Below are 72,089 nucleotides of genomic sequence, written 5' to 3'. Positions count from 1 at the left end.
CGAAAGCAAAACATTAGATTATGTCAGCAGAGTACCCAGCCAGAAATAATCAGACACCCATTTTTCAAGCTAGCATATAATGTCACAAAAAACAAAACCACAGCTAAATGCAGCACTAACCTTTGATGATCTTCATCAGATGACACGCCTAGGACATTATGTTATACAATACATGCATGTTTTGTTCAATCAAGTTCATATTTATATCAAAAACCAGCTTTTTACATTAGCATGTGACGTTCAGAACTAGCATTCCCACCGAACACTTCCGGTGAATTTACTAAATTACTCACGATAAACGTTCACAAAAAACATAACAATTATTTTAGGAATTATAGATACGGAACTCCTTTATGCAATTGCGGTGTCAGATTTTAAAATAGCTTTTCGGTGAAAGCACATTCTGAGTAAAAAGCCCGGCCATCACGGCTAGCTAATTTGACACCCACCAAGTTTGGCCCTCACCAAACTCAGAATTACTATTAGAAAAATTGGATTACCTTTGCTGTTCTTCGTCAGAATGCACTCCCAGGACTTCTACTTCAACAACAAATGTTGTTTTCATTCGAAATAATCCATAGTTATATCCAAATAGCTCCGTTTTGTTCGTGCGTTCAAGTCACTATCCGAAGGGTGATGCACCGGCGCATTTTGTGACAAAACATTTCAAAATATTCCATTACCGTACTTCGAAGCATGTCAAACGCTGTTTAAAATCAATTTTTATGCTATTTTTCTCGTAAAAAAGCGATAATATTCCGACCGGGAGTCATTGTTTTCGTTCAAAGACGAAAGAATAAAAACATGGGGTCGGCTCGTGCACGCGCCTCCAGTCTCTGTTCTCTGATCGACCACTATCTAAATGCGCTAATGTTTTTCAGCCAGGGCCTGCAAAGCCACCATTCAGCTTTTTGCCGCCTTCTGAGAGCCCATGGGAGCCGTAGGAAGTGTCACGTTACAGCAGAGATCCCCTGTTTTGGATAGAGATGATCAAGAAGGCCAAGAAATGGTCAGAGAGGGCGCTTCCTGTTTGGAATCTTCTCAGGTTTTGGCCTGCCAAAGGAGTTCTGTTATACTCACAGACACCATTCAAACAGTTTTAGAAACTGTGGAGTGTTTTCTATCCAAAGCTAATACTTATATGCATATTCTAGTTTCTGGGCAGGAGTAATAATCAGATTAAATCGGGAAGTTTTTTATCCGGCCGTGAAAATACTGCCCCCTATCCATAACAGGTTAAAGGAGGTAATGCTTAGATAGTGGCAGTATTTCACAGTCCCAAACTCTTCAGTCTATGTATTAGGAATGCACCCCACTTTTCAAATCCTGCCGTGTAGCCTACTAGCCACATTTATAACCAAATAATGACTTGTTCATAAATAAACATACCCAGCATAAAGAACAACATTACTATATTATTGAACTTAAACTGGCACAAACCTCTGTAATATTGAATATTTATGGGCATCCATGAGCTAGCTTTAAATCCACTGTTGGTTTGGTCCCTATGTGGCCTTAGTGTACTGTCTTTCTCTTTGAATGATGGAGCAGACAGGGAGAAATGTTAGTCAGGCCACAGGAGCTCTTCACCAGACACTTTGATGTCTACGATATTCAGCTCAACATTGTACATAGGCTGGATTGTCAACTCCCAAAAATGTAGCACCAACCTGGATGATGCTTCAGCGGCTGTAAAAGTGCCAGAGAAGACCACCATACCTTGGTAGTATACAGAACAGTCCCCTTCGAGGCAAGCTTGTAGTTTCTCATCCCGCACACCGCTTTCAACCTCCTTCCAGAAACTGGGGCAGGTGGAAAGATGGCTCTGTGTTGATGTATCGTTCAAATAGTTAGCTAGCTAGCCAAACCACATAAATGGACTTGCCATCACCAGTCCTGCAACTACGTGGGTTATCACCAGATATTTTAGGTCAACCCTCAACAAGTTATCAAAAACAAACAAAAATGATTGAAAAAAGCTTTTTAAAAACGGATAAAATTCAAAAATACTTACAAATGTAGTACAGTAGTTCTCTTCCTAGGCAGCCTCACGGCACCTCAGCGCCATGGCAACCACGGAACAATCAAAGGATAGTACATGCTGTAAGTATGACACCCACCTCTGTGTCAGAGCATCTCCCAGCTCACATCGCAGTGTATTTATGTTATCCACCTATTGCTACAGTAGTGCTAGAGTAGTGCTGATGCACAGTGTTTCCCATTCTAATGAATGTGGTTAAATTGGTTAGGCTGTGGGTCTGGGACACTGACTGAATCTAATGTGTAGACAGATGATATATCGGAGACTCTCATCATCATGGTAGTTCCTCATATGAGATTGGCTTGCATTGCCTAGCTCTGCATAGTCTACCTTACTGTCTCTGTAAGTAGGAGGGATGCGGGTGGGGGAGAGGGGGGGTGTTTCTTTGGGGAATTGCACATTTCAGCAGTATGGATATTGCAGAGTTGGGAGGAAAGACAGAAAGAATAAACAGACTTCCCATCTCTCTTTATTTCCTCTCCATCTTTCTCTCTTCGGTCTCCTTCTCTCCATCTCTTCAGGGAGCTGATTGACACAGGGGTCCTTCCACAGAGGCGGGTGTCTGTCTGATGTTTGGGTCTGTAATATGAGTCTCTTTACTTATTAGGCAAACAGATGCATTATTAACCAGCCACTGTGCAGTGCTCGCTGTGCGTGCGTGCGTGCATGCGTGCATTCTATCTATCCTCTCTGTGTATTCTCCCGGTTTGCTACCGTGTCTTCTCATTCAAGTGTAAATTGGCCAGGTCATCAGGCGGGCCATGACAGTTATCGCAGGAGTCTTGAACCCCCTTCAAGAGAAGGGATAGACGCTGCAGATGCAGCACATCTAATAGTTATGAACAGGTGCTACCAATAAATGAATCAATGTCCCACAGCGCAGTAGGGAGAACTTGGAAAACTCCCAAGTGTGTTTCATTAGAGTTAGACAACATTTCCACTTGGTGTTTCATCAGCTCTGACCTTTTTGTTGCTGAAACTATAATCTTGATAAGATGTTTGAGGGGTCTTAGCACTAATATGTGATTAAAGAATAGAAATGTTTGAATAGAAAGGCGCGATTCACCTTGATGAGGCCCTCTTTTCCTCCCTGCCTCTTTCCCTCCCTCCCTTGCCAAAGCATTGGTTAGTTTTATTCCTAACGAGGGGAAGGGCACAGGTGGTTATGTTCCTATTGCTATGCCATTACTGCAGGATCATGAAATTAACAGAGCTTGTCTGGAGAGAAACCTATGGAAGGAGGTTTTAATATGATATAAAGAGGGCGGGGCCATTACGGCTAGCGATAAAGCCTGACATTCAGTATGCATTTCCTTTTTAACTTGCCTCCATATTAGATATTAGATTGAGTGTGGGACTAAGCATCGTTACAACCCAGAGGGAAGTGCCGCTAGGTTTGCCTGAAAGCACACTAAATATAAAAATACTGCTGTGAAAGGATTATTCTCACCCAGAATCACACTAAGGGCAAATTTAGCCACAAATTGATAGCTGAGGAACACTTGAGAAAATGAGTGGAAGAGGAGACATTTTGTGTGAGGGATTTTAGTTGCTGTGACTACGTGTATTTACTTGGCTGTTCATTTTTAAATAAAAAGATACTGTACATTGTTTGTTAGTCTCTTGTGATTGTGATGCTTGAGTTTTTCTTTACTGTTCCCCTTGAGGGAACCGTCAAGCATGATGGAAGTCCTATCAGTCCTTTGGATTCCGACTGAGAGACATTAGAATAAACAAAGCCTGCCCACTGGGCCACAAACTGGTTGAATCAACATTGTTTCCATGTCATTTCAATGAAATTATGTTGAACGAATGTGGAATGGACGTTGAAATGACGTCTGTGCCCAGTGGGGGGGATGCAAACTCCTGCCAAATTCAGAGAGACAGAGGGATAATTTGCCAATCTGGGGCTTTTGTGTGTGTCTAATAGCTTCAAACTATAGAAAACTACTAAAATAGGATTTCTGATGACTTGTCATTGTTCTAGAAGCAGTTTGGTCCTTCAATATTCAGAGGACTATGCAGAGAACCAGATTACATTCTCTAAAGTGGCAGCAAAAAGCCCCTCACAATCAGATTGTGTATGTTGATTCATGAGGTCCACAAGGTTTTTCAGCAAAGCGACAAATGCACAGAGCAGTATACAGTATGCTCCAACTCTGTTTGTTGTGCTTTACCCTTAGGCAGGACTCAAAAGCTAAAGCCACTAAGATTTGTTTTTATTTTAAGGAAATCCGAAGACTAATGGTGATTGCCAACGAAATCAAACTTTGTTCCATGGTATTTACTTGTTATGGTTTTCATTAAGTTGTCAGTAGTTAATCACCTGTATAATCCATTGTTGGAGCACTGTTGGTAAGTGAGGAGAATGATAATCAATGAATGGTTTTATTTCAGCTGTAAAGATCCAAACTTTGGGCAGGACGAAGCAAAGATACTCTACTGTTTTCTCCCAGAATATTTACTTGTTTTTGCTACATTTACCATTAACTGCAAGCTGAAGCAATTAAATTAGATGTGTAAACTCCAATGCTGTCTAAAATGAGTTACAGTTATGATGCTCTCTGGATGACAACCTTCAAGTCAACACCAGAGGACTTCAATATCTGATTGCTGTAATCGATTTAATTTGTTTTTTTTCTCTGGCAGTTTTCAAATGTTTAAATATGTGGCATTTTGTTCAAGCCTGACTGGGTAGAAAATACAGCTGTGTCTCTCTGAGGGGAGCGAGTGTGTGTGTGTCTATATATGTGTGTGTGTGTGTTTAAGACTCCTCACCAAACCTACAGTTTAATGAATAACTGCAACTGACATCCATTACGACAGGCTGAACCCACAGATAATATGCCTCTGATGACTCTAATATGTAATTTAGACTGTAATGCATAAAGTATTGCAGTGCTGCGTGCCGTGAGGGCCCACATTGAAGTCTACGATCCTGCTGGGTGAGCTGTTTAAATGAAACACGAGCCCAAAGACGAGGCCACAAAGGATATTTAACAAGAAGCATGCCTGCCTCCAAGAGACTAACTCTGAAACAAAGACGTCTTTAAACACTAAAAGGCCATATTAGCTCAGTGTTTTTTAATGGGTGGTACCAGTTTTATCCTTATTTATATCGGGCCCACAAAGAACAATATACTACCATCTGTACATCCATAAAAGTGTCCCCCATACACAGGGATTGATGGTACTATTGGGGTGGACACATGGTGGTGTTATCATTTCACATCTTTGATAAATGTTGTTGATATCTGTGGAAAACACGCAATAGGCGACTTTAACCATGGTTCACACCCATAAGGGAATAAAGATGTACATGTCAGCTAGGTGGCTAACGTTCATCAAAGCTATATATTGGTAACATCAAATACACTCATCTGGCACCTGTCGTGCCAAACGATGTTTAGGATTCATCATGTGCTAGCATCAGAATGTGGAATTTATGTGAACTTATATTGGATGCAGTATTTGTTGCATACTGCAGTTATACTGCACTCTGACTGCAGTTATAATGCAGTGTACTGCAGTTATAATGCACTCTGACTGCAATCTTTTTTCGTAAGGGTACACAAACCCTAGTTCTAGTTTTATATATTTGTGTCTGCCTCTGTGGATTGAGATAATTTGACCACACAACAATGTAGAATAATTTCTGAGTAATCAAGTCATGACGAGATAAGAGAATGAGATACAGACATAATTAGGAAAATAAATGGTCCAAAAATAGACCGTTTGAGTCAGTATGGGCCTAATCAAAAGTTTATAGGGCTTTTTAAAATGCTGTCCAAATAAGCTGTTGAGAGTGAAGTGGTGAGTGGTATGTTGGTTGCCAGAGCCATTTTACTCTATGCTACTTTATCCCTGGCCTGGCATCTGCAGAAGTAACAGCAGGCCTCTCTGCTCTGCTCTGCTCTCAGCTGTTGGAGTCCAATTAGAAGATTTAGGTCTCGTTTCTGCAAAACGTATGCGGTCGTAACTACTTACCACAGCCACAAAGTCATAAATGTATCTTCTTAAAATGAGATTTTAAACCTAACCTTAACCCTAGCCTTAACCTTAACCACACTGATAACCTTATGCTTAACCTTAAAGGCCAAAATGCTTATTTTTGTTTTAATGATTTTTTACAATATAGCCAATTTTGACGTTGTGGCTGTGGTAACTAGTAGAAACCAATGGATGTCGATAGCCACACTGATGTGTAGGTAGTGTTAGCTTACTCAAAGTGCCTGTTGCCTTCACACACTAGCTACGTTTCCATTAACTTGTCCAGTGCTTTTCCATTGAACTGTCTTGTGTCGACAATAACAGCTGGACATAATGACATCACACCTTAAAAAAATATATTTTTTTGCTAAAACCTAGTGTGGAATAAAAAAATTGAAAATTGCTCATCAATAAATTGGTGACAGCCTGTATGCCCTCCCACTTGTTTCGTGTCTCAGGTAGCCCACAAAAGCCGGCATGGACAGAACGCAAGAATTTACTCCTATTTGCCATACTCGAATAATTATAATAACTTCCACAGTCAGTGCCATGGTGAAACTTGCACTCCATTAGATCTGAAATAACTGGATGGTGAATCTCACATCCAGCCAACCAGAAAAACAAGGCAAAGCAATTCAGGCATTCTTGAAAGCCCAGATAATCCTTGTCCCGCAAAGAAACATTCTGTTTTATAGTTGAAAAATAGATTTAGAAATCAGTAAGCATTCAGAATTAAATGTGGAGTGGAGTTTTATAGTTACTTAATGACATCACATGCCCTGCGTACCTTCAAACTTAGCGGCAATCATCATTTATTCAAAAAACACTGTTTCCATCATCATTTGTTGCTATAAAGAAAGTTTGACAAAATAAAAATGCACCGCTTTCTAACAGATAAAAAGGTTGTTGATCTTTAGAACATTTCTCCTACAGCTGCTGTTTCCATTACACATGTCACAATTATAATTTTTTTTTCGACTTTGCTTTTGTCTAATAAATCTGGGTCAATGGAAACCTGCCTAGTGTGTGGCATGTTGAATATAAAAACTGGATCGAACTAGTCAAGACACTGATCCCCTAGGCAGTTGCCAGCTAGGTTCCACTGCCAAGGCCAATCCTGCTGCCATCTTGGATTTTTTGGACATTCAATTTTATAAGATTTTCTGAATAATAGGCTATACAATCTCAGTATTTAGTGCCATTGTTGATAGCTGAATATAAAGTATCCATAGTTAGGAGATCTTGGTGAGCTAATCAACTTCAATCAATATTGTATTGACAAGTCTAGAAATTATCATCTGCTTAAGAACATTTCAGCATTCTTTTGAGCAGAGTAGATCTCAACCAATCACATTTATCCACCTCCTAAAGTCAGCCATCTTGCTGTTGTCATGACTGCTTGGCTTACAGCACAGTGCCCACCTACATCATTATCAAAATGGTGTTTCACTGTTCTCAATGTAAATGTATGAGATCAGATAAAGCATCACAATCTACAGTTTATAATACAATAGATGCCTGACAGCATCAACACAACATTTAGCTGTTTAAAACAATTTACTAATTTTATGACAATTCAAACAACCCATGCCGTGTTTAATATCTTGTAGCAACAGTCAAATAAGTGGGTTTGGTCTCTTAATCAGACAGATACCTAGGCTCCAATGCAAAGATCAAACTTAAGTATTCCATTGATCCACATCCCAGCCTTGCTGAAAACTACACTGCACCTGGCCAAGCAGCCCAGAAGAAACCAAAATTGACAGGTGTAGGTGTACTTACCATCTCCCTTATTTTCTTATTAGGCTACACTTTAACTACACCACACCAATTCCCTTTGTTCTACTATCTGTTTCATTCATGGCCAATATATTCAATCTATATCAACGTTTGTTTTATTTTGTTCCCCTTTAACCTAGATCAAAGAACAAATGCCAATCAGACTTGCCTGGTATAGGCCTATCTATATACAGCATCTAGGCACCACTAGTTATAGCATCTATTAATACACACACACACACACACACACACACACACACACACACACACACACACACACACACACACACACACACACACAGGAAATAGACCAGACATTTACATAGCTTTCAGTTCTACATGATAAGATAGTGGAGACTTGCTCAGTCCTGTTTCCTTGGTTTCTATGTACCACAATGCATGTTTAATTATGTGGACTTGTTTGGGGTACATGTGCTAAATTATAGTTAAATCAAAGCTCTAGAAATAGAGTAGGCTTCATTGATGTACTATTGATTGTTCAGCTGTGAAGATGTAATAGGAATGTATCCCTGTACATTGTGGCTGAAAAACAACCTTGATCTCTCTCTCTCTCTGTGTGTGTGTGTGTGTGTGTGTGTGTGTGTGTGTGTGTGTGTGTGTGTGTGTGTGTGTGTGTGTGTGTGTGTGTGTGCGTGCAGGAGGGTTGTTTTTCTACAGCAGGCCCAAAACAATATCTCATTGTCTCTGCGTTGCATAATTATTTGGCTAAGATAATTACAATGTGTGAGTAACTATCACTACTCACATCACAATAGAGCGGTTTTGACAATGTCAGTATTGTATTGTCATGTTATTTCTCTGCTTTGATCTTAGAATAAAGAAACATGAAAAGTTGATAGCGATCTGTTTACTATTTTCAACAACGAGAGTTGAATGGGGTTTGGTGTGGGCTTCAGTGTGTCGTGACGAGCAGAGCATTGCATTCAGTTCAAGCGACTGCAAGATGAGAACCATGGACAGCGCCAATCTATAGTGCGCTACAGGTCTGAGAAGGACGTTCGCTGTACAGTGCTTTATTAGTGGCCTATTCTGTCACGATTACTTCGACTTTGAACGTACATTTCTTAACTTACTTCAGACCTGATGTCTTTTAGAACTTGTTTTATTTGCAAGCTCAAAATGGTATAGAATAAAAGTGAATAGATACGCGTATACAATACAATATTTTTTATTAGGCGGGACATCATATATAGGGATTTTTTCTGTTGTTATTTTCACAATGTACATTTGTGAGCAACGTCACTGGACACTAAATCAGTCAAAGCTACGCAGATTCGAAATGTAGAGTAGAACACACCATAATGTGAATATGTACTTTATAAATTCGATAAATGTTTTTTGTAAAAGAGTTTCTATAGATGTCTCCATTGGCTGAAATATGTTGCCTTTTTTCTCTTTTTATGTCATCTCTGGATAGTTAGGCAGCCTACAGTTGGCTTGTTTTCAATATGTTCAGCATCCAAAATGGAACACCATAGACAGCACAAAACAAAAACATTCTTCCGTTCGTGCAAAAAAATGCTTTGGGCGTGAAAGCACTCTTCTTCTCTTGGACGTCCGTTATAATTCCACACACCTCACTTGACGGAAACCCTAGTTCTATGCCAAAGGCTATACAAACACAAAATAGAGCATTGGAAAATACATGTAGACTAGCTCGGGACTTTTAGTTCTTCGTTTCATATAACCTTCTTCTCATCTGTTCAGTAGTCCGGGTACACAGAGGTACACCGACTCGTCTGTCTGTTGACAAAAGTTAATTGATTCCCAAGTGATAAAATCCAAATAATCGACAAGTGGTAGCCTATACATCACGGAGCGATCGATTCGGTTATCCTTCCAGATTGGGTTTGGTCGATGGATTTGGATGTATGAACTCCAAGGAAACGTTCATGTTTGAATTAAATAGATACTGTATAGTGTGTGTATGTACACATATGTGTCTGTCTTCTTCCTCCTCTGACAGTTTAGTTCAAATAAAATAGCAAATGTTTGTCTTTATCGTTCCTCAACCGTGGAGGAGTCACGTTTGCGATTTCCGTGATCGCATATTAAATTATAGTGGAAAGACTAGGAAGCCTGAGAAAGTGGAATATTTCCATCCGCCCATGAGTGTGCCCCGTTCCAGCTTCAGATACACCCGGTCCTCGCGCTCCAGTTGCAGAAGAACGCCGTTGCTCGCGGCCTCCCGCGTAACGTCCTGGTCACCGGCGAAAGCTGATATGACCGGGTAGTCGTTCTGCATCAGGTTGACCTGGGGTAACGGAAACAGCACGCGCAGAATTCAGACCTGTTACATCGTACGGTTGGCCTACTCTAATTACGGACCAATAATGTACCCATTTGGGACGGCTGCTCCGTGGCATAGCCTACAACAATACACTATAGCCCAACTAGGCCAACCATCAGAAAACCTTGAATAGAGATCATAGTAAAGCAAATGTTGACCATTGGTCTTACCTGTATGGTTTGTCTGTTGTAAACCTTGACCACATGAAAGCCGAAGCTGTATATTCCCCTCCTTGGCGCCTGGAAGACACTCGCTTTGAGATCGAAATGGTTGCCGATGTTCACTAAAGCCTGCAACACAAAGCGACAAGATAACGCACAAGCAGAACCCAGTCACCATACAACAGACTGAGACACCGCAAGGGTTAAACTAGCCAAATTACCAAGCACTTTCACACTGCGTAATAGAGCGGTCCTGTAAAGGCGCGACGCACATTATCCAATGTTGCTCGCCCGTCACTTTCAGTTTCCAATTGGACAATAAATGTTTATTGTTGAAGTCGATTAACGTAGTGTTCGAATCATTGATTTCAATCAATACACGTTCGTTTGTCGGAGAGGGGGTGCGGTTGGGGCCATCAATTAACATAATACTGTCCATAATGCTCCAGCGCACCAGCTGGGCGTAAAAATACTCCACTTGATGGTTGGAGCATTTACAGCAGCAGTCACATCTATTGTTGGGCCGCAGTGCTTGCGCGTCCCTTAAACCTACACAAGACAGACTATATGCACAATAGCCTACGTATTTTCAAATCACAACATTTGCATCAAGCTGCAGCTTTTATGCATATTTGGGGTAATTACGCACAACGATCACAATGTCCCCGTTATCATACTGCAACATTTTCTTGTAGAGGCTCCCCAAAACTGCTCTCAAGTTTTTGAGAGAAAGAAATCTCCCACCGCATAAACGCAACCCAGGTCAAGTTATCATAACCCATTTGCATGAAAACATTATTCTGTACGCAGCATCAGAAAAATATATATTAAACATATTATCAATCTCCAAAATAAGTATCTGTCCAGATAGGGATAATATTTGCATACGCAAATTCCCGGGACGGCTGACCTGGTCAAAGTAGATGGTCATAGACGTGTTGCTCATGTCGGAGGGCTCGTGATTCGTTCCGCGCACCGCAGAGAAAGCCACCTTGGCGCCCGCGGACCGGACGGATATCCCGAGCGAAGAAGTCACCCCGCCGTCCGAGGAAGGGTTGGAGTCGCAGACCACCAGGCATTTCCCCTCCAGTACGATGGGTTCCGTGTCATTCTGGCCGGCGACGCAGAGCACCACGCCGTATCCCATAAGGAGGCTGAGCGCCAGCATGGCACAGGGGCCCGGGCAGCGGGCTGGCACCACCATGGTCTGGTCGGAACTCTGATCCTTCCTGTGCACACTGATCCTACACGGCAGCTCCTTGGAGGTTTGATAGGACGCGATCACCTGGACCAACCTTACTCCTTTCTCTCTCTCTTTCCCCTTCTCTCTCTCTCTCGCTCTCTCTCTAACACACACACTTTGACACACGCACACACTTTTAGCACACGCACAGACACGCTCTCTCTTTCTCACACCCCCTTCCTCCTGTGCGTCTCAGTTGATATTAGGCTGGTCTTCAAACAGACGGCGTGGTGGGGTTTCCTGGTGATTTAAGAAACAAATAACAACTGATTTATGACAGACTATTAGGTGTTTAAGATATACTCAATTGAGTGCTAAAAGGGATTAATTGGGATCCATAGAACTATACAAAAACTCGTGCGTAATACGCACGGAATTCTAAGGTAGCCTATCTAGTAAGTGCGTCAAATATAGGCTATTTAATTTAGGCTATAGTTTTCAAATGAGTAAATATTAGTCAGATGTATCACCTCCCATTATTAAATGGACGTTATTAAATACTCATGCAATTTGGAAATCCTAGAAACAATCATTGTTATCAATTATTTATTTAATTTTTCATCCTCTCAAGTTTAATTTGGCCACTCTTATACTAGCCTACTCATTTGCACTATCAAAAACCCAATTATATGTTTTCCCGAAAAGACGTCTGGACGTTACCTGTAATAGGCCTATGCATAGCGTGGAGTCAGTCACATTCCGCATAGGAAGCCGCGCGCAGAGTGAGCTGAGCGGTGGGCTCGCATCCTGTGCTGAAAAGGGATCGCCCCTCGCTTCCCTTTCAAAGGCGTCTCACGCCCATCCTTTTTATTCAAGTACAAGTCCAGTAGTAATGTCGTGGGCGCTGCGTATTAGGGCACCTCACTCACTAGTAGGCTAGAACAGTAGAATAAGCACACGTATGGATTAATTCGCTTGTTTACATAACCAGTTGAATGTTGTGAGACTATACATCAGTGGCCCACGCGGGACAGCGGAGTTCACGGTTGCCTCCCAATCTGCACCTGCAATTTATACCCCGCCATCCCCCCTTCTCTTGTCGCGCGCTTAATCAGAGATGAAAGTGGCAGAACAACGGATATCATTGCTTTTTGCGCTGTTCCTATAATTGGATATGTATGTCACTAATTTGAGCTCAAAACTGGCAGTTTTACAGGAGCCACATAGATACTTGTGCGACACCCAGCGGTATGAAGGCGGTACTGTCAGCTCTTTTTTTTCTCACCACAGGTGCATGGTGAATATGTGTTTGACTAATGAGGACAATTTTCCAGCTACCATAATATCCTGTTGTTTTTATTAACAATGCTTGTGTTTCTAAGGCAAAATCATTAGGTGGAAGTGAGCAGCACCTTGCAGTCTTTCATTGTCACTAGATTGTGTTATTAGTTAAGCAGTGGGAGTATAGCAGTGGTGGAATTTCAGTAAGCTATTCCTTTGCAACCTTACATTTAATTAATGGTTACGCTATCTATGAATATTGATATTATGCATATCTGATATTATTGATGATATTAGCTGGAGGGCTGAGAGGTCGGGATTCAGTTCCAATTATGTGTCTCCCATAAAAAATGTGCAGTACAGCAACATGTGTGATTTCAGTTTATTCATTCGGCTTAAAACAGTTAATACATGGAATCCCCCACTCCAAGGGCCAAGGGTTTTCCCACCCCGGACCAGGAAAACTCTGGACCCTATATACAATGTATTAGTATACATCCTGTACACCTCACCTTAGCCCACTCCTACCCTCTCTGTCCAGCCCTGCCCAAACATGTCATAATACCTCTGAAGAACTCTGTGGAAGGGTCCCTATCATGGCTCCTTGTCTCAGATGGATCTGAGAGTTCTTCCTCAGAACTGCTGAACCTTCACTTAAACTTCGTAATGAGCTGTCACTCCACTCACTCTATGCTTTGCTAATTGGCCAGATTATGCAAGGAGTTCAGATTCATATACCATGATACGTTTGACTCCACTGATTATCCCAGAGGAGCGAGAGGGGGTGGTGGGGTAGGTGTATCATTAAGGATCTGTTAGGTGTGTCATCCATATTTTAAATGCAATTAAAACTGGATTTTCTGACCGGAGGTTGTGTTGGAATTTCATCTATCTATCCATTCGGCATTGGCATCTGTCCATCTATTAATCTGTTCATCCATTTATTTATTCATTCATTTAAATTAATCTGTGCATCCATCCACCCTGATCCAGCCATCCGTAATGAAATCATAGAACATTTTGAAACGCTAGACGAAATCTGACATCTCTTGACATCATAATCATCAACACACTGGAAGCCTTATTTTATATTCCACATGCATGTTCCTTTACATTGAAACATCTGTGCTTTTACAACCACTCATCCAACCACTATCCAAACTGTCATGAAGGGAATAAACATGGTCAACAGTGAAGCCTGGGTGTAGTACAAATCTCCTGACTGATAATATGTGTGGAAGCAGTTGTCTACATACAGTACACAGTATACATAGCTGTGATAGGCCAAACATTCACGGTATACAATTCAACAAATAGATTAACAAAATACAGTGTGATAGGCTATGTTGGAATGAAACCATGTATCCTTAGATAACACAGAATGACATTAAACAGTTAACATCCACCAGCTATCCATGTCACATCATCTAGTAACCCACTTGCCTTGCAGTAGTAAAACACCAGACATTATTATGCACTTGTAGCTATATAGACATCTTAATTACAGCTACCCAACATGCACGCTCCATCCTTCCCTTTCTTATTCCCCTCTTCCCTCCTTCCCACTTTATTTGACAAACATCACAGTGTCAGTGCTGAGTGACAACCCATGCAGGAACAAGCCATCAGACACCCCAGAGCTAAGACCGACCCGCAGGCCTGCAGAAGGACACCAAGCTAGAGCAACAGACATCAAATGTCAAGCAGAGACATGGGGGAATGGGGGGGATGGGGCCTGGTACTCCCATTACCAGAGGCTGCCTCTGCCCTGAGAGGGCCCGCCATGGACCAAGGCTCTGTAATGAGGCGAAGGGACTGGCAGTAGGGAGGACGTTACAGCTATCTGCAGTGACAGCTAGCAGAGCAGACCAGCTCCCAGGACTAGGGGGATCCCGACCCTTCGCCGTGTGCTGGCATGTCTGTCTAAGAGCACAGGCATCTGCTCTAATGAAAAAAGACTTAGCATCAGTCAGTCAGTTCTGCTGCTGGCGGCTGGCGGCTGGCGGCTGGCGGCTGGCTGCCATTGTTTATCTATAGGCGTAATTTAGAACGCAGTCGGGCTTAGTAAATCCAGAAAGATTAGAAACCATGGTGGTGGTGGGATTTCCCCTGGTGGAGTGATTTGATGAGATAGGCTTTGATTAAGCAATCAGGGTTGTGATAGTTATGATGAGCGCTGCTGTGGCAAAGATGAATGGATGTTCATTTGTTCATTCCTCTAGTTACCTTGGCTCTATTTGGATATATATTTGTCTGTAGATCAGAGAATATAAGGAAATATACCAACCACTCTGCAGAGTACCTCACTACTATATCCTCCAGAGACGCCAAATACCATGTGCAGTGCATTAGAGAGAACAAGGCGTATGTGTGCGCCTGTCCAACGAGGCCAAAGAGGTTCCATTTAAACCTGTGATTCCAAAAGCATCCTCAAAGGAAAAACAGAAGAAAAATAGATAACGTTTTCATTGTGTTGCGTCGCCCTTCTGAACCCCACATCAATGAGACACCGTTGCAAAATAAGATTCATTTCCCAGGTTCCTCTGCAGTAGTTTGACCTTTGACACCTAGCCTACCTGCTGAGTGCTATATTGTTAACCTAGAGAGATACACATCCCTGGCCTGCGCTGGAGGTTGCTTGCTTTGCTTTCATTTAAAAAGTGAACTGTTTCCAATATGGCCTAGCCACAACCCCTCCCCCTCTCTTTTGCACTCTCTATTGTTATCTTTCTCTCCCTAATATCTGTAGGAATCCCTCATCAAAACTAAACTATAAGGCATGGGGTATGGATGGATATGAACCTCGGCACTTGCACACATTTGTTCACCAGCTGTTTTATCTCCCACTCTCTCCCCCACTCCCTACTCCCTGACCACTCTTTCAGATCTTTCCTTTGTGTGTGTACTATCACAGTGAATTGGCTGAGTTGGAGACAGCTGCAAGTTGTTTAAAACACACAAACTCTCAATCTCATGTTAACCCAGAAGTGTGTGTGCGCCTCCCACTTTACCACTTGAGAGTCTGCAACCAAGTAGCTATTCTCTGTAATTGTTTCAATATTATACAGTTGATGTCAGAAGTTTACATACACATAAGCCAAATACATTTAAACTCAGTTTTTCACAATTCCTGACATTTAATCCTAGTAAAAATGCCCTGTCTTAGGTCATTTAAGATCACCACTTTATTTTAAGAATGTGAAATGTCAGAATAATAGTAGAGAGAATGATTTATTTCAGCTTTTATTTATTTCATCACATTCCCAGTGGGTCAGAAGTTTACATACACTCAATTAGTATTTGGTAGCATTGCCTTTAAATTGTTTCAATTTGGTCAAATGTTTCGGGTAGCCTTCCACAAGCTTTCCACAATAAGTCGGGTGAATTTTGCCCCATTCCTCCTGACAGAGCTGGTGTAACTAAGTCAGGTTTGTAGGCCTCCTTGCACGCACGCACTTTTTCAGTTCTACCCACAAATGTTCTATAGGATTGAGGTCGGGGCTTTGTGATGGCCACTCCAATACCTTGACTTTGTTGTCCTTAAGCCATTTTGCCACAACTTTGGAAGTATGCTTGGGGTCATTGTCCATTTGGAAGACCCATTTGTTTGACAAGCTTTAACTTCCTGACTGATGTCTTGAGATGTTGCTTCAATATATCCACATAATTTTCCATCCCCAGGATGTCATCTATTTTGTGAAGTGCACCAGTCCCTCCTGCAGCAAAACACACCCACAACATGATGCTGCCACCCACGTGCTTCACGGTTGGGATGGTGTTCTTTGGCTTGCAAGCCTCCGATACTCATTAACACACACACACAAGCAATTGGTACTTTGTAAAGAGACTGGATTGCTTGATAAAATTTCCCATCAGCCCCTATCTTTAACAAACTATAGGCTAAAAGATCCCTATTTACAAAATCAAACGCTTTCTGGAAATCAATGAAACATGCAAAAGTATGCTTCTCTTCATGTAATCTATTACTGATTATTGTACAGACCGAGAAGATATGATCTATACAGGCTCTGGATTTACGAAAACCATTTTGTTCTTCCACCAGAATGTTTTGGTCCTCCAAAAATGTAATTAGCCTATTGTTGAGGATGGATGAATATAATTTATAAACCATACTTAATAAACTTATGCCTCTATAGTTCAGTGGCACTCTCGGGTCATTTTTTGAAGATTTGGGAATGGGATTCACTATAGACTTCCAAGTGGATGGCAGTATACTGTACTCAAAACACATTTGTTTGCAGGTCAAGAAATGCCAAACCCCTAGGAGGCAGTGTGTTCAAAACTTTAGACATGCCGCAATAGAGATCCTATTAAATTACTAGAGGGGCTCATAAACCCTGAAAGCTACATAATGGGGATAAAATGGCAGCCATCTTGGTCAGGGAGAAATCCAAAAACAGTCTAATTGGAAGGAATGGTAGAGGCATAGGTGATGCATTTCCTGCTTTCACTTATGCGGGAAACTAAAAGCAAGGCATGTGATGTATCAGAAATTGTGTCATGGAATTATAGTCGACCTAAAATACAGTTTATATGTGTTTTATATAATTTCACTGTATAAATAGCCTCTAAAATATATGGAAACAGACCATCAATGTCTCAGATATTGTTTTCTTGGAAAGCTGTGAGTGCTATTATATGATACAATATTCAGTACTTGATGCATTAACAACTTGTCCTATCATCAACTGTTTTCAGCCAGTGTATGGTTGTGGATTGACTGCATTGTTTGAATGGAATGTTGGCATATTAGCAGTTCATTTGAAACATGAATTGAATCATTCCTCTAGAACTTGTCTGGCTAGCTAGCTAACACACATACAGTGCAGATACATTCTTCACATTTATTGTTTTACACAATATCTCAGCGCCAGCAAACCATGTTTGACCATCTACCTGACCAACATGGCTGACATTTGGAGAATCATAAAAAGGTTAAAACCATTCTAGTATTCTAATTCCTATTTCTATGCGTGCAGCCTATCTGTAACCATGGCTACTGGACATTCTAGAATCCTAATTCCTATTTCTATGCGTGCAGCCTATCTGTAACCATGACTACTGGACGTAGCTAGACAACTTTTCCGCAGTTTTATAGAGGGTTTGGATGAAGGCACCGCCAACCGAGGGTAGAGGACCTACAGGCGAAAATAAGTGCAGACGTCCTAAAATAAGAAAATCATGACCACAAAATCCCCGGGCACGAGCACTCAAAGGTGGGTATAGCGTGGACCGAGTGTCAACAAAGGCTGCTCAGACTACCATAGCTAGCTAACTTACTAGTACTGTAGTTAATTACAGTTGTCTTACGTAGCTAGCTAACGTTAGCTAGTTACAGAGAAACACCTTTGTTGACTTTTTTGTCAGTTTGCTTTCTAGCTAACTTACTTGTGGTGCATTATGCATATAACTAATGTCAAGCTAGCTAGATACTAGTTGTCTAGTTTGCTAGTTAGTTAGCTGGTTAGCAAGCTAAATGTCTTACATCTATGTCTTTCTAGATGCTTGGCTACCAACAATGCAAAACGAGTGCCACTGACACAGAAAAAGGCCACTGTACCCAGCCGTCCAGTACCAAGCAGGGTACCAACAAAGAGACTCACCTCTCTGCTACCAAGGTCTACTAGACATACTCAGAACCACATAGAGCAGTAAGTGGGTTGCTGACACAGGAGGTTGGTGGCACCTTATTTGGGGAGGACGGGCTCGAGGTAATGGCGGGAGCGGAATAGGTGGAATGGTATCAAATACACCAAACACATGGTTTCCATGTGTTTGATGCCATTCCATTTGCTCTGTTCCAGCCATTATGCGCCAACCTCCCCTCAGCAGCTTTCACTGTACACAGGTACTGGTAGTCTACACAAAGGCCAGGATAATACTTTTGGGTTGGGTGATGTAACAGTTTAGATAATCCTAATTTATGAACAGCAACATAATAATTATCAGTATTGTGACAAACTTGTTACAGTAGCTAGCAGCTTAAACTGGGCTGGGGTGAACAATTCACAAAATAAAAGTAATTCCATGACACAGGGAAGGGGAAAAATAACATTAATCCACACAAACTACTTCAAATGATTAACCAAAAATTATACAAATATTTATATTCCCACTCCCTCAGTCATTTGAAGACTCAAATACCTTGCTTAGGCTCTGAGGCCTGAGAGTGAGGGACTGCACTAGACTGTAGAGGTCGGCCGATTTAATTAGGGCCGATTTTAAGTTTTCATAACAATCGGACATCGGTATTTTTGGACACCGATTTGGCTGATTTATTATTTTTTATTTATTACTTTATTTAACTAGGCAAGTCAGTTAAGAACACATTCTTATTTTCAATGACGGCCTAGGATCTGTGGGTTAACTGCCTTGTTCAGGGGCAGAATGACAGATTTTTACCTTGTCAGCTCGGGGATTCAATCTTGCAACCTTACGGTTAACTAGTCCAACGCTCTAACCACCTGCCTTACATTGCACTCCACGAGGAGCCTGCCTGTTACGCGAATGCAGTTAGAAGCCAAGGTAAGTTGCTAGCTAGCATTAAACTTATCTTATAAAAAACAATCAATCATAATCACTAGTTAACTACACATGGTTGATGATATTACTAGTTTATCTAGCGTGTCCTGCGTTGCATACAATCAATGCGGCGCGCATTCGCGAAAAAGGACTGTCGTTGCTCCAACGTGTACCTAACCATAAACATCAATGCCTTTCTTAAAATCAATACACAAGAATATATTTTTAAACCTGCATATTTAGTTAATATTGCCTGTTAACATGAATTTCTTTTAACGAGGAAAATTGTGTCACTTCTCTTGCAACAGAGTCAGGGTATATGCAGCAGTTTGGGCCGCCTGGCTCGTTGCGAACTGTGTGAAGACTATTTCTTCCTAACAAAGAGAGCCAACTTCGCCAATCGGGCGATGAATCAACAAAAGGGCATTTGCGAAAAAAGCACAATCGTTGCACGACTGTACCTAACCATAAACATCAATGCCTTTCTTAAAATCAATACACAGAAGTATATATTTTTAAACCTGCATATTTAGCTAAAAGAAATCCAGGTTAGCAGGCAATATTAACCAGGTGAAATTGTGTCACTTCTCTTGCATCCATTGCGCGCAGAGTCAGGGTATATGCAACAGTTAGGGCCGCCTGGCTCGTTGCGAACTAATTTGCCAGATTTTTACGTAATTATGACATTGAAGGTTGTCCAATGTAACAGGAATATTTAGACTTATGGATGCCACCCATTAGATAAAATACGGAATGGTTCCGTATTTCACTGAAAGAATAAACGTTTTGTTTATTCGACCATATTAATGACCTAATGCTCGTATTTCTGTGTGTTATGTTATAATTAAGTCTATGATTTGATAGAGCAGTCTGACTGAGCAATGGTAGGCACCAGCAGGCTCGTAAGCATTCATTCAAACAGCACTTTCATGCGTTTTGCCAGCAGCTCTTTGCAATGCTTCAAGCATTGCGCTGTTTATGACTTCAAGCCTATCAACTCCCGAGATTAGGCTGGTGTAACCGATGTGAAATGGCTAGCTAGTTAGCGGGGTGCGCACTAATAGCGTTTCAAACGTCACCCGCTCTGAGACTTGGAGTAGTTGTTCCCCTTGCTCTGCATGGGTAGCGCTGCTTCGTGGGTGGCTGTTGTCGATGTGTTCCTGGTTCAAGCCCAGGTAGGAGCGAGGAGAGGGATGGAAGCTATACTGTTACACTGGCAATACTAAAGTGCCTCTAAGAACATCCAATAGTCAAAGGTATATGAAATACAAATCGTATAGAGAGAAATAGTCCTATAATTCCTATAATAACTACAACCTAAAACTTCTTACCTGGGAATATTGAAGACTCATGTTTAAAGGAACCACCAGCTTTCATATGTTCTCATGTTCTGAGCAAGGAACTTAAGCGTTAGCTTTGTTATATGGCAGATATTACACTTTTACTTTCTTCTCCAACACTTTGTTTTTGCATTATTTAAACCAAATTGAACATGTTTCATTATTTATTTGACGCTAAATTGATTTTATTGATGTATTATATTAAGTTAAGTGTTCATTCAGCATTGTTGTAATTGTCATTATTACAAATAAAAGAATTGGCCGATTTAATTGGTATCGGCTTTTTTGGTCCTCCAATAATCGGTATCGGCGTTGAAAAATCATATTCGGTCGACCTCTACTAGACTGTACTCCATGTCAAATCAAAGTTTATTTGTGACGTGCACCAAATACAACAGGTGTAGATCTACCTAACAGTAAAATGCTTACTTACAGGCCCTAACCAACAGTGCCATTTTTAAGTAAAAAATAGGTAATAGGTGAACAATAGATAAGTAAGGAAATAAAAAAACAACAGTAAAAAGACAGTGAATAATAACAGAAGCGAGGCTATAACAGTTGCGAGGCTGTATACAGTCACTGGTTAGTCGGGCTAATTGAGGTAGTATGTACAGTTGAAGTCGGAAGTTTACATACACTTTGGTTGGAGTCATTAAAACTCGTTTTTAAACCACTCCACAAATGTCTTGTTAACAAACTGTAGTTTTGGCAAGTCGGTTAGGACATGTACTTTATGCATGACACAAGTAATTTTTCCAACAATTGTTGACAGACAGATTATTTAAATTCACTGTATCACAATTCCAGTGGGTCAGAAGTTTACATACACTAAGTTGACTGTGCCTTTAAACAGCTTGGAAAATTCCAGAAAAGGATGTCATGGCTTTAGAAGCTTCTGATAGGCTAATTGACATCATTTGAGTCAATTGCAGGTGTAGCTGTGGATTTATTTCAAGGCCTACCTTCAGACTCAGTGCCTCTTTGCTTGACATTAAGGGAAAATCAAAAGAACTCAGCCAAGAAGAAGTCTGGTTCATCCTTGGGAGCAATTTCCAAACGCCTGAAGGTACCACGTTCATCTGTACAAAAAATAGTATGCAAGTATAAACACCATGGGACCAAGCAGCCATCATACTGCTCAGGAAGGAGACGCGTTCTGTGTCCTAGAGATGAACGTACTTTGGTGCGAAGTGCAAATCAATCACAGAACAACAGCAAAGGACCTTGTGAAGATGCAGAAACAGGTACAAAAGTATCTATATCCACAGTAAAATGAGTCCTATATCGACATAACCTGACAGGCTGCTCAGCAAGGAAGAAGCCACTGCTCCAAAACCGCCATATAAAAGCCAGACTACGGTTTTCAACTGCATATGGGGACAAAGATTGTACTTTTTGGAGAAATGTCCTCTGCACTGATGAAACAAAAATATAACTTTTTGGCCATAATGACCATCGTTATGTTTGGAGTAAAAAGGGGGAGGCTTGCAAGCCGAAGAACACAATCCCAACCGTGAAGCACGGGGGTGGCAGCATCATGTTGTGGGGGTGCTTTGTTGCAGGAGGGACTGGTGCACTTCCCAAAATAGATGGCGCATCATGAGGAAGGAAAATTATGTGGATATATTGAAGCAACATCATAAGACATCAGTCAGGAAATTAAAGCTTGGTAACAAATGGGTCTTCCAAATGGACAATGACCCCAAGCATACTTCCAAATTTGTGGCAAAATGGCTTACGGACAACGAAGTCAAGGTTTGGAGTGGCCATCACAAAGCCCCGACCTCAATCCTATAGAACATTTGTGGGTAGAACTGAAAAAGTGTGTGCGTGCAAGGAGGCCTACAAACCTGACTCAGTTACACCAGCTCTGTCAAGAGGAATGGGCCAAAATTCACCCAACTTATTTTGGGAAGCTTGTGGAAGGCTACCCGAAACGTTTGACCAAATTTAAACAATTTAAAGGCAATGCTACCAAATACTAATTGAGTATATGTAAACTTCTGACCCACTGGGAATGTGATGAAATAAATAAAAGCTGAAATAAATAATTCTCTCTACCTTTATTCTGACATTTCAGATTCTTAAAATAAAGTGGTGATCATAACTGACCTAAGACAGGGCATTTTTACTAGGATTAAATGTCAGGAATTGTGAAAAACTGAGTTTATATGTATTTGGCTAAGGTGTATTTAAACTTCCAACTTCAACGGTAGGTATGGTTAAAGGGACTATGCATTTATGATAAACAGAGAGTAGCAGTAGCATAAAAGAGGGGTTGGTGGGTAGCGGGACACAATGCAGATAGTTCGGGTAGCCAATGTGTGGGGGCACCGTTTCATTGGGCTAATTGAGGTAGTATGTACATTCATGTATAATTAAAGTGACTGTGTGTATATGGTAAACAGAGAGTAGCAGCAGTGTAAAGAGGGGTTTGGGGGGGCTTGGGGGTAAAACCTGTTGAGAAGCCTTTTGGTCCTAGACTTGGTACCGATTGTCATGCGGTAATAGAGAGAACAGTCTATGACTGGGGTGAGTGGGGGTCTTAGACAATTTTTAGGTCCTTCCTCTGACACTGCCTGGTATAGAGGTCCTGGATGGCAGGCAGCTTAGCCCTGGTGATGTACTGGGCCGTACGCACTTCCTTCTGTAGTGCCTTGCGGTCGGAGGCAGAGTAGTTGCTGTACCAGGCAGTGATGCAACCAGTCAGGATGCTCTCGATGTTGCAGCTGTAGAACCTTTTGAGGATCTTTATTTTTTTATTTGACCTTTATTTAAATAGGCAGGTCAGTTAAGAACAAATTCTTATTTTCAATGACGGCCTAGGAACAGGGGGTTAACTGCCTTGTTCAGGGGTAGAACGACAGATTTGTACTTTGTCAGCTCGGGGATTCGAACTTGCAACTTTACGAATTACTAGTCTAACACTCTAACCACGAATAGGCTTTGTCGTGCCATCTTTACGATTGTCTTGGTGTGTTTGGACCACTCTAGTTTGTTGGTGATGTGGACACCAAGGAACTTGAAGCTCTCAACCTGCTCCACTACAGCCCCGTCGATGAGAAGGGGGCGTGCTCAGTCCTCCTTTTCCTGTAGTCCACAATCATCTCCTTAGTCCTGGTTACGTTGAGGGATAGGTTGTTTTTCTGGCACCACTCGGCCAGGTCTCTGACCTCTTTATAGGCTGTCTCGTTGTTGTCGGTGTTCAGGCCTACCACTGTTGTGTCGTCTGCAAACTTAATGATGGTGTTGGAGTCGTACCTGGCCACGCAGTCGTGGGTGAACAGGGAGTACAGGAGGGGATTGAACACGCACCCCTGAGGGGCTCTAGTGTTGAGGATCGGCGTGGCAGATTTGTTGCTATCTACCCTCACCACCTGGGGGCGCCCCGTCAGGAAGTCCAGGATCCAGTTGCAGAGGAATGTGTTTAGTCCCAGGATCCTTAGCTTAGTGATGAGCTTTGAGGGTACTATGGTGTTGAATGCTGAGCTGTAGTCAATGAATAGCATTGTCACGTAGGTGATCCTTTTGTCCAGTTGGGAAAGGGCAGTGTGGAGTGCAATAGAGATTGCATCATCTGTGGATCTGTTTGGACGGTATGCAAATTGGAGTGGGTCTAGGGTTTCTGGGATAATGGTGTTGATGTGAACCATGACCATCCTTTCCTCAGATGTGAAATCTTTTAATCCAGAAATATTTCACCTGCAATTGATTCATCACTATAAAAGAGACACAGTCCACTTTCTTCACATGAAGAATTTTTGGGTCTTGCTCGTTATTCACTACCACCAGACCTTCAGAGATACTCATTCTTTCTACCCTTTTGACCGCCTCTGCATAGGAGACTCAACTGCCCTGAGTTTAGCAACCTCAGTCTCTTTCACCCTATTCAGGTATTCCAAGAATGTCACCTCATGTTCTCCACTACAGCTACAACACCTTGCTCCTTGACCATTCTCTTCTGCTACACATTCGGAAACCCCTTCAAAGTGATATTTCTCACATCTCGGGCTTCTTCTTTCTGGAGACACTTTCTACATGTCCAAACATTTTAAAACGATGACATTGCAAAAACCTGTATATAAAAGCTCTGACAGGATAGGACATAGTTCACTGGGGTCAGGTGGGACTCCACATCAAAAACACAAGAACAGATGAACTCTTCTCTTTCCTGCCATTAACCAAACAATTCATCCTACGTTCATTGACCACCCCAGGAATATTCTTCAGTACATCAATGTCAATTTTCTTTCGAGACTCCAGAAATTACTCCCTTGACAGGTGCCCTTTTCTGTAGCTCAAAACATGACACCGCATAATCATAAACTTGCCTGAGACCCCCCCCCCCAAAAAATACATATATATATTTGTGATCTTCACCGACTTTACCCAAAGCTTTCATATTTTCAACGGATTCACCAAGTTTGGCACCAATTCTCCCAGAATACTACCATTCTTTCGTATAAAAGTCCTTTCATCCTCACTTCCACCGTTATCCAATTCAAGTTCCACATCCTCTTCCCGCCACCTTCTCCGTCATTTGTTACAGTAGCTAGCTAACTACTTCGACACTTAATTAATGTGTAACAGAGTGTAGGTGCCTTGTGCATTACGGTAATCATCATGTGATTTGGAAGTGTGAGCTTTGGTCCGTTTGAATTAATTGTTTGCGTGCTCTGATTGGTTGCAGGTATGACAAGAATGCACCTCCACCTGTTTCCTATGGTCCATGTCCTGTTCTGTAATCTGCAGAGAGAAAGGACAGAGTTGCTACTGTCTCCAAGTCCCATGGGTAGAATTGAAATTAGAATAACTTTATTTTATACAGTATTTAATTCTTCAAAATTATGTTCATAAATAGTTGACAAATCTATCCAGTCTGTGTGTTTGTATTAATGTGTTAGCTGTAAGTATCCTGAGTACAACGTGTTTGGCTTTGTGGACTTGGAGACAGCTAGGTACGAAACGTGGTGATGCATTCAAATTATGTTTGACTCACATTTTGTAAAAAAATTCCAAACAGTCCCTTTACAAGTCAAAATGTTGAATAAACTTCATTTGAACCTACTCTGCCGATTGTCTGTGGATTTGGTCAAAATTTTTGACAAAATATCCACAGGAAAGTGTTATTAACCTGACATGAAAACGCGTCTCTCTGTGTGTGATAATCAAGATTTGTTTGCTCGTGACCAAAGGCGCATGCACAAGACGGAAGTACAGGCGACGCATGCATGTAACCAAAGTCTGCATGTGTTTACAAGTTTTGAGCATGTGCCAGGTGATATACACTGCTCAAAAAAATAAAGGGAACACTTAAACAACACAATGTAACTCCAAGTCAATCACACTTCTGTGAAATCAAACTGTCCACTTAGGAAGCAACACTGATTGACAATCAATTTAACATTCTGTTGTCCAAATGGAATAGACAACAGGTGGAAATTATAGGCAATTAGCAAGACACCCCCAATAAAGGAGTGGTTCTGCAGGTGGGGACCACAGACCACTTCTCAGTTCCTATGCTTCCTGACTGATGTTTTGGTCACTTTTGAATGCTGGCGGTGCTTTCACTCTAGTGGTAGCATGAGACGGAGTCTACAACCCACACAAGTGGCTCAGGTAGTGCAGCTCATCCAGGATGGCACATCAATGCGAGCTGTGGCAAGAAGGTTTGCTGTGTCTGTCAGCGTAGTGTCCAGAGCATGGAGGCGCTACCAGGAGACAGGCCAGTACATCAGGAGACGTGGAGGAGGTCGTAGGAAGGCAGCAACCCAGCAGCAGGACCGCTACCTCCGCCTTTGTGCAAGGAGGAGCAGGAGAAGCACTGCCAGAGCCCTGCAAAATGACCTCCAGCAGGCCACAAATGTGCATGTGTCTGCTCAAACGGTCAGAAACAGACTCCATGAGGGTGGTATGAGGGCCCGACGTCCACAGGTGGGGGTTGTGCTTACAGCCCAACACCGTGCAGGACGTTTGGCATTTGCCAGAGAACACCAAGATTGGCAAATTCGCCACTGGCGCCCTGTACTCTTCACAGATGAAAGCAGGTTCACACTGAGCACGTGACAGACGTGACAGAGTCTTGAGACGCCGTGGAGAACGTTCTGCTGCCTGCAACATCCTCCAGCATGACCGGTTTGGCGGTGGGTCAGTCATGGTGTGGGGTGGCATTTCTTTGGGTGGCCGCACAGCCCTCCATGTGCTCGCCAGAGGTAGCCTGACTGCCATTAGGTACCGAGATGAGATCCTCAGACCCCTTGTGAGACCATATGCTGGTGCGGTTGGCCCTGGGTTCCTCCTAATGCAAGACAATGCTAGACCTCATGTGGCTGGAGTGTGTCAGCAGTTCCTGCAAGAGGAAGGCATTGATGCTATGGACTGGCCCGCCCGTTCCCTAAGACCCGAATCCAATTGAGCATATCTGGGACATCATGTCTCGCTCCATCCACCAACGCCACGTTGCACCACAGACTGTCCAGGAGTTGGCGGATGCTTTAGTCCAGGTCTGGGAGGAGATCCCTCAGGAGACCATCCGCCACCTCATCAGGAGCATGCCCAGGCGTTGTAGGGAGGTCATACAGGCACGTGGAGGCCACACACACTACTGAGCCTCATTTTGACTTGTTTTAAGGACATTACATTAAAGTTGGATCAGCCTGTAGTGTGGTTTTCCACTTTAATTTTGAGTGTGACTCCAAATCCAGACCTCCATGGGTTGATAAATTGGATTTCCTTTGATTATTTTTGTGTGATTTTCAGCACATTCAACTATGTGAAGAAAAAAGTATTTAATAACATTATTTCTTTCATTCAGATCTAGGTTGTGTTGTTTAAATGTTCCCTTTATTTTTTTGAGCAGTATACATTTAAACGGCAGTACCGGCACCCTAAATGTTGGGTGAACAATACTTTCCTGTGGATACTTTGTCTCAAGTTTCAAGTGGCTGAAGGATAAACCGGTAGAGTAAGTTCAAATGTAATGTTATTAAGTATTCCGGGTTGTATGGAAAACTTTGACAATTTTGCATTGCTGTTTTAGACTATATCAAGTATTGGTATAAAAGTATATTTATTAGGCAAGGGGACAGCTAGCAAGTGCCCAGTTCATGCCTTTTTTTAACCCAGCCTTATTGTAATTTGTGTTTTATTAGACTGCCACCTGAGATCCTAATGAAGATCCTGTGGAACCTGGATGCCTCTTCTCTCTACTGCATCGGCTACGTCAACAAGCTATTCTATAAGCTGGCCAAAAACAAGTAAGGATACTTTATATCCGGAGGCAGTAGGACTCTTCTCCACTATCTAGCGACCCTATTCAAATACATAATAGCTGAATCTGTTGTCTAATTTTCTTGCAGTGCAATGTGGCGTAAAAAGTATTCTGCAAAATATGGGGAGAGTAAGAACTTGAAGGCCAAGCACATGGACGAGGTTCAGTATAATTTCAATTGAATAACACTTTTAATTATCCCACTAGGGACAAAGTAGAGGGCAAGCTTGCAAAGCAGTGTGAATTCAAATACAAGAAGCAGATACAAACATGCACAGCATACATATTACAAACTACTTATTTACTTTACAACATTAAATATTTACATACCCAATCTACACAGAGTACAAAACATTAGGAACACCTTCCTAACATTGAGTTGCACTCCCTTTTGCCCTCAGAACAGCCCAATTCGTTGGGGCATGGACTCTATAAGGTGTTGAAAGCGTTCTACAGGGGTGCTGGCCCATGTTGACTCCAATGCTTCCCACAGTAGTGTCAAGTAGAGGTCAACCGATTAATCGGAATGGCCGATTTAATTAGGGCCGATTTCAAGTTTTCATAACAATCGGTATTTTTGGCCACCGATTTGTCGTTTAAAAAAAAAAAATATATATATATATATTTTTTTTACACTTTTATTTAACTAGGCAAGTCAGATTAAGAACACATTCTTATTTTCAATGGCGGCCTAGGAACGGGGGTTAACTTCCTTGTTCAGGGGCAGAACAACAGATTTTTACCCTGTCACCTCGGGGATTAGTTTTTGCAACCTTCCGGTTACTAGTCCAACGCTCTAACCACCTGCCTTACATTGCACTCCACGAGGAGCCTGCGTGGCAGGCTGACTACCTGTTACTCGAGGGCAGCAAGAAGCCAAGGTAAGTTGCTAGCTAGCATTAAACTTATCTTATAAAAAACGATCAATCTTAACATAATCACTAGTTAACTACACATGGTTGACGAAATTACTAGTTTATCTAACGTGTCCTGCGTTGCATATAATCGATGCGGTGCCTGTTAATTTCTCATCGAATCACAGCCTACTTCGATACGCAAGTATATATTTTTAAACCTTCATATTTAGTTAATATTGCCTGCTAATATGAATTTCTTATAACTAGGGGAGTTGTGTCACTTCTCTTGCGTTCCGTACAAGCAGTCAGGGTATAAACAGCAGTTGGGGCCGCCTGGCTCATTGGGAACTGTGAAGTCCATTTATTCCTAACAAAGGCCGTAATTCATTTGCCAGAATTGTACATAATTATGACATAACATTGAAGGTTGTGCAATGTAACAGGAATATTTAGACTTAGGGATGCCACCCGTTAGATAAAATACGGAACGGTTCCGTATTTCGATGAAATAATAAACGTTTTGTTTTCGAAATGATAGTTTCCGGATTCGACCCTATTAATGACCAAAGGCTCGTATTTCTGTGTGTTATTATATTATAATTAAGTCTATGATTTGATAGAGCAGTCTGACTGAGCGACGGTAGGCAGCAGCAGGCTCGTACAGTGGGGCAAAAAAGTATTTAGTCAGCCACCAATTGTGCAAGTTCTCCCACTTAAAAAGATGAGAGAGGCCTGTAGTTTTCATCATAGGTACACGTCAACTATGACAGACAAAATGAGAGAAAAAATCCAGAAAATCACATTGTAGGATTTTTTATGAATTTATTTGCAAATTATGGTGGAAAATAAGTATTTGGTCACCTACAAACAAGCAAGATTTCTGGCTCTCACAGACCTGTAACTTCTTCTTTAAGAGGCTCCTCTGTCCTCCACTCGTTACCTGTATTAATGGCACCTGTTTGAACTTGTTGTCAGTATAAAAGACAGCTGTCCACAACCTCAAACAGTCACACTCCAAACTCCACTATGGCCAAGACCAAAGAGCTGTCAAAGGACACCAGAAACAAAATTGTAGACCTGCACCAGGCTGGGAAGACTGAATCTGCAATAGGTAAGCAGCTGGTTTGAAGAAATCAACTGTGGGAGCAATTATTAGGAAATGGAAGACATACAAGACCACTGATAATCTCCCTCGATCTGGGGCTCCACGCAAGATCTCACCCCGTGGGGTCAAAATGATCACAAGAACGGTGAGCAAAAATCCCAGAACCACACGGGGGGACCTAGTGAATGACCTGCAGAGAGCTGGGACCAAAGTAACAAAGCCTACCATCAGTAACACACTACGCCGCCAGGGACTCAAATCCTGCAGTGCCAGACGTGTCCCCCTGCTTAAGCCAGTACATGTCCAGGCCATCTGAAGTTTGCTAGAGAGCATTTTGATGATCCAGACGAGGATTGGGAGAATGTCATATGGTCAGATGAAACCAAAATATAACTTTTTGGTAAAAATTCAACTCGTCGTGTTTGGAGGACAAAGAATGCTGAGTTGCATCCAAAGAACACCATACCTACTGTGAAGCATGGGGGTGGAAACATCATGCTTTGGGGCTGTTTTTCTGCAAAGGGACCAGGACGACTGATCTGTGTAAAGGAAAGAATGAATGGGGCCATGTATCGTGAGATTTTGAGTGAAAACCTCCTTCCATCTGCAAGGGCATTGAAGATGAAACGTGGCTGGGTCTTTCAGCATGACAATGGTCCCAAACACACCGCCCGGGCAACGAAGGAGTGGCTTCGTAAGAAGCATTTCAAGGTCCTGGAGTGGCCTAGCCAGTCTCCAGATCTCAACCCCATAGAAAATCTTTGGAGGGAGTTGAAAGTCCGTGTTGCCCAGCGACAGCCCCAAAACATCACAGCTCTAGAGGAGATCTGCATGGAGGAATGGGCCAAAATACCAGCAACAGTGTGTGAACCTTGTGACGACTTACAGAAAACGTTTGACCTGTGTCATTGCCAACAAAGGGTATATAACAAAGTATTGAGAAACTTTTGTTATTGACCAAATACTTATTTTCCACCATAATTTGCAAATAAATTCATAAAAAATCCTACAATGTGATTTTCTGGATTTTTTTTTACAGGCCTCTCGTCTTTTTAAGTGGGAGAACTTGCACAATTGGTGGCTGACTAAATACTTTTTTGCCCCACTGTAACAGTGAACCTTTTTTGTGGAATACACAAGGCAATTCTAGGTCTTGTGACATATTTTGATTAAACTGTCCCCAATTCAATGGAATTGCAACCCTCTGCATGCACATTGCACTCTTCCATCACATGTACAGATGATTCTCAAGATCTTGCACACTAATGAGATGCTATTGAGTCCACATTACTACACTGTCTGAGCCATTGGAGTACATGCTTTCTGCTAAGTTTTGATTACAATACTGGGTGGGGTGAATATATTTTATATGACATACATGATTTTTTTGTTAACTAGTAAATAGTAGCCGACAGCAAAGTGTGTTTTAAATCATTTATAACTTGTTAACAATTTCTGCTAGTTCGTTTTTGCTACCATGTGGGTTTTGGCTTGCTTCAGCATGCGAATTGAGGAGTGTTAATTCACCTGTTTTCATACATGTTTCAATTTAAAACATGTATCTTACAAAGGAGTTGTTTAATCTAACTGCTTAACTATTTATCTGTACATGGAATTGTATTTGGGGTTTTCTTCTCATTTTTGTCCTAATCTTTACAGGAAAAGGCTACGGGCCCTATTCACTGCAGCTAATGTAGAAGGAAAAGCTGTGTACATTTGCAAATACTGTGCCAAATCATATGGGAAGAATGCAACAAAGTTTGCAGAATCATCTGGCCAAGTGCATAAAGTTTGCCCTGCGCTCACAACAATCAACCTTTGACAAAAGTCCCTCTACTTCTATTCGAGGGGAAAATGATGACTCAGACACCTTATTGATAGCAACAGCTCATGGTCCTCCTGGAATCAGACATTTTTTTCACTCAATGGAGGAACATAGAGAAATGCTGATGAATGTCTTGCTCGAGCTGTGTATGCAACTGGTTCACCTCTGCTCACAGGCAATGTGTATTGGAAGAGATTTCTGAATTTTCTTCGCCCAGCATATACCCCTCCAACCAGTCATGCTTTATCTACTCATTTGCTGGATGCAGAGTTAAAGTGAAGGTCAAGCAAATCATAGAGAAAGCAGACTGTGTTGCAATCATCTCTGATGGGTGGTTGAATGTTCGTGGGCAAGGAATAATTATCTACATCATCTCCACCCCACAACCAGTATTCTACAAGAGCAGATTCAAGGGACAACAGACACACCGGTCTCTACATTGCAGATGAGCTGAAGGCAGTTATCAATGACCTTGGACCACAGAAGGTATTTGCATTGGTGACAGACAATGCTACGAACATGAAAGCTGCTTGGTCTAAAGTGGAGGAGTCCTACCCTCACATCACACCCATTGGCTGTGCTACTCATGCATTGAGTCTGCTCCTCAAGGACATCATGGCACTGAAAACAATGGATACACTCTACAAAAGAGCCAAGGAAATGCTTAGGTATGTGAAGGGTCATCAAGTTATAGCAGCAATCTATCTCACCAAGCAAAGTGAGAAGAGTAAGAGCACCACATTGAAGCTGCCCAGCAACACCTGTTGGGGTGGTGTTGTCATCATGTTTGACAGTCTCCTGAAGGAGAAGGAGTCTCTCAAAGAAATGGCCATATCAGTCTGCCGATATGGACAGCCCCATCAAGAGGATCCTCCTGGATGATGTATTTTGGGAGAGAGTGGTAAGCCGCCTGAAACTCTTGAAACCTATAGCAGTAGACATTGCACGGATTAAGGGAGACAATGCCATCCTGTCGATGTTCACTCTGCTTGCAAATGTAAGAGGAGAAAGCCATCCTGCCCTGACCACTTCACTGTTGCTCCAAGTAGAGGAAACTGCAGTTCTGAAATGGATCAAAAAGTGTCAAGACTTCTGCCTGAAGCCCATACACGCCGCAGCGTACATGTTGGACCCCAGTATCCTGTCAGATGCAGAGATCAACAAGGCCTATGGTGTCATCACTACCGTGTCTCGCCACCTTGGCCTGGATGAGGGCAAGGTTCTTGGCAGTCTGGCGAAGTACACTTCCAAGCAAGGGCTTTGGGATGGAGATGCAATATGGCAGTCGTGCCAACATATCTCATCAGCCACCTGGTGGAAGGGACTTAGTGGATCTGAGACTTATTCCCCTGTTGCCTCCATCATCATCCTCCTCCAAATCCCACCAACATCAGCTGCCTCAGAGTGCAACTGGTTCTTGTTTGGGAACACACACCAAAGCATGCAACAAGCTGACCGATACAAGGGTTGAAAAATTGGTGGCCGTCCAGGCAAATTAGAGTTTTTTTTTTAGCCTGAAAACGAGCCATCCTCAACAAGATTGGAAAGTGACAGTGAAGACGAGGCCTCAGAGTCTGATGTTTAAGAGGTGGACATTGAGGAAGTTCAGGGAGAAGACATGGAAGCCTGAGAGGAAGACAACCAAAGCTTAGTTTCTAGATGATCATTTTACAGATGTATGTTGAAAATGTTTTTGGCAGATGAATTGGAACATTGGGGATCATTCAATATTCCCTTTATTTTGTTGTTCAGTGAAATCCTCCCATGTGAAGAGTCAACTCATTTAATTAAAGTTAAATTCGTAACTACATTATTTCCCCCCCCCCCCCCCCATTTGGAAGGATTTAATCATTTGCTATGACGTCTACTTATGATAAGGTAAAAGGTTTCAGTCTCCATATGATATGGTAAATATATCCAATGCAAAAACATCTACATTGAAATGGTATTAATATTAATTTGCGTAAATTCTCATATATTCCTGTTAATTCCCACGGAAAGTTTCCACTTCATAATATTCCCCAAAATGTGCAACCCTAGTAGTGACCAAAAAAATGTGATTTGATTCACCTGACCAGTCTATGTCATGGAAAGAGCAGGTGTTCCTAATGTTTTGTACACACAGTGTATATACATAATACAGCAGTTTTTTTTTTCTTCAATGTATTGAGTATGTGAATGGTTCATGATTTAGTATGTAAGTGAATACTGTATGCTTGTATGTACTAATATAGCATTATGAACCAAATGTATTATCATTTGTCTGCTCCTTTATTCAGGTTGTGGAGAAGCTGAGTGTGATGAAAGTTCAGGAGAGACCAGAGGGCTACTGGAGAAGGCTGTACTTTAGGACCATAGCTGGCTACAACCACACCAAGTGGTTGAAGGAGCTGAGAACCATCAATCCCTTCACTGGCCTTCCCAGCCACACAGAGAGAGTCCTCAGGTTAGATACTGTACTGGCTCTGTCACTGAGGCTACAATGTAGGTACAGAAACAGACTCCAATACCAGTATTGTCCGAACATACTACCGTAATTTCCGGACTATTGAGCGCACCTGAATATAAGCCGCACCCACTGAATTTTTTTAAAATTAGTATTTTGAACATAAATAAGCCGCACATGTCTATAAGCCGTCGGTGCCTACCGGTACATTGAAAGAAATTAACTTTACACAGGCTTTAACGAAACACGGCTTGTAACAAAAATAAATAGGCTTTAACGAAACACGGCTTGTAACAAAAAATTAAAAATTAGCAGTAAGCTTTAGTTGTCTTTTTGCACTGAGTCAATTCCTCACGCTGCTGTTTTCAACGTCTTATCATCGACTCATTAAGACCAAGCTCCCGTGCAGCAGCTCTATTTCCTTTTCCAACAGCCAGATCAATCGCCTTCAACTTGAAAGCTGCATCATATGCATTTCTCCGTCTTTGCCATGATGAGGTTGACAAAATGACTACTGTAATCAGAATGATGGGAAGTTTGAGAGCGCTCGATTTAATCTAAACAGTAAACAAAAAAAGTTGTTTGACCTTAACCCGTTCGGCAATTTCATTTGTCTAATAAAAGCTTCATGCCGCCAAAAAACTGAGCACGTCACAGAGTGTGTTTGTTTTTTGAGAAAAAAAAATTGAAAGCGGGAAAAATCTATATATTAGCCACGTCATTGTTTAAGCCGCGGGGTTCAAAGCGAGGGGAAAAAAGTTGCGGCTTATAGTCCGGAAATTACAGTATTTGAAACTCACGGGCCAGAATTCCTTGTTACAATATGTCATGTTTGGGCTATGCAATACCTTTTGTTAAAGGTCCAATGCAGCCGTTTTTATCTCAATATCAAATCATTTCTGGCTAACAATTGAAGTACTGTAAAACTTGTTTTAATCTCAGTCTCAAATAGCCACCTGTCCCTTTTAATAGCTGGCCAACAGCACGCTTTAGCAAATACACGCCTGGGTCTAAATTAATTGTTTACGAGGTTACCATTGAATTACCATGAATTGTTACAAGGTTTAATGTTTTTATTTGTTACATTAAATAATTCAGTAAGGACTAAAAAAAATTAAGTTAATCATCCATATTTATTGCCTTTATGAAGCTGCTAACCATTGGCTGCTTGAAAAAGAAAAGGAGAGCTGCACACTCCGATGCAATAATTTAATAACCTAATATCCAACGTCTTCATCAGGGTATAATGACAAACACTGCGGGTCACTAGGTTATATAGTGTCAAAGGACACGTGTCTGTAATGGCCAGGTGTGGCCTGACATCATTGGTTAATTCTCAGATATAAAAATAACATACAAAAAACATGAATGGATAGCATACAATCATAGATACAATTTGGTTACATAGGCCTACAAACTTTTACAATGAATGGCTTCAGATCAAAGTCTACGTTGAGACCGAAGGGAGCAAGGGTCTTTAAATTAAAGATCCTGACAGCCTCTCGTTTAGCAATAAATTGTCGAGGTCACCCCCTCCTAGGGAGGGTGACATGTTCGATGCCGATATAACCTAGGGACGAAATCGAGTGGTTCGCTTCCAAAAAGTGGGCTGCAACTGGGTAAATAGAGTTTTGCACCTAATGGTGCTACGATGCTCTGAGATTCGTATTTTTAATTTGTGCTCGCCCACCTCAGTTTTCTAAGATAAATAACTGCCTTAGTGGAGCACGTGATAACACCTTTGATTGGGATCTCTTTCCCTGTTTGGGGGTGTTTTGAAGGATCTACATTTGGAAGTGTCATTGCATTGTACCAGCCATTACACTTGTAGTTTCCAGCCATTGGCTGCTAACAGCTGAGAACTCCTAGCTAGCTATCAAGCACAAAAAAAGTCTACTTCGGGAGTACAGACCATAGATTGTGGTACAAACCCCCAGACATCAGCTGATTGCCCTCTAGTGGCGAAAGTAAATCCTTTTTTTTGTCACATACACATGTTTAGCAGATGTTATTGCGGGTGTAGCGAAATGCACAGTGAAAGAGGAACATAATTATCCTGTCAAGGAAAAGTTTTCCCGAAATAGAGGATTACTAAGACAAAATAAATGTTATACAAGCTAGGTTTCCATCCAATTGGTGACAGATTTTCATTCGAATATCCTAAAATCCACATAAAAAAATATGCGCATTTTCCCACCAGTGGTCAGTGGCGGTTCTAGACCATTTCAACTGGGGGGACCAAGCTGGGGCCAGTTACATTAGATGTTATTGTTGTCATATCGTTTTCTTCACTACATTGCAGGCATTAGCAGGCAAAAGACCATGTTCATAATCATCATCGTTGCCACTGTCTAATAACGGATGTAAAAAAAGAACGATAGCAAAAATTAGTTATGTAAAAATGATTTCATACTCCACATTTAGGGGGGCCACAAGGGGGTCCAATATTGTTGTCACAGGGGCACTGGCCCCCCCCTGCAGAACCGCTAGTGCCAGTGGTGTGTTTCAGGTTGTGGATAAAAATCAGTGTGTGATGTCCTAGTGCACACACAATGTACTTTTTCATTTTCATGGACTGAATAAAATTCTAAAGTTCATTGTGTTTCCATCGCATTTTCATCTCTACCGATAGGTTGACGCAAATGTGCCTACTCTAGTCTTACCTGCGCTCTAGCCAACAGCTCGCAGATACAGTCTACATGATGAGATTATTATTATGGATAAGAGGGAGAGTATTTGTCAAACGGTAGTCAAGCATCGATCATCATGTCACCAGAATAAGACCCTCAATATTTATTGGAAATGAGCATCAAGCTCATCACCTTGCACTTTCACCACCCTGTGAAGTTCATCACTTATTTAATCTGTAGCCTAATATACTGCATGGTTTCCTGAGTTGTAATGGGAAGACCACACCCCATATCGTCACGTGACTTCAAGTTTACTTCAATATGATGGCTCTTATATCAATATTTGCGCATAAAGGTGTTTCCACCTCCATTTGGTGACATTATTAATTGTACAGACACAAAAAGATCCCACCATATCAAATTAACAAATTATCTCTCTGCATTTCCATCACATCTGTCTGGATTTGTTTTTCTACGATATGTAACTGTGGTTGTAAACGTGGTTACAGTGTGTAAATGATAACACATTAGTGCAGGAAATTAAGAAATGTATTAAAATGCTGGAAGTGAATGCTGGAATTGAACAATTAAAGATGCACTATGCAGAAATCGCTCCGCTATTTCCTGGTTGAAAAAAATCTAATAGTTTGCTTAATTTCTGTTTGTGACAAAACAAGGAAGTATAGTGTAGAATCACTACTGAAATATATTTTCCATAACCAAAAATGTTGTATTTTCAGCTGTTTGAAGCTGGTGTACAAAATCGAAGTAAAACTAAACTTAAACATAGAAGCATAAAAATACATAGAACAGATCTACCACTTCTTAGACTTGCTTTCAATGAGAATGCTAAAAATGTGTTATAGATCTATGTGAATTTGGTCAGGTCACCCAAAAAGTTACATATTGCAGTTTTAACTATGCAAATGAGCAAAAGTCTTTTTAACCTCTCTAGGGGCTGTGGGATGCTACCGTCCCACCTGGCCAACATCCAGTGAAATTGCAGAGCGACATATTCAAAAACAGGAAATACTCATTATAAAAATTCATGAAACATGCAAGTGTTATACATCGGTTTAAAGATTAACTTCTTGTTAATCCAACCACGGTGTCAGATTTCAAAAATCACGCGCTCGCACTCGCTCCCGTCCCGGTCCCGCGCTCCCTGTCACGCGCTCCCGGTCACGCGCTGCTGGACTCATGTCTGGAAATTTCCACTGTCCTCTCATTGAATGTGGTGTTTCTCCCTCATTTTTCAGAGTAAAAGCCTGAAACAATGCCTAAAGACTGGCCACATGTAGTGGAAGCCATAGGGATCGTGAACTGCGTCATAAGACTTTGTATGGTGGATAGGCTTTCAATAGAAAAACAGGCATTTCAAAATAAAGACACTTCCAGGGTGGATTTTCCTCAGGTTGTTGCCTGCCATATCAGTTCTGTTATACTCACAGACATTATTTTAACAGTTTTGGAAACTTTAGAGTGTTTTCCATTGAAATCTGCCAATTATATGCATATCCTAGCTTCTGGACCTGAGTAGCAGGCAGTTTACTCTGGGCACGCTTTTCATCCAAAATTCCGAATGCTGCCCCCTACCCTAGTGAGGTTAAACAGCTCTTACAAAAAAGGGGCATTATCATAATTTTCAGAACTTCACAGGATTATTCAACCTCATAGTGTGGAAATATTTATAAAACCCAAACATAAATCACATTTTTGACTGCACTGGGCCTTTAAGAACTTATTACACATCAACCAGTTATTTGGCTACTATTTTCTATGCCTGCACCGATATGACATTTTTGGCCAATACCGATAACTGATATTTTCCTTGCCAAAAAAACCTGACATTGTCGCGGCCTTTTAAGAATTCTAGTACAGTTAAATAGTTAAAACACACACATGGACGCAGTGGTCAAAGGCACTGCATCTCAGTGCAAGAGGCGTCACTACAGTCCCTGGTTCGAATCCAGGCTGTATCACATCCGTCCGTAAATAGGGCGGTGCACAATTGGTCCAGCATCGTCCGGGTTTGGCCTGTGTAGGCCGTCATTGTAAATAAGAATTTGTTTTTAACTGACTTGCCTAGTTAAATAAAGGTTACACACACACACACACCACACTGACCAAAAAGTTATTTTGTTGGTATTTACGTATGTCCACATTACCAGTAAAACATAATCAAAGCCTATTTCTTTCACTTACTTGCTGTGCTGTTTCGTTGTTCATTTGTTCAGTCGTTTCTCATACTATGGAACACCGTTTGGGTCTGCTATTTAAATAAGCTTGTTGACCAATCAGGACCTGAATCTGACTGCACGTCACATAATTTAACGCGTTTATAAATGTCTTATGTAGTTATTACACGTTGATTAGACTATCACTCGTATTTCATATGTCACAACGATTCATCGATACGTATGCTATGATGCTGGTAAAGTTATCTCATGCACCTACAGTGCTGGTCATAAAACAAAAGCTAGCTAGCTCATGGATGCAAAGAATGTTCTTCCCCAAAAACATAGCAAAACGACAATCTGTTTCAGTAGCTATAGTTAGCTAGCTAATTATATAGATAGCTAATTATATAGCTAGGTGTCTTCATCTAAAATAACCCTAATTTATAAGACAGTTCTTATTTGATTAATGGTGGTCAGACCCATCTATGTGAAGCTAGCCACAATAAGGATTAGCCACAATAGTGGACTTTGCGGTTAGCCTTCAAAATAAAAGTGTGTTATTGACAGTGATGCAAATGAATACAAATAGTCGAATTATGCCATTATTGAATAGATCATGCTAACGAGGTTGGAATGTTATATAAAATCAACAAAAGACATTTTGTTAATTTCACAAAAATCAGTTGAAATCACATTGGATGTATTATACTTTAGAATTGCATTGGGGGCATACTTATTTCACTGTACAGCCTTACCTATGGATTGTGGATTAATGACATGGGGTATCAGTCTACTCCGTGACACCCAGAGAACATTAGCCTCGTAGCTCTTATTGCGGGACTCTGAAACAACTGTGAATTTAGCCACATTTATTGTCAACCTATGTGTATTGAACACTATTCCCGAGGAAAAGCAATACTGCGTGGATGTTTTGGAGTCTGTTAACTCTGAGGAAGACATTGGGGAAAAAAATATTGTGGGTATTGAGTAGACTGTTACCCCATTTCATTGCTTCACATTCCAACCTTGTTTAAATGATCTAGTCTAAAATATAGCATGATTCCACCAAATGTAACCTTCTGCATCACGTTCACAAAGGTACTTTTATTTTGAAGGCAAACCGCAAATTCCACTATTGTGCCTAATCCTTATTGTGGCTAGCATCACAACACATAACCCGGTCTTGTTGAGCATCACTAGCCAGATGAAGCTAGCTGGCTGCTTATAACATTAGCTTTGGGCAACAGGGTTAAGTAGCTGGCTAGCTATTTATTTTCATGAACTGAAGTTCAATTTCAATAGGTGAACAACAAGTGGCTACCTAGCTAATACTTACTCACAAGGATTCCTAAATCATTGCTAAGAATAATGAAAATGACTGCAGTTTCTACTGGTCATTGTTTTCAAGCTGGTTGTATTGGTGCTAGCTAGGTACCAAGCTAAAGCTAGCTACCCCAGAAGTTGCAGCCAAACAAATAATGCTTTATTACCAATGCGGTATTGTAAACACATTGTTCGTGGCCAGTGTTTGCTTGTTTGAAGATTTTTTTGTACAGCTTTGACAGTGCTACTGATAGTAGGGGTGGCACTTGGCTTGAACGTGCAAATTAATGAAACACAACATTCTATAATAGAACTGTGTTATTTGACTTGTCAAATTAAAAGCTTATTTAACGCTTTAAATAGTGTTATTTGACGTTATCTTTTTTGACACGCAAAGACCCAAACGGCGTTCCATAGTAAGCCTTGAAGCTGATAGCAGTGACGCTATTACTGTGTAACACCAGTAGGGCAACATGTGTACCGGTGCTCGACCAGTCGACGAAAGCCAACATCTCCCACGACAGAGCGGCTGATTTTTCAAGGGCAATGAGTTGTCTCGCTGAATTTTTTTTACCCTTTCAAATAACTGCTCGACTTGATGACTGCTCGATCCACACAGCAGACATTGTGGGCTAGGTTAGGAATGCTGTGTTGCACGTGTAGGGCAAAATTTTACATGCCGTTATTACGTAATGTACCTACGTTTATATAGGTATGCACGTCAGCTTTGACATCGGTTTTGCGCATCGGCTTTAAACTAGACATCGGGCCGATACTAATGTTGACATTTTTAGCTAATATTGGCCGATTTCCAATATGTTCCCAGATTTTTACATTGTGCATCCCTAGTATTTACATAGCTATAACACTGTGGGATTTCCAGGCTTCATTCAGCGCTGTCAAGGTAATCTCATATTCTCTCTGCCAAGTTAAAAACATTGTATTTTGAAGCGCTTCGCTGTTATTCGGGCTTCAGGTTAAAGCATGGGGATTAGGGTTGTCCCGAATAGTCAGACAAACGAGTAAAGGTATTTTCGGGTGCCAGCGTGCGTCTTTCAATCCAGTGCGAGGTACTACATGGACTAAATAGGCAAACTAGCCAGTTGAGTTGTTTGTAAAGAGAAGGGTGGGCTGTACATTGATCCTGCTGCTTTGATTGGATAGAGCGAAGGTGTATTTCTCAGTTCACTCAATTCTCTTCATAACTTCACCTGAATTCGATCACTTCTCACTTGTTTTTGGTCTGATCATTTAGATTGCTGCTGCCTCGTGTTAGCCTGCTGTTATGATAAATCAAATGGCGAGGACGTTTGTTAGCCTCCCAAGCTATCAATGTGCATAATATCTAACAAGCCGGTAGGGAAAAAATGTGAACTGCACAGGCTGACTAAGTGACAGCAAGCTTGTCTGCCCACTGCAAGTTTAGGACACACAGACATCCCTCCGCGTGCTACTCCTAATATGCAGTTTTTTGGTCTATAAACATGCAGGGAGATTTTATTTTGACAACATCTATTTAGGTATTTTGACAACATCTATTCAGGCATATCCAATCTGACTATCAACTGTCAATTTACGGATCCAATTACGAATACGACTATGGCCATGTCGGCACACCCCTAATGGAGATGATACAAGCTTCCAAAATATAAAACGCCTTGGTCGTTGCACCTCAATAAGCACAAGAAAGAGGATTTCGACTCCCACCATCTCAGATTGTTCTGAAATTGTTCGTGCAACATTATTTAGTTGAAATATAATTTGATCAGAGAAATTACGATAAAGGATTGCATCCAGATTGGCCATAATCAATAAATATATAGTACCTAACATCAGATTTGGACCAAACTTTTTTTTTCTAACAATGAGTAAGACATGAAGAATCTAAAGACATGGTCAAAAGCCACCCAGGGACCCACCCCACGCCCCACACCCAACACCAATCCCACCCCAACAATGACTATATAGTATCAGTTCTCTATGTCTGACGGGTAGTATGGAGTTGCGGTTCTGAGTATTGTTTCTTCATCCTATGTAATGTATTCTCAGTTTATTTATTTATTCCTCTATTCAGAGAAATTTGTCATTGAAGCACATCCTACATCCTCATATTACCAGATTTTGACCACTAGATGGTGCTGTTTTCAATTTGGGTGCAATCAATTAGCTTAATTTCTCAGAGATCAAATTATATTTCAACAAAATGTAGGAATGCTAATCTTATCTGTTTCTAACTACAGAAATGTTTTCAGAACAATCTGAGATCAATCCGCTTCCATTTGTTTTTCTCCTCTGTTATATTAAAGCGCAGGGAGGGAGTTTCTGTCTGAAATGCGATCCCTGCTATGGGGAATACCGGTAAAAACACACACGGGTGAAAGCTCACTTAGCATTTCCTCTGCTGTTTTAAGCTCTGGTTTTTTTTCTTTTTTTTTCCTCTGATTAGAAGCAACGCTGGCACTTCATTTCTGAGTTCCATGGCAGTGGCTGCGGCATATGGAGAAATAATTGTGTTTCTGTTTAAATAAATGACTTGAACCCCCACCCCTCCCTACATCCCCACCTGCCCAGACTACTACCTCTGGAGACCTGTGGGTTCTTGCCATGCAGGAGGTTGCGATTTACCCAGGTAATGATAATTTCATATGACAACAGTCAGACGAACAAAACAACACAGTCAATGGAATTCTCCCAGGGCTCCCCAGGGCTTCCTGGCTGTTCAGGTTCTTCGTTTTATTCTGTTATTTAATTTATGTTGGATGATGGGGCTGCTGCCAACAGATACAGGATGCATCATCATGTGGGGGTATCCCTGGGCTGTGTTTGTAGAAAGAACTGGGTCAGAAATGTATCCTAATACATGCAATTTAATTTCAGCTATCTGGAAGTAATTTTGGTTTTAGTGGGTCATTGTCAATGCTGTGATTTCAATAGCCAAAAACACATTGGTTGGTTTCTTCCTTCAAATGCTTTATTGAACAATGAGGGTAGAATGGGAATTTATTTGGCTTACATTGTATGGGCTCAGTCACAAACAGTTTACAAAAAGATAGATATGTTTTCTATTAAGTAATACTGACATAGTCAGAACAACGTATACAGAAACAGTCATCATAATTTGACACATTTTAGAAATCATATCATTGTTGTAGTAATCGAGTCCAAGATTCGGACTTGACTCGGACCCAAGTCACGATTTTCTTGACTCGTGATTCGACTCAGACTCGACCAGTGATGACTTGGACTCAGACTCAACCAGTAGTGACTTTGTTGTCAGAAAGTCTCTCTCCCTTACATTATTCAACATTATAGCTACAACAGAAAATGTCAGATGGCTGTTCAAAACAGTAATTTATCCAACTTTCTACGTTACAAAATGTAGCTTTGACTACTAACAAGGGACTCGGACTTGGACTGGAATGCTAGGAACTCAGACTCAAGATTTAGTGACTTGACACTGAATCATGCTTTGTATATTCTATGATGTACATACTGTACTTCTCATAACTTTTTATTTATTTTTGTCCTTCTACTTTTTATTACTTGTTATGTTTGGACTTCTCTATTTTGTATTTTATTCTTGATTGATATTGTACTGCATTGTTGAGGAGGAGGGTTAGCAAGTAAGCATTTCACTGCACCATGTGCACGTGACCAATAAACTTTGATTTGGCTACATACCCTATTGAAAACTACTAAAATGTATGAAAACCATTTCAGTATCACTTCATTAAATTGTTCTCCTCTCTTATCCTCTGTTTCAGAGAGCAGTGTGTGGCCTGGGAGATTACAGTGTGTGACAGGTCGGTCTGTGAGGGGACTTTTGAGCAGAGCCACACCTACTACAGTGACTCGTCAGTGACATTGAGCTGGACCAACGGTTCATGGCCCGCCTTCCACCAACTCTCTACCGTACAGCTTCACGGTGTCAAGAGAGTTCCTCTCAAATGTCCCAGCGTCATCAAGTGAGTTTGCTTTCTTTCCCTCCTTACCATTTCTTTCTTGTTCCCTCCATCTCCTACCACCCATCCTTCTAGCCATCCAATATCAAATTATATTTGGGAGGTTTTGGTCCTTTGAGTGAAAAGAGCTCTTGTTTTTCATCTGCCCTCTCCCCTCCCCCCTCTGTCCCCTCTGTCACCTCCACCCTTCAGGCCAGGCTGGAGGTCTCTGATGGCTCAGTTGGATATTGACACCATCTCTAAGAGCAGCCAGGTGATTGGTGGAGACAGACTGGTCAAGTTGGTGTTGCTGTCGCCAGGCATCATCATCGGCATCTGGAGGGTAGGCCAACATTCACAGTATGTGCTGATGATGAGTTGATCTGTTGCTGATAATGATGGAAGAGGAGAACGATAATGAGGGTGATAATGATGGTATTGGTCTATTCCCCAATGATGATGAGGATAGTTCGAAGGGGAAGGAAGATATTGAGTAATAATGGTGTTTCTCTATTCCCTGATGATGATGATAATAATTATGATGATGATGATCAGGAAGAGGATGATGATTAGGAGGAATAATATGATCTTAATGATTGAATAATGATGACGTCTATTGCCCGTTTCTCACCACAGGGCCAGTCGTCCATAGCCTTTGTGATGGCCACCTTCCACTACCACAGGCTGTTGGAAAGGAGTCTCCTGGGCTCATCTGTTTGGTATGCAGCCCCTGGCTTCCCCCACCCCCACCTGGATCCAGGCCATCCACAACTCTCTTTATTCACCTTTTTCCATAGCTTTATTATCCACAGATGGCCCGCTGGCTGTTTCAAAGTGTCTTTGAAGACCGATGTCCCCTAACATGACTAAGGGTCAGATTCTTTGTTCCACTATTTAACCCGGAGTTATACATTATTCATATATTATTTTTCCTGCTTATTTGTTAAGTACGTTTGTCTGTTAGTTTCTATATAATGCTTGTGTTGTTGTTTACATTATGGCAGTTCCCATTGCCAAGTGTACTCTAGGCACTCTACTCTCAAACTCTTGAGGGTCAAGAAAATAGTCAATTTCAATATTTAACATCTATAAACCAATTTGAGTTCAGCTGTTGACAATGGTTAACTAATGGCACACAATCAGTCACTTCTTCTGGCCCGCAAATGTACACTTAGGGCCAATGTCAATAACATGCATGACAGTCTCTCCTGGCACAGAGTGGAGGAGAGATTGACTGCATCACTGCTTTGTAAGAAGTATTGACGTGAGGAATGTACCGAATTGTCTGTTCAGTCAGTTAAAACACAGCTCAAAAACCCATACATACTCCACAAGACACGCAGTCAGGGGTCTCTTCACCCAAGTCAGAACAGCGGCTGGGAAACGCACGGTACTGTATAGAGCAAAGTAACTCAAGGCAAGAAATAAAATTAATTGGAAATAAAACATATAAAACAACAACTCAAGGAACAATGCGGACTGTAAAGAGACACACACACTCCCATGATTTTTTTTGTTTGTTTTATATTTCTGTGTCTGTTCTTTTTTATTAGTAGTCTGTATTTTGTCATGTTTTGAGTGGACCCCAGGAAGAATAACTGCTGCTTCAACAGCTAATGGGGATCCGAATAAAATAAAAAATGTCTAAGATGATTTGTGCCAACTGCACACTGCCTCTACGTTGGTTCTGTGGGTTGATGTGACAGAGCTGTAGACTTGCAGATGGCGTGCTAACTCCCTCTCCTGGTGACAGGTGGGAATGGTCCTATAGGCCTCTGTTTTACATTAATTCTCTCTCTCGGTCTGTGTCTCTGTCTCATCTCTCTATCACTTTTTTCCCAGCCCCTACACCATTCCAGAGAACAGGCCTCTTTTTGACGACGTGGACCCGAACTACGGTCTCCATGGTTACACGCTACACATTACCCTCCACAACACTGTGACGGAGATCATGTCTGGCCGCTTCCCTCAGCTCTTCTGCCGGAAAGGTTAACAAACCACTGTCCACAGGGCTCAGGGTTAGGGTTATCATAGTCTCGCATGGCCGTCCTTCCAAATCTTGTCTCATTGACTCGTCTATTGGAAGTCTGGCAAACTTAAGTGTTGGATTTTGCATTTGAATGGAAGCGCTGGCGTTCATTTTCCATCTAGACACCGTACTCTACCCCCTTTGTAGCTTCTTACTGAGGAGAACTTCCCCAGGCGTTCAAACAGAAGGTGAGAAGCCTGGGCTCCTGAGGAGAATGATAGAGTTGGGTTGTTTTTAGCTTAGTGACACTGTTTAATATCAAGTCTGTACTGAAACTTCCTACAGTACTGTGTGCCCTCGCTCGAGTTACTGAGTCAAGTCTTCATTCCTCTGCCTTGTAGTTGCTCTACACAGCTACTTGACCATAGGCTGTTGTTGATGTCTTGATGTGGTTATCCAGGTCAGATCCATGAAGGTTTCATCCAGCTGAATGCCATCATCAGGAGTAACCAGTCTCTGCAGACCCCTCTCTCTGCCAGGGTCAGCCTGCCCTGGAGGTCTGATGCTCTGGAGGGGACTGTGAAGGTACAGGAAAGGAACACTGACTCACTTGTTTAATTTACAGCAACCACCTGTCATAAGGCCTACCTAACGTTGACATAGCAATGAAATAACAGATGGCATAAACCATCATCACTGATTTTTAGCTAAAGCAGCATTTGTCTGTTTTTCTCTCTTCTCTCCTCTCTCTGTGTGTAGAACTGCTGCATGATGAGCCTGACTCTGCTGGAAGAGTCCCAGATACCCTTCTGGTGTGTCAGCACGCCTGTCTCCATGGTGCTGGCCAATGAGGAGCCTTTCTCCTATGACTACCAGGGCCAGCACTTCCTGATCAAGTACCAGGATGCAGAGGGAAAGGTGTGTTTTTAGCTTTATTCAATTATCAGTCATTGGCAGATGCAGCCGTGACTTTTGTTTCTCTACCAAAGTGAATAATAATTATAATTTATGTATTATGTTATTTCATATGATTGTGTGTAGGTACAGATGGACGTGGTGCTGCTGGAGGAACAGAGACAGTTCTTCCTTATTAATCTGGTTGTCTACATCAGCACAGTCAAAGTCAACCAGCACTTTGGGCGTGCCTACTAAGGCTACTGACTGTTTAAGGAGTGGGTACTGTAAGTTTGTACTATATAATCTCTGCCTAGTTTTTTTTTTAGGTACATTTCCCTATGCCTAGAGCTGTTCTAGTAACCATATTACCGCCACACTGGCGGTCACGAGTCATGAAGGCAGTCAAATTCCACGTGACCGTTTAGTCACTGTAATTAGGCATCTCCAAGCTCTGATGCTGCTGGTCATTAGTAGCCTACCAAACTTGCTAACTGCCTGGTACTCAGCACTCTATTGTCTCTCTAATCACTCTGACATCAATGCAAATATATTCAAAAATCTAATCAAATACTTCATGAGATCCCATCAGCTCATGTTACACAACATTTCTATAGGCTATGCAATTGCGGGAGATCACTGCTAATAAAAAGAGGAGGATCCCATCAGCTTTCTATAAGCTAGGCCTACTATATTTATTTCTCAACTTTCTTAATATTAAGCACATTGCTTATATTGAAAATCAACCAGGGGAAAAGCGTCCTCCTTTCACTATTTAAATGCCTAGATAACATGTATTTTTTTCCCGCTGCCCATTTCGATACAGGTGCATGATAATGGTCCATTCTAAATCAAAACAAATGTCAAACATATATATTATTTAGTATATGTAAAGACAAGATTAAATCAAGAATAGTCTGATGGGTGACAATATTAGCCTATCACTTGTGAATTCTAAATTATCACTTGTGAATGATGCCCCCTATGTTGGAATCATAGTCGCACACCTCATGTAGCCTAGCATACAGGCCTGTATGTTTTAATAAGGTTTGTATCACAACTAAAGTTGCCCAAAAACTTTTTTAAATTAAGCACATTAATCCGCTTTATAAGGGGTGTAGAGCCTAACTGGCCCCTGACCATTATTATTATAGAAGCAGCGTGTGAGTTTCAAGTTTGGGGAAGATAATTTTCACCATAAAAATGCACCTTTATAATTATAACATTACATGCATAACTGCATCTGTGGTCACTTTTGATAATGGTGTTTTCCGCTAATGGAACATTTGTGCTTATAGCCTACTACCATGTGCGCATTGCTGCACATATAATGTGAAGAAATAGCCTAATAGTTTATCAACATTTTAAGCTAAAAGTGCTGATCTGTTGCATCAGCCACATTACATAAAAATATTTTGGGGATGTTAGTGGTTGTATTCATTTGGGATCTATCGCATCCCACAACTGTCCCAGACAATGTTTGGAATATTTATTTCTTCCACAGAATATAATAGGTCAATTTTTGTACTATGGGGGTGATGGGTTTGGATTTATAAACTTTTAATATTATTAATCATTTGTTATGCTAGAGACATGAGGGGTGCCATAGTCTAGGGTCTACACCAGAAGTTAATGGTTATCTGTAGGAGGAAGGTATATGGTGGGTGCAATTAAACTGGGAATGTACTGAGTGTAGGGAAAACGATCACATGTGGCCGCCATTGATAAGGCGAGAGAGCCATGAATTAGCGATGAAGGGTGTCCAGGTCAGGTCACGTTAAGGCGGAAGGAACAGTTTATTGCTCGTATCACTTAGTTTCCTGCCTAGCAATAAAGATACAATGTTTAGCGAGAAGGAGGAGACTCCACCCAAAGCGGGGTATGTATACCACCACTGGTGGAACCATGTCTTTGTTGGTACAGCTGTTTGATACTCTGGGATTAATAAACTTGGTTTAAGCTTTCCGTCGCGTTCTTACTCTGATAATTAGAACTTAATCGGAGGGTAGATTGACATAGGCTAGTGCTTTTGCTGTCCGTTAGGCCTACTTATCTTGTTGGCTGACGAAAAGTACATTTGGACAGGTCATCCAATATCTTCAGTATGCACCTCGGAATTGGATAAGGACACGCGCAGTTCTGTCCCTGATGTGTCTGCCTTAACTTGTAGCCTGTGAGAAAGGCCCAATCAGGTGACGAAGAGCCGTATGAGTGAGAGACGCATCGGAATGCGCAGCACACTCAGGGAGAAGGGCACAACGCAACACTCCGGGATGCAAAAGGCATGGTTTTTTTTTTAGGGTGCATTACGGCCACAAAGGGAATGCCACTGTGAACTTCGAGGCATTATCAAGTGCTTGTCAAATTGTGAATAAGGGACTATTGGAGTGTGTACAGCCTACGCAAATAAAACAGCAGAGCTCATGCCTTTCAAGCGACTTTTTTCAAATCATCATTAGTCTCATCATGAATACATTGGTATTATCAATCAAAACATATAGCCCAACGTTTGTAGAACAACTAAAGTTACGTTAATAACTCTAAATTAAGCATATAGGAGTACCTGTTTCTTTGTTAACCGCTCAACACAGAATAGCCGCATGTGCGCACTCTCTCAAATCCTTTGGAGAAAATGTCCTTTCTATTTTATTCAGCTTTGTTCAATTGTATTCTTCATAATATAAAATAATGCCACAGAATTATAAGCAAATCTTGTCTGCTAAATGAACTAGTGTAGCCCACAGCCATTTGGCATAGCCTACAAGCCATTTTAAAATGACTATGTGTGGAAGCCAGGAGATGCTAAATGTGTTTATGTTAATTAACGGTCAATTACCGTGAGACCGACCAGTTATTTGCTTGACAATCCCTGGCTGACAATTTCGTGACAGCCACAGCCCTACCTATGCCCCAAAAGATCTTTAAAAATACTTAATCTGTTATGTGTTTGTGTTTTTCTTGTCCTTTATGGGAGGCACAATATGACAATTTTTAAATGCAGATGTTTGTCATGGTGACAGCAGATATTATCATAGCCCTGTTGGAACACTTGCTGAATATTTCATGCTAAATTATATTATATTTCAATACAAGTGCCAGACTCCTAAGTTACCATGGTTCAGACATGGAGGGTTCTATTTTAACAAATCCAATGCAATGGTAACATGCTGACTAGACTGGCCACATTGCATGCCCAAGCATTATTTAATTATTTCAACCAAACTGCTTACAAAGATCCAGCAACAACAAAAAAAGGACCATATGCATTTCAGGTAAAATAACAACCCACTGTTTATCTCCCAGGACACATGAGCTATCTACAGTAAGCTAGCTAAATGTCCATGAATGTTTTGTGTGTTCCGACCTGTCCCAAAGTTAATAGAGTTGCTTCTCACTTGGTTTTAGTATTTTAATCTGCCTGTCATGAATGCGTATGGTGGGGATAGACAAAAATGGCAAGATGGCAGATGCACGCGTGGGGCCGGTTTGGTCAAGTTGTAAGCTCTGGCAGTCGCTATAGGTTCAGGGGTGTGTCAAATATTTTTGTTATTTTCACAACCAGAATTATGGGCGCAGCAACTTGAATAAACAAGTTAAGTGTGTAAGCAAGTTGAAGGTGTGTCGAGGCTTGACCCCTCACGGGCCAATCGGGACGTGCTCCATGGCTAAATATGTGGTTGCTTCAAGTTGTGTATTTAGTCTTTTATGTATTGCATTGTCATCAACTCCAATTTGAATGTTAGTCCGTTATAGCTTAGTTTGTTAAATAGCCTACAGAAACAAAATAACAAAATGTATACCTATCCCATATTTGCTAAACATGTTGAACATGTTTTTGAACAGTAATTGCATGGCTTTCATATGGAAATATATTGATAACATAGCATTCACACTGATATTGGCCTACTGTAAAGTGCATTATGTCTGAGCCATGGACATGCCTAACGTTGTCAATAAGCAAGATTGAATTCACTATTGATAAGACTAGAGTTGGGACAACAAAACGAAAATGATCAACACCGACCATACCGACCACTTATTGCAGGCATTTTACTGATATCGTTCATTACGATAAGTAGCTTATACTAGAGAAATGTGAAGTTTGGAATGAAATAAGTTTGCTAATATGGATAATTGTTAATGGGACAATTGATGGCTACTTCAATAAAACTAGTAGTAGTAGTAGTTGAAAGGGTAATTTAATAAAACTAATAAAACTGGTGCACATTAATGTTATAAATGTGTCATTCTATTAATTTTTGGCGCATCAATCCAGGCAATTTATGATAAGACCTAATTAGAATAAAATAAAACAACTTGTTTGAAATAGACTATGTGTAAATAAAGTTACAGGCACCATAATTGCTCCCCGTGGGCATATAATTTTAGTCCTAAAACTACATAGACTGTGGAGGGTTTTACGCACATCCAAACTTTTCACGTGAGCTGGAAAAAAGATCCAATATAAAGAGAAAGGGGGAATGCCTACTCACTGTTACTGTTCCAAAATATACAGTGCCTTCAGAAAGTATTCACACCCCTTGACTTTTTCTACATTTTGTTCTGTTATAACCTGAATGTAAAATAGATCAAATTGAGATTTTTTGGGGTCACTGGCCTTCACACAATACCCCATAATGTCAGAGTGGAATTGTGTTTTTATAAAAAAAAAATACAAATTCATTACAAATGAAAAACTGATGACTTGAGTCAATTAGTATTCAACCCCTTTGTTATGGCAAGCCTAAATAAGTTCAGGAGTAAAAATGTGCTTCACAAGACATAAGTTGCATGGACTCACTATGTGCGCAATAATATTGTACCCCACACACAATTATATATAAGATCCCTCAGTCAAGCACTGAATTTCAAATCCAGATTCAACCACAAAGACCAGGGAGGTTTTCCAATGCCTCGCAAAGAAGGGCGCCCATTGGTAGATGGGTAAAAACATTTAAACTGACACTGAATATTCCATTGAGCATGGTGAAGTTATTGATTACACTTTGGATGGTGTACCAATACACCCAGTCACTACAACGATAGAGGCATCCTTCCCAACTCATTTGCAAGAGAGGGAAGGAAATCGCTCAGGGATTTCACCATGAGGCCAATGGTGACTTTTAAAGAGTTACAGTTTAATGAATGTGATAGGAGAAAACAGAGGATGGATCAACAACATTGTAGTTGCTCCACAATACTAACGTAATTGACAGAGCGAAAAGAAGAAAGCTTGTACAGAATACAAACATTCCAAAACATGCATCCTGTTTGCAACAAGGCACTAAAGTAATACTGCAAAAGAATGTGACCAAGCAATTATCTTTTTGTCCTGAATGAAAGTGTTATGTTTGGGGCAAATCCAATACAACACATTACTGAGTACCCCTCTCCATATTTTCAAGCATAGTGGTGGCTGCATCATGTTATGGGTATGCTTGCAGTCATTAAGGACTGGGGAGTTTTTCAGGACAAAAAATAAACGGAATTGATCTAAGCACAGGCAAAATCCTAGAGGAAAACCTTGTTCAGGCAGCTATCTACCAGACACTGTGCAATGAATTCACCTTTCAGCAGGACACTAACCTAAAATACAAGGTCAAATTTACACTGGAGTTGCTTTCCTAGAAGACATTAAATGTTCCTGAGTGGCCGAGTTACAGTTTTTACTTAAATCTTCTTGAAAATCTATGGCAAGACCTGAAAATGTTTGTCTAGCAATGATCAACAACCAATTTGACAGAGCTTGAAGAATGTTGAAAAGAATAATGGGTAAGTGTTGCACAATCCAGGTGTGGAAAGCTCATAGCGACTTAACCAGAAAGACTCACAGCTGTAATCACTGCCAAATGTGCTTCTACAACGTATTGACTCAAGGGTGATACTTATTTACATTTACATTTAAGTCATTTAGCAGACGCTCTTATCCAGAGCGACTTACAAATTGGTGCATTCACCTTATGATATCCAGTGGAACAACCACTTTACAATAGTGCATCTAAATCTTTTAAGGGGGGGGGGGTTAGAAGGATTACTTTATCCTATCCCAGGTATTCCTTAAAGAGGTGGGGTTTCAGGTGTCTCCGGAAGGTGGTGATTGACTCCGCTGTCCTGGCGTCGTGAGGGAGCTTGTTCCACCGTTGGGGTGCCAGAGCAGCGAACAGTTTTGACTGGGCTGAGCGGGAACTGTGCTTCCTCAGAGGTAGGGAGGTGAGCAGGCCAGAGGTGGATGAACGCAGTGCCCTTGTTTGGGTGTAGGGCCTGATCAGAGCCTGAAGGTACGGAGGTGCCGTTCCCCTCACAGCTCCGTAGGCAAGCACCATGGTCTTGTAGCGGATGCGAGCTTCAACTGGAAGCCAGTGGAGAGAGCGGAGGAGCGGGGTGACGTGAGAGAACTTGGGAAGGTTGAACACCAGACGGGCTGCGGCGTTCTGGATGAGTTGTAGGGGTTTAATGGCACAGGCAGGGAGCCCAGCCAACAGCGAGTTGCAGTAATCCAGACGGGAGATGACAAGTGCCTGGATTAGGAGCTGCGCCACTTCCTGTGTGAGGCAGGGTCGTACTCTGCGAATGTTGTAGAGCATGAACCTACAGGAACGGGTCACCGCCTTGATGTTAGTGGAGAACGACAGGGTGTTGTCCAGGGTCACGTCAAGGTTCTTAGCACTCTAGGAGGAGGACACAAGGGAGTTGTCAACCGTGATGGCGAGATCATGGAACGGGCAGTCCTTCCCCGGGAGGAAGAGCAGCTCCGTCTTGCCGAGGTTCAGCTTGAGGTGGTGATCCGTCATCCACACTGATATGTCTGCCAGACATGCAGAGATGCGATTCGCCACCTGGTTATCAGAAGGGGGAAAGGAGAAGATTAATTGTGTGTTGTCTGCATAGCAATGATAGGAGAGACCATGTGAGGATATGACAGAGCCAAGTGACTTGGTGTAAAGCGAGAATAGGAGAGGGCCTAGAACAGAGCCCTGGGGGAGACCGGTGGTGAGAGCACGTGGTGCGGAGACAGATTCTCGCCACACCACCTGGTAGGAGCGACCTGTCAGGTAGGACGCAATCCAAGCGTGGGCCGCGCCGGAGATGCCCAGCTCGGAGAGGGTGGAGAGGAGGATCTGATGGTTCACAGTATCAAAGGCAGCAGATAGGTCTAGAAGGATGAGAGCAGAGGAGAGAGAGTTAGCTTTAGCAGTGCGGAGAGCCTCCGTGACACAGAGAAGAGCAGTCTCAGTTGAATGCCCAGTCTTGAAACCTGACTGATTAGGATCAAGAAGGTCATTCTGAGAGAGATAGCAGGAGAGCTGGCCAAGGACGGCACGTTCAAGAGTTTTGGAGAGAAAAGAAAGAAGGGATACTGGTCTGTAGTTGTTGACATCGGAGGGATCGAGTGTAGGTTTTTTCAGAAGGGGTGCAACTCTCGCTCTCTTGAAGACGGAAGGGACGTAGCCAGCGGTCAAGGATGAGTTGATGAGCGAGGTGAGGTAGGGGAGAAGGTCTCCGGAAATGGTCTGGAGAAGAGAGGAGGGGATAGGGTCAAGTGGGCAGGTTGTTGGGCGGCCGGCCGTCACAAGACGCGAGATTTCATCTGGAGAGAGAGGGGAGAAAGAGGTCAAAGCACAGGGTAGGGCAGTGTGAGCAGGACCAGCGGTGTCGTTTGACTTAGCAAACGAGGACCTTCTTTTCAAAATGGTTGACGAAGTCATCCGCAGAGAAGGAGGAGGGGGGGGGAGGATTCAGGAGGGAGGAGAAGGTGGCAAAGAGCTTCCTAGGGTTAGAGGCAGATGCTTGGAATTTAGAGTGGTAGAAAGTGGCTTTAGCAGCAGAGACAGAAGAGGAAAATGTAGAGAGGAGGGAGTGAAAGGATGCCAGGTCCGCAGGGAGGCGAGTTTTCCTCCATTTCCGCTCGGCTGCCCGGAGCCCTGTTCTGTGAGCTCGCAGTGAGTCGTCGAGCCACGGAGCAGGAGCGGAGGACCGAGCCGGCCTGGAGGATAGGGGACAGAGAAAACAAAGGATGCAGAAAGGGAGGAGAGGAGGGTTGAGGAGGCAGAATCAGGACATAGGTTGGAGAAGGTTTGAGCAGAGGGAAGAGATGATAGGATGGAAGAGGAGAGAGTAGCGGGAGAGAGAGAGCGAAGGTTGGGACGGCGCAATACCATCCGAGTAGGGGCAGAGTGAGAAGTGTTGGATGAGAGCGAGAGGGAAAAGGATACAAGGTAGTGGTCGGAGACTTGGAGGGGAGTTGCAATGAGATTAGTGGAAGAACAGCATCTAGTAAAGATGAGGTCAAGCGTATTGCCTGCCTTGTGAGTAGGGGGAGAGGGTGAGGTCAAAAGAGGAGAGGAGTGGAAAGAAGGAGGCAGAGAGGAATGAGTCAAAGGTAGACGTGGGGAGGTTAAAGTCACCCAGAACTGTGAGAGGTGAGCCATCCTCAGGAAAGGAACTTATCAAGGCGTTAAGCTCATTGATGAACTCTCCAAGGGAACCTGGAGGGCGATAAATGATAAGGATGTTAAGCTTGAAAGGGCTGGTAACTGTGACAGCATGGAATTCAAATGAGGAGATAGACAGATGGGTCAGGGGAGAAAGAGAGAATGTCCACTTGGGAGAGATGAGGATTCCAGTGCCACCACCCCGCTGGCTCGATGCTCTAGGGGTATGCGAGAACACGTGGGCAGACGAGGAGAGAGCAGTAGGAGTAGTAGTGTTATCTGTGGTAATCCATGTTTCCGTCAGCGCCAGGAAGTCTAGGGACTGGAGGGTAGCATAGGCTGAGATGAACTCAGCCTTGTTGGCCGCAGACCGGCAGTTCCAGAGGCTGCCGGAGACCTGGAACTCCACGTGGGTCGTGCGCGCTGGGACCACCAGGTTAGAGTGGCAGTGGCCACGCGGTGTGAAGCGTTTGTATGGCAACTCATGTTTTCCAGATTTTTCCCAGTTTTTGATCCAATCAGCAGGGATGATACGTGTCGCCATCTTCCCCCTCAATACCACACAAATGAATACGTTCTGTGTTTCTTTTGAAAAAATTTCAAAACATGTTTTCACTTTGTCATTATGGTGTTTTGAGTGTAGGTGGGTCAAAAAAAATATTTAATCACTTTTTAATTCAGGTGGAAACACAACAAAATTTTCAATAAATCAATGGCTATGAATACTTTCTTAAGGCACTGCAAATGTCATTATCGTGTATGTGATGTAAGTAGTTTGGAGGCCTCCATTTTAAAAATGGTACAGTAAAAATGCTTCGAGTCCATAACATAGACAGATGAGTAGTTGTTCTCTATTAATTCATTGAGTTTGCTGACATGGATTGTGTATGTGTGCCACTCAGAGGGTGAATGGGCAAGACAAAAGATTTAAGTGCCTTTGAATGGGGTATGGTAGTAGGTACCAAGCGCACTGGTTTGAGAGAGTCAATAACTGCTGTTTATTTTTTCACACTCAACAGTTTCCCGTGTGTATCAAGAATGGTCTGCAACCCAAAGGACATCCAGCCAACTTGACATAATTGCGGGAAGCATTGGAGTCAACATGGGCCAGCATCCCTGTGGAACGCTTGACACCTTGTAGACTTCATGCCCCAAAGAATTGAGGCTGTTCGGAGGGTATAAGGGGGGTGCAACTCAATATTAGGAAGGCGTTCTTAATATTTTGTGCACTCAGTGTATATAAAGTGCATTCGGAAAGTACTCAGACCCATTAACTTTTTCCACATTTTGTTACGTTACAGCCTTATTCTATTTTAACCTCATCAATCTACACACAATACCCCTTAATGACAACACAAAAACAGTTTTTTAGAAATGTTTGAAAATGTATAAAAAATACAAAACTGAAATATCAGTATTCAGACCCTTTACTCAGTACTTTGTTGAAGCACCTTTGGCAGCAAATACAGCATTGAGTCTTCTTGGGTATGAAGCTACAAGCTTGGCACACCTGTATTTGGGCAGTTTATCCCATTCTTCTCTGCAGATCCTCTCAAGCTCTGTCAGGTTGGATGGGGAGCGTTGCTGCACAGCTATTTTCAGGTCTCCAGAGATGTTCGATCGAGTTCAAGTCCGGCCTCTGGCTGGGCCACTCAAGGACATTCAGAGACTTGACCCGAAGCCTGTGTTGTCTTGGCTGTGTGCTTAGGGTCGTTGTGCTGTTGGAAGGTGAACCTTCGCCCCAGTCTGAGGTCCTGAGCACTCTGGAACAGGTTTTCATCAAGGATCTCTCTGTATTTGCTCCGTTCATCTTTCCTTCGATCCTGACTAGTCTCCCAGTCCCTGCCGCTGAAAAACATCCCCACAGCATGATGCTGCCACCACTAGGGTTGTTGCGGTGACCATGAAGGCAGTCAAATTCCACGTACTGTTGAAGTCAGAAGTTTACATACACCTTAGCCAAATACATATAAACTCAGTTTTTCACATTTCCTGACATTTAATCCCAGTAAAAAGTCCCTGTCTTAGGTCAGTTAGGATCACCACTTTATTTTAAGAATGTGAAATGTCAGAATAATAGAAGGGAGAATGATTTATTTCAGCTTTTATTTCTTTCATCACATCCCCAGTGGGTCAGAAGTTTACATACACTCAATTAGTATTTGGTAGCATTGCCTTTAAATTGTTTCAATTTGGTCAAACGTTTCAGGGAGCCTCCCACAAGCTTCCCACAATAAGTTGGGTGAATTTTGGCCCATTCCTCCTGACGGAGCTGCTGTAACTGAGTCAGGTTTGTAGGTCTCCTTGCCCACACATGCTTTTTCAGTTCTGCTCATAAATTTTCTATGGGGCTGAAGTCAGGGCTTTGTGATGGCCACTCCAATACCTTGACTTTGTTGTCCTTAAGCAATTTTGCCACAACTTTGGAAGTATGCTTGGGGTCATTGTCCATTTGGAAGACACATTTGTTACCAAGCTTTAACTTCCTGACTGATGTCTTGAGATGTTCCTTCAATATATCCACATAATTTTCCATCCTCATGACGCCATCTATTTTGTGAAACGCACCAGTCCCTCCTGCATCAAAGCACCTCCACAACATGGTGCTGCCACCCCGTGCTTCACGGTTGGGATGGTGTTCTTCGACTTGCAAGCCTCCCCCTTTTTCCTCCAAACATAACAATGGTCATTATGGCCAAACAGTTCTATTTTTGTTTCATCAGACCAGAGGACGTTTCTCCAAAAAGTACGATCTTTGTACCCATGTGCAGTTGCAAACCATAGTCTGGCTTTTTTATTGTGGTTTTGGAGCAGTGGCTTCTTCCTTGCTGAGCGGCCTTTCAGGTTATGTCGATATAGGACTCATTTTACTGTGGATATAGATACTTTTGTACATGTTTCCTCCAACATCTTCACAAGGTCCTTTGCTGTTGATCTGGGATTGATTTGCACTTTGCACCAAAGTACGTTCATCTCTAGGACACAGAACGCGTCTCCTTCCTGAACGGTATGAGGGCTGCGTGGTCACATGGTGTTTATACTTGCATACTATTGTTTGTACAGATGAACGTGGTACCTTCAGGCATTTGGAAATTGCTTCAGGAATTTTTTCTGAGGTCTTGGCTGATTTCTTTATATTTTCCCATGATGTCAAGCAAAGAGGCACTGAGTTTGATGGTAGGCCTTGAACTACATCCACAGGTACACCTTCAATTGACTCAAATGATGTCAATTAGCCTATCAGAAGCTTCTAAAGCCATGACATCATTTTCTGGAATTTGCCAAGCTGTTTAAAGGCACAGTCAACTTAGCGTATGTACACTTCTGACCCACTGGAATTGTGATACAGTAAATTATAAGTGAAATAATCTGTCTGTAAACTATTCTTGGAAAAATGACTTGTGTCATACACAAAGTAGATGTCCTAACTGCCTTGCCAAAACTATAGTTTATTGACAAGAAATTTGTGGAGTGGTTGAAAATCAAGTTTTAATGCCTCCAACCTAAGTGTATGTAAACTTCTGACTTCAACTATAAATATATATATATATATATATATATATATATATATATATATATGCTCCAAAAAATAAAGGGAACACTTAAACAACACAATGTAACTCCAAGTCAATCACACTTCTGTGAAATCAAACTGTCCACTTTGGAAGCAACACTGATTGACAATAAATTCCACATGCCGTTGTGCAAATGGAATAGACAACAGGTGGAAATTATAGGCAATTAGCAAGACACCCCCAATAAAGGAGTGGTTCTGCAGGTGGAGACCACAGACCACTTCTCAGTTCCTATGCTTCCTGGCTGATGTTTTGGTCACTTTTGAATGCTGGCGGTGCTTTCACTCTAGTGGTAGCATGAGACAGAGTCTACAACCCACACAACTGGCTCAGGTAGTGCAGCTCATCCAGGATGGCACATCAATGCGAGCTGTGGCAAGAAGGTTTGCTGTGTCTGTCAGCGTAGTGTCCAGAGCATGGAGGCGCTACCAGGAGACAGGCCAGTACATCAGGAGACATGGAGGAGGTCATAGGAGGGCAACAACCCAGCAGCAGGACCGCTACCTCCGCCTTTGTGCAAGGAGGAGCAGGAGAAGCACTGCCAGAGCCCTGCAAAATGACCTCTAGCAGGCCACAAATGTGCATGTGTCTGCTCAAACGGTCAGAAACAGACTCCATGAGGGTGGTATGAGGGCCCGACGTCCACAGGTGGGGGTTGTGCTTACGGCCCAACACCGTGCAGGACGTTTGGCATTTGTCAGAGAACACCAAGATTGGCAAATTCGCCACTGGCGCCCTGTGCTCTTCACAGATGAAAGCAGGTTCACACTGAGCACGTGACAGACGTGACAGAGTCTGGAGACGCCGTGGAGAACGTTCTGCTGCCTGCAACATCCTCCAGCATAACCGGTTTTGCAGTGGGTCAGTCATGGTGTGGGGTGGCATTTCTTTGGGGGGCCGCACAGCCCTCCATGTGCTCGCCAGAGGTAGCCTGACTGCCATTAGGTACCGAGATGAGATCCTCAGACCCCTTGTGAGACCATATGCTGGTGCGGTTGGCTCTGGGTTCCTCCTAATGCAAGACAATGCTAGACCTCATTTGGCTGGAGTGTGTCAGCAGTTCCTGCAAGAGGAAGGCATTGATGCTATGGACTGGCCCGCCCGTTCCCCAGACCTGAATCCAATTGAGCATATCTGGGACATCATGTCTCGCTCCATCCACCAACGCCACGTTGCACCACAGACTGTCCAGGAGTTGGCGGATGCTTTAGTCCAGGTCTGGGAGGAGATCCCTCAGGAGACCATCCGCCACCTCATCAGGAGCATGCCCAGGCATTGTAGGGAGGTCATACAGGCACGTGGAGGCCACACACACTACTGAGCCTCATTTTGACTTGTTTTAAGGACATTACATCAAAGTTGGATCAGGCTGTAGTGTGGTTTTCCACTTTAATTTTGAGTGTGACTCCAAATCCAGACCTCCATCAGTTGATAAATTGGATTTCCATTGATTATTTTTGTGTGATTTTGTTGTCAGCACATTCAACTATGTAAAGAAAAAAGTATTTAATAAGATTATTTCTTTCATTCAGATCTAGGATGTGTTGTTTAAGTGTTCCCTTTATTTTTTTGAACAGTGTATATATATATATATATATATATGTATATGTGTATATGTGTGTGTGTGTGTTTGTGTGTGTGTGTGTGACATATATACGCTGCGTGCACAATTATTAGGCAAGTGAGTATTCTGATCTTGTCATTATTTCTATTCACATTTTCGAACTCCAAACCATATAAACTTGAATGCTTATTGGATTTAATCATTTTCAGGTGATATGTATTTGTATAATGAGGGAGGGTGTGGCGAAAGTTAATAACACCTTATATCAAGGTGTGCATAATCATTAGGCAGCCTCATTACCTCAGGTAAAATGGGCCAAAAAAGAGATTTAACTGACACTGAAAACCCAAAAATGTAAAATGCCTTTCAGACGGATGCGACACTCTTTAAATAGCTAAACTATTGAGGTGTGACCACCGGACAATCAAACGTTTTGTTGCAAATAGTCAACTGGGGCGCAAAAAAACGCACGAGGAAGAAAAGGCGCAAATTAACTGCAGAAGACTTGAGAAGAATTAAACGTCAAACTACTAGGAACCCATTATCCTCCAGTGCCACCGCATTCCAGAACTGTAACCTACCTGGAGTGTTCAAAAGCACAAGGTGTCAAGTGCTCAGAGACATGGCCAAGGTCAAGAAGACTGAAACAAGACCACCACTGAATAAGATTCACAAGTTGAAGCGTCAAGATTGGGTAAAGAAATACCTGAAGACAGATTTTTCAAAGGTTTTATGGACAGATGAAATGAAAGTGACTCTTGATGGACCAAATGCATGGGCCTGTGGCTGGATCAGTAATGGACACAGGGCACCACTTTGAGTCAGGCGCCAGCAAGGTGAAGGAGGTGTACTGGTATGGGCTGCTATCATTGAGGATGAGGTAGTTGGACCTTTTCGGGTTGAAGATGGACTGAAACTCAACTCCCAAACCTACTGCCAGTTTCTGGAAGATTCTTTTGTCAAACAGTGGTACAGGAAGAAGTCCTCAGCATTCTAGAAGGCCATGATCTTTATGCAGGACAATGCTCCATCACATGCATCCAAGTACTCCACTGCTTGGCTAGCCAGCAGGGGCCTCAAAGATGCCTGAATAACGACCTGGCCCCCTTCCTCACCTGACTTAAATCCTATTGAGAACTTGTGGGCCCTTCTCAAACGTGAGATTTACAGTGAGGGAAGACAATACACCTCTTTGAACAGCGTTTGGGAGGCTGTGGTTGCTGCTTCAGCGAAAATTGATCATGAACAGATCAAGAAACTGACAGACTCCATGGATAGAAGGCTCATGGCAGTTCTTGAAAATAAGGGTGGCTATATTGGTCACTGAATATTTTTGAAAGGCCAACATTTTTATATAATTGTCATTTTGTGTTACTTATCTGTTACACTTACTCTAAAAATTGAGAATCAACAAGTGAGTTGAGAGAAATTATTTTTGTAATTTAGTTGCCTAATAATTGTGCACACTAATAGTTGCCTAATAATTGTGCACACTTATATTTCCCTGAGAAAGACAAAACTCACTTTTCCTTTGTTAAACATTCAGGTTTCAGGTTCAATAACATTTTGGATTGACTGAGAGCATTGTGTTTGTTCAACAATAAAATGAATCCCGAGGAATACAATTTGCCTAACAATTGTGCACGCAGTGTATATATGTGTGTGTCTATGTTATTTTTTATTGGAATATGAGATGAATCTAACCCAGTAATTACTTCTATTGGCAATCTATTTGAATTAGCGCTTCAATTAAAATCATAACCATTAAAATCGTATACATGATCATATTTGACAATAGTTTATGGTATTATACAAATCCAATCATGGCTTTACTAATCAGAATATGATTTTAATCAGATCTGTGCTTTTTATGAAGTTCTTGGATGTTTCTCTGTTTCAAGACTGTATTTCTGACCTATTTTTTGACAACCAAATGCAATCATAGTTATAGGGAATCTCAATCACTGAAGAGGGTCTAACCGAACTACCACCTTGGAGGCATATACAGTTGAAGTCGGAAGTTTACATACACTTAGGTTGGAGTCATTAAAACTCGTTTTTCAACCACTCCACACATTTCTTGTTAACAAACTATAGTTTTGGCAAGTCGGTTAGGACATCTACTTTGTGCATGACACAAGTCATTTTTCCAACAGTTGTTTACAGACAGATTATTTCACTTATAATTCACTGTATCACAATTCCAATGGGTCAGAAGTTTACGTTCGCTAAGTTGACTGTGCCTTTAAACAGCTTGGAAATTTCCAGAAAATTATGTAATGGTTTTAGAATCTTCTGATAGGCTAATTGACATAATTTGAGTCAATAGGAGGTGTACCTGTGGATGTATTTCAAGGCCTACCTTCAAACTCAGTGCCTCTTTGCCTGACATCATGGGAAAATCTAAAGAAATCAGCCAAGACTTAAAAAAAAAAAAAAATTGTAGACCTCCAGAAGTCTGGTTCATCCTTGGGAGCAATTTCCAAACGCCTGAAGGTACCACTTTCATCTTTACAAACAATAGTATGCAAGTATAAACACCATGGGACCATGCAGCCCTCATACCGCTCAGGAAGGAGACGTGTTCTGTTTCCTAGAGATGAATATACTTTGGTGCAAATCAATCCCAAAACAACAGCAAAGGACCTTAAGAAGATGCTGGAGGAAACATGTACAAAAGTATCTATATCCACAGTAGAACGAGTCCTATATCGACATAACCTGAAAGGCCACTCACTAAGGAAGAAGCCACTGCTCCAAAACCACCATAAAAAAGCCAGACTATGGTTTGCAACTGCACATGGGGACAAAGATTGTACTTTTTGGAGAAATGTCCTCTGGTCTGATGAAACAAAAATAGAACTGTTTGGCCATAATGACCATTGTTATGTTTGGAGTAAAAAGAGGGAGGCTTGCAAGCCGAAGAACACCATCCCAACCGTGAAGCACGGGGTGGCAGCATTATGTTGTGGGGGTGCTTTGCTGCAGGAGGGACTGGTGCACTTCACAAAATAGATGGCATCATGAGGAAAGAAAATTATGTGGATATGTTGAAGCAACATCTCAAGACATCAGTCAGGAAGTTAGCTTGGTCGCAAATGGGTCTTCGAAATGGACAATGACCCCAAGCATACTTCCAAAGTTGTGGCAAAATGGCTTAAGGACAACAAAGTCAAGGTATTGGAGTGGCCATCACAAAGCCCTGACCTCAATCCTATAGAACATTTGTGGGCAGAACTGAAAAAGCGTTTGCGAGCAAGGAGGCCTACAAACCTGACTCAGTTACACCAGCTCTGTCAGGAGGAATGGGCCAAAATTCACCCAACTTATTGTGGGAAGCTTGTGGAAGGCTACCCGAAACGTTTGACCCAAGTTAAACAATTTAAATGCAATGCTACCAAATACTCATTGAGTGTATGTAAAATTCTGACCCACTGGGAATGTGATGAAAGAAATAAAAGCTGATATAAATCATTCGCTCTACTGTTATTCTGACATTTCACATTCTTAAAATAAAGTGGTGAACCTAACTGACCTAAGACACGGATTTTTTACTCTGATTAAATGTCAGAATTTGTGAAAAACTGAGTTTATATGTATTTGGCTAAGGTGTATGTAAACTTCCGACTTCAACTGTAGTTCCGTCGGAAGGCAAATACTTCCGCGTATGCTGTGCGTTGCTACCGAACCAAAACATAAAACAAATTCAATAAGTCAATACAATTTGTCTCACTTTTTGAATGAACTTACTGGGTATAAACATATCACATCATCACACAATTCACTGGCGACACTAAATTTGTTTAGAAGAGGTTGAGAGATCGGAGCATCTCTCCTTGTTATGCATTTTCCCATAATACCATAATCTGCATGCAAATTCTACAGTGCAGATGGCTTGACCGAGGTTTACATTTCCATTTAGGTTGACCGCAGTGCCTATTTGACTTTGTCCATCAGTCGAAGTAGACTGTCATGTCTGTCAGCAAAAGCTATGGAAATTAAACACTCTTTAAAAACAATGTTGAAAAGGGGATAATGTTAGCTAACTTCGCTAGGTAGGCCTACGTTGTTTGGGGGGAAAAAAGTGCATTAGGTCTAATTACCACTATGTTTAGTCAACTGTACTGTAACGGCCGTCAAATTGAGTAGACCAAGGTGCAGCGGGAAAATGTATACTCATCTTTTTATTTATTATAAAACAAGGAAAAACCAAAAGAAACACGTATACAAAAACGAACGAATGACACTAAACAGTCCCGTCAGGTGCTACATACACTAAACAGGAAATAACTACCCACAATTCCCATTACCAAAACACCCCTATACATAGGACCTTCAATCAGAGGCAACGAGGAACAGCTGCCTCCAATTGAAGGCCAAATCAATAAACTAATCATAGAACTAGAAAGACTAGACTAGAACATAGAAATATACTAACAGAGAACATAAACCAAAACCCCGGAACACTCTAATCAAACACGCCTCTACAAAACACATAGCCCAACAAACCCCGAAACACTCTAAACAAATACCCCCTGCCACGTCCTGACCAAACTAATATAACAAATAACCCCTTTACTGGTCAGGACGTGACATGTACAAAGTTTCTACCAGTAGCTTGCAAAGTAAACATCAACTAACAGTACATCGGCAAATGCGCTTTTTTATTTATTTTACCGTTATTTAACCAGGTAAGTTGACTGAGAACACATTCTCATTTACAGCAACGACCTGGGGAATAGTTTCAGGGGAGAGGAGGGGGATGAATGAGCCAATTGTAAGGCAGAGCCTACAAAGGATTGGATTTGAACCTAAACCACTCGTCAGGTATGGTTCACTTCTATTTTATATCACTCAAATATCCAATTAAAAAAGTTAATTAAGTCAATTCAATTTGACTTTTTGAATGAAGTTACTGGGTATAAACATATCACATCATCATATCACAGTTCACTAGCGTGTGGCGACACTAAATCTCTTGAGAGGTTCTGATATCTGAACGTCTCTCCCTGTCAAGCATATTCTGTGTGCATGCAAATTCTATAGGGCAAGTGGCTTGACGGAGGATTTTCATTTTCAGGATAGTTTGACCGCAGTAAATTGGCTAGCTAGCTAATAACAAATCACATCAATATGGCTAGTTAAGGTAACTGTCAGGGGATAAACTACATGGCTATATCCAAATATTGTTTGATTTGCATGTCATCTATAATGGCGATGACAAATGTCCGACTGACAACTTAACCATGACCAGGCGAATAGGGTGCCATTTTGGAGGCACCCACAGTGTGTGGGCATCTGGTGTGTTGCGGATGGACTTTCAAACACAAACCCTGGGTTTAACAAGGCGGTGACCCGATCCTGTAGGTTCATGCTCTACAACATTCGCAGAGTACGACCCTGCCTCACACAGGAAGCGGCGCAGGTCCTAATCCAGGCACTTGTCATCTCCCGTCTGGATTACTGCAACTCGCTGTTGGCTGGGCTCCCTGCCTGTGCCATTAAACCCCTACAATTCATCCAGAACGCCGCAGCCCATTTGGTGTTCAACCTTCTCAAGTTCTCTCACGTCACCCCGTTCCTCCGCTCTCTCCACTGGCTTCCAGTTGAAGCTCGCATCCGCTACAAGACCATGGTGCTTGCCTACGGAGCTGTGAGGGGAACGGCACCTCCGTACCTTCAGGCTCTGATCAGGCCCTACACCCAAACAAGGGCACTGCGTTCATCCACCTCTGGCCTGCTCGCCTCCCTACCTCTGAGGAAGCACAGTTCCCGCTCAGCCCAGTCAAAACTGTTCGCTGCTCTGGCACCCCAATGGTGGAACAAGCTCCCTCACGACGCCAGGACAGCGGAGTCAATCACCACCTTCCGGAGACACCTGAAACCCCACCTCTTCAAGGAATACCTAGGATAGCATAAAGTAATCCTTCTAAACCCCCCCCCCCCCCCTAAAAGATTTAGATGCACTATTGTAAAGTGGTTGTTCCACTGGATATCATAAGGTGAATGCACCAATTTGTAAGTCGCTCTGGATAAGAGCGTCTGCTAAATGACTTAAATGTAAATGTAAACAGTATAATAGGATTCCCCAGCTCAGCCTCTTCCACCTAGGGCGAACCGTCACCTTGGAAAGATACTGTTTTTTCACACACATCAACAACTACATTGGCAGCTAAATTGGGGGGGGGGGGTTAGAACCGATTCTATTCTTGGACCCTTAGTTTTTCCATGACCATGTGACCTGACAAGGAAAAAATCCTCACTGAAGGACCCAGAGTTTCTGACTTGATCTGGAAAAACTCACGGCCTTGTCTTTCCATATACTGTTCTGCTACTACTATACCAAAACAGGCTTTCATCCAATTGATCAATCATAGAGATCCTTTCCTTTATTAAATGGCATACTACCCACACTATTCATGCTAAATCTATGGTGATAGTACAGTCAATGTAAAGTACGGTACACCACCATTCCACCGCTACGACCTTCACCACCAATCTAGTGTCGCTTCAAACATCAAACCCTTTGAAACAGGCAATCTTTCACTGCATTTGATGAACTAAAACCACCAGAATCTCAAGGACAATGAGATGTAGTAATGGCCTCACAAGAACACTCTGCCTATTATATGCCACTCACAGTCTTCTTGGCCAGTCAACGGAATCACTAACTAGTTGAGATGGATCTTTTCATTGGATGTCGCTGAACTGCATAGTGCCTTCCCAGGGGTGATATGATGGTTTATGTGAGTCACTGGCTCCAATGGTTTTGAGTGATATAGACCTATGAGCACATTGCAGCAAAAGGAGGGGGAACTTGAATATATCTGTACTGTATGATGTCCAGTCCCAACATGCATTCACAATACAAGCAGTGAAAGCTTATGTTTGTCGAACTAGCTTTACAATACAGTACATACTACCTGGTTAAAATAGCCATGTCAAACAGATCTATAGTTTGGTTATGTGTCAATTAATCCAATAAGGGATGAGTTGCCAACTGCCGATTTGACACGAAAATAAAATGTGATTCATTAATTCATAGTTGAACTCCTTTGCACAGTAAAGTGCACTTTTGCTCAAACCCAGTAGAAGGCTCTAGTTGGTAGGTCATTGTGAGAGAAGACCATTGTTTATTATGACTATTATCATAGAAAGAAGGCGCAACTCATCTTTGCTGAATTCGTTTTGTCCTCAGACAAAAAAATCTTTGAGGATGGATGATTGCAGTTTTTAATTACTTTTCTTCTGTTTCAGTTGAATTGCATGAAGACAGCATTTTGGAATGGTATGCCAACCAGAGCAAGATTCAGAACAAGGCTTCAATGACCAGGAACAATTAATTCTCTACATCGTTAATTAATTTGCCCTTTTGTGATTCACATTGTTTCCACCCCACCTCACCTTTACAATGCAATAAAAGGACATAAATAAATTCCTGCCCTTCTCCAAATCCAACAAAGACCATGGGCCGACAGACAAGGCGGATTGGCCATCTGGCAATTCTGGCAAATGCCGGACCATCTTTTAGTTGGGTGGACTGGTCGGAATTGGCCTATGGGCCTTTTTTAATGAGTTTTGTGCAATTTCTCTGTTGTCATAATAATACATTTGAGCATTTGTCTGATCAGTAGGCAATGACTGTGACTGTCTGTGCGGAGAAATTATGCTAGGCTTAGCACAGACAGATCAGCTGCTGCTGCAAAAGACAGTGCAGTCTTGCTAAATGATTCTCTGCTAAAGGTCAATTCGGGGACTGTCTGTTTATTTTAATTGTTTTATCAATGTTTATTCACTTCTGAATCTGTCTCTCCAGCCAGCGAGCGGGTCTTAGTTTATGAGCTGTAGTAACAAGTGACTCTGGTGTCGGATTACATTACATAGCCTCCCCGCTGGAGGCTGGAAAGTCCCACCTTTTTCCGTCCTATTTCAATAACTGAAAGGCCCATCACTTCTTGGCAGAAATATCCGCATTCGCAGCAATGTCAAATGAAGCACAATGCTGGAAATCTATCCTCATCCACATAAACTATTGCTGGCATCGATCTATGACAAACACAGGTTTTATATTGAATTCGATAGACGAAAACAGAGGGAGAGAAAGAGACAGCCAGTTCCTTTAAAGTAGTCATTGGCTGTATCATACAGCCAAAACATTAAGGAACTGTCAGTCTCTCTCTCTCTCTTTCTCTCTCTGTTTTCTTCCATTGAATTATATTTAGACTCATATTTATACACTTAGCTAAGTGGGCCATGGGGAACACATGAAAGGCGGTAATTTGAAATATGTAGTTAGGCTGTTATAAGGTATTAAAAAAGCCAATGGTCATTTATAATTTCTATCATTTTCTTTTTTGTCTAGTATGTGTTTATTCAGTCACAACTAGGATGGGTAACTTAATGTTAAGGGTCTGTAAAAAAACAACATTTAAGAAATGTATAAATAGTGTTCACCATTTATTAATCATTACTCCCACATTATTAAACCATTTACTAATCTTTGGTAAAGTATTTCTGCGGTCCCTAATCTAAAGTGAGTGCTATTTATACTTTATAAATGTTTTGAGTGACCCGTGTAATTTCTCACAAAAAGATGGGCATGCCATTGGAAGACATTAAAGTAGTACCTAGTAAAAGAATAAGCACGCAACACAATATTTATCAGGAAATATATATATATACATGTGTGAATAACTAGCATACTAACATTTACAAATGTGATATACATGGTTTATTATGGACCATTAAATAAAGTGTTACCCTAGGATGTTGCTGGGCCCAGCACAGGCAGTGCAGTCCCCTGGTCTTCTGGTCCCAGTGATGCTAGTCTTAGCAGCACAGGCAGCTCAGCAGTCAAGTGCAGTGGATGTAGGGAGAAAACAGAGAGAGGGAGACACACACTGACACAGATGTACTGCCAGTTGTAATATTTTGGCTCTGTATTATATGTGTAATTGTAATTAACCCTTAGGATAGGGGGTGACATGTATGAAAGCCAGGCACTAATATTTGCAATATAGGTAGTTAGGCTTTTATAAGGTATTATGAGCCAATGGTCATTTATTAGACATTTATTCAGTAATCTTCTTTATCTAATACATGTGTTTATTCATTCACAACTAGGATGTTACTGCGCCCAACACAGGCAGTGTGGTCCCCTGGTCTTCTGGTACCAGTGCTGTGGGAAAGGAGGCTAGGCTTAGCATAGACAGGTTAGAGACAACCCTTGAATGAGTAGGTGTGTCCCAACTTTTGACTGGTACTGTATATGGACATACTGTATGTACCTAAATTACCTCGTGCCCCCTCACATTGACTCGGTACTGGTACCCCATGTATATAGCCAAGTTAGTGTTAATCATTGTGTATTTATTCCTTGTGTTATTATCTTTCTATTATTTTTCTATGTTTCTCTCTGTGTTGGGAAGGACCCGTAACTAAGCATTTCACTGTTAGTTTACCCCTGTTGTTTACAAAATATGTGACAAATACAATTGTATTTTATTTGAGAGACAGACAGACAGAGTGACAGCAGAGAAGATGCAGAGATAGACTGCACAACAGGGAGGCAACAGAGGCACAGTTATAGTGGTGAGTTGTATCTCCAATGTTGTATTTGTCTTACACATGAGCTGGTTAGAAAGAAAGCTCTGGCACCCCAATGTTGGAACAAGCTCCCTCACGACGCCAGGACAGCTGAGTCAATCACCACCTTCCGGAGACACCTGAAACCCCACCTCTTTAAGGAATACCTGGGATAGGATTAAATAATCCTTCTAACCCTCTCCCCCTACCCTCCCCCCCCCAAAATATATAGATGTACTATTGTAAAGTGGTTGTTCCACTGGATATCATAAGGTGAATGCACCAATTTGTAAGTCGCTCTGGATAAGAGAGGCTGCTAAATGACGTAAATGTAAATGTAAAGAGCTGGTTAAAAAAGGAGGAGGACTACGTTAGTCACTTGTACAGTAAAAGTTCAGAAACATTGTACTATAGTGTATTGCCTATGTTTTGTGTCAGTAGCATTACTGCCTGTGTGTGTAAGTAGTGTGTGTGTGTGGGGGGGGGGGGGGGGGCTGTGCGGGGATGTGGGCTGGTGTGGCTAAAATGCCAGGGCAGAATTTTTATCCCAGTCCGCCCCTCCCGACAGACATAAGTTCTTCAGTGACATACTGTATGTCTGATTGTGGCCTTAGTTCAGGTTCAAATTAACTTAACCACCGATTATAATTTAAAAATTATCCCCTCCATGGTCTCCCATTGAAATGGGTAAATTTATCCACATTAGAGCGTCATTAAACCCAGCTCCCTGAGACTCTCAACTGACTCATCTTAGAGGAAAATTGCTTCCATTTTTAGCCCCTAATTCTGTCCCTGGTGACTGACCAGCTGAGACTAAAGTTGCGATCTCTTCTATTCACATCACCTTATTGACAGGATACAAGACACTTTATGAAATCTATTAGGAATATACATGTTTTTTGTGTGTCTATGGTGGTGTAGGTGTGTTGGATGGGTGGTGGTCTTGTTGGGTATCTATGTGTGGCAGTGTGGCAGTGTTGTTATTGTATCAATAAGATTCTAGCAGTAGTATTTCTGTAGCTGTTTCACTCCTTATCAGGTAGAGGGCACTGACAGTATGAGGGAGACACATTTGAGACCAGATGCTACCTGAGAAAAAAATAATAATGTATTACGTTCTTAATTGCACCTCGGTAATTATGTATGTTGTGCTCCCAAGTGTGTTGTCTGAGGTGGCTTTATGACACTGTCAAAGATGCTTCTCAAGACTTTAAAACTCTCATCTTGAATTGTCTGATTAGCGTTAGTCTAATTTAGGCCAGACCTTATTTCAGCAATTAAAAAATAATCACAAACTCTAGGCATGTGTTAATGAATGTACAGACAACAGACAATGTGTTAATGACTCCATTGACACACACTCAATTCTCAAGCTGGACTTTTTAAGGGGAAGGTACAGCCACTGAGGTCACAATCATACTGTACTTTAAATACTGTGGAGATGATAATATTGAAGGGAGTAGCATAGAGAGCCGGGGAGTTCCCCATTCTCCAATTATGACAAACTGTTCTGTAATATTGTGTTGTCTGAACTAGCATGCTTCTGAAGTACATTCTTCCATTCTGCCACTGGCTGGTGTTTTTTGAAATACTGCATCCTGTGAAATAGCGTGTCTCTGACGTACAGTGCAGTAATCTAGCTTGTGCTGCTGCTAGATCACAGTTCACAGCCTCTCTGCCCCGCATTTGATCCCATTGCCCTGAGTCCATGCCCTCCTTCTCTATTCCTTCCTCTGTCTCTCTCCCTCTTCTCCCTACCTCGCTCCTCTCCTCCCTCTCTTTGCCTCTCCAATCCAGATCCCTAGGCGCAGGGGTGATTGGGTCCTCTGTATTGTAATAGGCTTATTATGCTCAGTGTGATTCC

At 41.9% G+C, this 72,089-nt stretch overlaps 2 protein-coding genes across 6 annotated transcripts; one reads left to right on the top strand and one right to left on the bottom strand.

Annotated features, from left to right (window-relative positions):
- Nucleotides 1-8,983: 8,983 nt before the first annotated feature.
- cbln2b (cerebellin 2b precursor) lies at nucleotides 8,984-12,526 on the bottom strand. Its single transcript, XM_029697615.1, has 4 exons — nucleotides 12,186-12,526; nucleotides 11,193-11,765; nucleotides 10,292-10,411; nucleotides 8,984-10,085 (listed from the first exon to the last, which is right to left on the bottom strand). The coding sequence occupies exons 2-4, from the start codon at nucleotides 11,484-11,486 to the stop codon at nucleotides 9,888-9,890; spliced, it is 612 nt and encodes a 203-aa protein (XP_029553475.1). The 5' UTR covers nucleotides 11,487-11,765; nucleotides 12,186-12,526; the 3' UTR covers nucleotides 8,984-9,887.
- Nucleotides 12,527-17,674: 5,148 nt separating this feature from the next.
- On the top strand, nucleotides 17,675-68,299 carry fbxo15 (F-box protein 15). Of its 5 annotated transcripts, none has more exons than XM_029697584.1 (13): nucleotides 17,675-17,983; nucleotides 18,269-18,418; nucleotides 27,781-27,885; nucleotides 27,988-28,060; nucleotides 33,966-34,132; nucleotides 44,030-44,230; nucleotides 44,420-44,549; nucleotides 44,843-44,925; nucleotides 46,049-46,194; nucleotides 46,636-46,760; nucleotides 46,935-47,093; nucleotides 47,217-47,356; nucleotides 67,898-68,299. In XM_029697584.1, exons 1-12 carry the CDS (start codon nucleotides 17,949-17,951, stop codon nucleotides 47,325-47,327), a joined length of 1,485 nt encoding a protein of 494 aa, XP_029553444.1. In that variant the 5' UTR covers nucleotides 17,675-17,948; the 3' UTR covers nucleotides 47,328-47,356; nucleotides 67,898-68,299. The 5 variants fall into 5 exon arrangements, with proteins under 5 accessions (XP_029553444.1, XP_029553436.1, XP_029553452.1 ...); XM_029697576.1 differs by lacking the exon at nucleotides 67,898-68,299 and adding an exon at nucleotides 56,521-56,566; XM_029697592.1 differs by lacking the exon at nucleotides 67,898-68,299 and adding an exon at nucleotides 56,521-56,555 and having other exon boundaries at nucleotides 47,217-47,347.
- The last annotated feature ends 3,790 nt before the right edge of the window (nucleotides 68,300-72,089 follow it).

Source organism: Salmo trutta, chromosome 2, assembly GCF_901001165.1.
Source record: "Salmo trutta chromosome 2, fSalTru1.1, whole genome shotgun sequence".
NCBI lineage: Eukaryota > Metazoa > Chordata > Actinopteri > Salmoniformes > Salmonidae > Salmo > Salmo trutta.
This window is presented reverse-complemented; position numbering and strand designations above follow the sequence as displayed.

Coding starts and splice junctions, on each gene's coding strand:
- cbln2b (XM_029697615.1), bottom strand. CDS start 11,486: ATGGTGGTGCCAGCCCGCTGCCCGGGCCCCTGTGCCATGCTGGCGCTC. Junction 10,412..11,192: donor TGACCATCTACTTTGACCAG/GTCAGCCGTCCC, acceptor TTTGTGTTGCAG/GCTTTAGTGAACATCGGCAA. Junction 10,086..10,291: donor ACAACAGACAAACCATACAG/GTAAGACCAATG, acceptor CCGTTACCCCAG/GTCAACCTGATGCAGAACGA.
- fbxo15 (XM_029697584.1), top strand. CDS start 17,949: ATGACCACAAAATCCCCGGGCACGAGCACTCAAAG. Junction 46,195..46,635: donor TCAGCTCTTCTGCCGGAAAG/GTTAACAAACCA, acceptor GTGGTTATCCAG/GTCAGATCCATGAAGGTTTC. Junction 46,761..46,934: donor CTCTGGAGGGGACTGTGAAG/GTACAGGAAAGG, acceptor CTCTGTGTGTAG/AACTGCTGCATGATGAGCCT.